This window comes from Hyperoodon ampullatus (assembly GCF_949752795.1).
Source record: "Hyperoodon ampullatus genome assembly, chromosome: 10".
Classification (NCBI taxonomy): Eukaryota; Metazoa; Chordata; class Mammalia; order Artiodactyla; family Ziphiidae; genus Hyperoodon; species Hyperoodon ampullatus.
In genome coordinates this window covers 93,184,448-93,256,536 of record NC_136923.1, presented here as the reverse complement: position 1 = coordinate 93,256,536, position 72,089 = coordinate 93,184,448, and the positions used below count along the sequence as shown (strand labels likewise).

The window sequence follows — 72,089 nt, the reverse complement described above, 5'->3', positions numbered from 1 at the left end:
TGGACACAGCATCATTTCTGTAGCATTCTATAGGTTAAAACAATTTCCAGGGCTAGCCCAGGTTCAGAGGGAAGGGAAAACCCAAGGGCATGAATACCAAGAGGAGAGAGTAGTTTGAAGCCACCAGTATACGAGCCTATCACAGCCTAATAAAATATAGGTATAAATGTTTGCCCTTGTACGTCCACAGAAGGGGGAAATATGAGGAGATGAACCCCCTCCCTCTTAACGAGCTCCACATTTCATAGTCTAAATATTAAAATTGCAGCTAACAGGGAGGTAGGTCCTTAACACTTTCCTCCTCCAGGGAAAGATCATGACCCTTTTATATATCCTAAAAGTCTAGCTGGACAAATGCAGTAACCTTTCTCAACTGTTGATCTTTAGCACCCCTTTCAAACAGCCTTTTTGAAATTTGCTACCTTTGGTCTAAAAGTTCCACTTTGGCCCCATCTACTGAGCGACATCATATCTCTCTTCTTCCCCGGTCCTCCTCCCCTGCTGACCACAGGCCAACCTTGGAAGAGCTCAAAGGTAGTCATGGAGATGCAGATGCAAGAGAAAGTCTGTAACGTGGGTGATTAAGGAACTGAGGCATATGAGTCCCCAGTGCTCTTACTCCTTTCCTGTGACAGAGTTTTTAGAAATGGCAGTTTCAAAATTCTAAGGCTGAGGTCCTTTTTTCTTTTTTTTTTTAAGTGAGGATCAAACTTTTTCTTTTTTTTAATTATATATTATTTTTTTTGCTACACCACGTGGCACGTGTGATCTTAGTTCCCCGACCAGGAACCAGACCTGTACCCCCTGCACTGGAAGCACAGAGTCTTAACCGCTAGACCACCAGGGAAGTCCCTGCAGTCTTTTTTTCTTGATAGGCCCCTGTAAAAAAAAATTTTTTTAAATTTGACTTATAAATAGAATAATGAGTCAACTGAATTTTAAAGTTTAAAATTAGATTTTATAATGTGTAATTTTAATACATTAAATATTGACTTTAAAAAACAAAGTAAATCTCTGAATAGTCTCCCTGTGCACAAAAACACTCTCAAAGGTGCTAAAAAAATGTACATCTATATTTAATATGTATGACTCCCTCTGGGCTACTATCCATAAAGTGATAGTTTGGTAAATTGTTTTACACTACTACCAGACATGAGTAATAAGAGGTAATTAAGAAGGATATGTAAAAGTGGGAAAGTTCTTTTGTATAATGTAAAGCAGAAACTGTTCTCAAGGAGACAGTGAGGGGTGCTGATTAAAAACTTGGACTTCAGAATTGGTGACCTCCATCCAAACCCTAACTTGCCATCTACTTGTTACTGGCATTGGGTAAGTCACTGAAGCTCTCTGTATTAGTTCCCTGGGCTGCCATAACAGAGTACCACAAACTGGGTAGCTTGAAAGAGCAAAATGTATTGTCTCACAGTTCTGGAGAGGAGGAATCCTTCCTCATCTCTTCCTCTGCCGGCCATCCTGACATTCCTTGGCTCATAAATACATCACTATAATCCTCCATCTTCACATGGCATTCTCCCTATGTCTCTGTCTTCACATGACCATCTTACAAGGACTCCAGTCCTATTGGGTTAGGGACCCACCCTACTCCAGTATAACTTTTCTTAACTAATTACATCTGCAATGACCTTATTCCCTAATAAGGTCACATTCTGAGATACTGGAGGTTAGGATTTCAACATATGAATTTTGGGGAGACATAATTCAACCTGTCACACTCTCCACCTGTCATGCTCTCCAAGGGAAGTCACTGCCTAGCTCAGTGGTCTGCACAAGGAAAAATCAGATTACAGGTGCAATGCACAAGGCATACTATATTGTGTATATAGAGTATATACACAATAAGTGGTAATTAGTGTAGAAATGGACCAACATGAAATTATTGACCCTATGTAAGATACAAATTACAAATGTAAAAATTAAAAATAATTATATCTCTGTGGAGGAATTGTGGAAATTTTTTTAATGTATTAAGTATTACTCAAGTCAGCTGAACTTTGTTTATTACAATGACTCTGAACATGAGGTGCTGGCAAACATCAACAGCATGTCAACATAGAATCCATCAAAAAATTTGAAGATGGCTGTGCAAAGAAGTGACAGTAATACCCAAAAGTAGCAGTGGATGGTGCAAAACTCACTGCTTTGGTGCTGGGGGATTTAAAATAGTTACTTTCAACTTTTGATTCTTTAGAGGCTAATTATCTGGTCTTCAGATTGTGGAAGCCCTTCTCCTGCACTTAAGACTTTCAGACTCTGCTTATTGTAAGCAACCCTGCCATCATCATTAAGACATTCATCACCAGGTGCCCAGTGATGGAGCAGAGAGGAATGAAATCATTGAATTTTGAAATAGATGTGCATTTTTGGAGGGTTTCCTGTTTCAGTTACTGTGAAAAATCATTAAGGACTGTTATGGACTGAATGTGTCCCCCCAGAGTTCGTGTCTGGAAGCCTTAATATCCAATGTGATGGTATTTGGAGGTGGGGCCTTTGGGAAGTGATTAGATTTAGTTGAGGTCATGAGGATGGGACTCTGATGATGGTATTAGTGCCCTTATAAGAGGAGGAAGAGACCAGAGCTCTCTCTCTGTGCCATGTGAGGTTACAATGAGAAGATGGCTGTGTACAAGCCAGGAAGAGAGTCCTTTTCAAGAACTGAATCTCCCAGCACTTTGATCTTAGACTTCCAGCCTCCAGAACTGTGAGAAATAAATGTTTGTTGTCTAAGCCACCCAGGCTGTGGTATTTTGTCATGACAGCCTGAACTGACTAAGACAAAGGGGAAAAGAATAAGGGATTCAATGTTAAAGCAAAAAGGGGTCTTAGGGAATATGTAATCTAGCCCTTAATTTAGAGATGATAAAATTTGTGGCCCAAAAGGTGGAGTGTTCTTCTCATTGTTACATGGTTTGTTAGAAAGCATGTTAGAAAAAGGCCACATAAGAATCTGGATCCCCTAAACCACACATCACTAAATTTCTGGTCCTTCTGATCAATATGTGTTGAATGAACGAAAGAAAAATTAAGAACTTCAAATATACAGTATGATAGTGCATGAAACAGTGGGAGGAAATTTACACTCTCATGGTTTGGGGAAGTGAATTTTAATGCAGCACACTTCACACTGGGGTACTTGGACCCCTGGGTCACTCAACGGCATTCCAAGGCATATGCAGACAGGAGTGGTTTGAAGACAGAATCAGTTTCCATCCTTGTGTTCAATTTCCATCCACCAGTGATGGAGGATCAGGTTCCCTTTTCACCCCTGCCCTTGCACAATTGTACAATTGAGGTTCCCTCCTTCCCAAAAGAAAGGCATCCTTTCACTTTTGTACTTCCCCACCCCCCTATGAAGTGAGGTGTGGCCATGTGACTTGCATTGCTAATGAAGTGTGAATGGCATGGACATGTATCACTTACAGGCAGAGACTTTAGAAGTTTTTCACTATTTGCCACGTTTCCTGTTTCCTGCCCAGTGATCATGGAAACACATGTTGAGATGAAGCCTCCAAAAGGCTGGGTCCCAGAGTAATGACCATGAGCAATGCCTCTTGCTGAATGGAACAGTCGTATGAGCAAGAGATACACTTGTGCTGTGTTAAGTACCTGAATGTAATCCAGCCCCTCCAGATGAATAGTTTTTTTAAAATTTATTCTTTTTACTGAAGTATAGTTGATTTACAATGCTGTGTTCTGCTGTACAGCAAAGTGATTCAGTTATACATATATAAACATTCTTTTTTTAAATATTCTTTTCCATTATGATTTATCACAGTATATTGAATATAGTTCCCTGTGCTATACAGTAGGACCTTGTTGATATCCATTCTATACATAATAGTTTGCACCTGCTAATCCCAAACTCCCACTCCATCCCCCCTCACCACCCCACCTTGGCAACCACAAGTCTGTTCTCTATGTCTGTGAGTCCATTTCTGTTTTGTGTGTCATATTTTAGATTTCACATATAAATGATATCATATGGTATTTGTCTTTCTCTCTCTGGCTTACTTCACTTAGAATGATAATCTCTAGGTCCATCCATGTTGCTGCATTATTTCATTCTTTTTTATGATTGAGTAGTATTGCATTGTGTGTGTGTGTGTGTGTGTGTGTGTGTGTGTGTATCACATCTTTTTTAATCCAGTCATCTGTCAATGGACATTTAGGTTGTTTCCGTGTCTTGGCTATTGTGAATAGTGCTGTTATGAACATAGGGGCACATGTATCTTTTTGAATTACAGTTTTTTTCTGGATATATGCCCAGGAGTGGGATTGCTGGATCATATGGCAACTCTGTTTTTAGCTTTTTGAGGAACTTCCATACTGTTTTCCATAGTGGCTGCACCAACTTACATTTCTACCAACAGTCTAGGAGGGTTCCCTTTTCTCCACACCTTCTCTGGCATTAATTGTTTGTAGACTTTTTGATGATGGCCATTCGGACTGGTATGAGGTGGTATCTCATTGTAGTTTTGATTTGCATTTCTCTAATAATTAGCGATGTTGAGCATCTTTTCATGTGCCTGCTGAACATCTGTATGTCTTCTTTGGAGAAATGTCCAGACGGATGGTTTTAATAAAAAGTACTTCTTAATGAAATTTTACTTTTGATGCTTAATAATTATTTATATACATAATTTATTTAAGTTGTTTTGATCAATTGTGTCAAATAAAAGTCATAGTTCAACCCAAAAGAAAATGTGAATGATTAGATCATTATGATCACAGGAAATAATAAAGTATAAATTTTGATTTCTATGACTTTTGTGGCAGAGAAATGTGATGGGGTGATCAGGGAAAGTGTTTTATCCCAATGCAATTCATTTCATAAAGCTTGAAATGGATTACACTAGGATAAATTCCTGAGGGAGATATGGAATGGAAATAGGAATTGAAGGACAAAAAGCAACAATATGAAATTTCAACTCTAAAAGTAGAGTTTTCTTCATGTATTTTTCAACTGAATGATGATAAACACTAAGTAATCCTGGTGTTAGTTTTCATTTGATATGTTTAAAAATGATATAACCTGGGCTTCCCTGGTGACACAGTGGTTGAGAGTCCGCCTGCCGATGCAGGGGACACGGGTTCGTGCCCCGGTCTGGGAAGATCCCACATGCCGCGGAGTGGCTGGGCCCGTGAGCCATGGCTGCTGAGCCTGCGCGTCCGGAGCCTGTGCTTCGCAACGGGAGAGGCCACAACAATGAGAGGCCCACATACCGCAAAAAAAAAAAAAAAAAAAAAAAAAAAATGATATAACCTTTTCACTTGAAATAAGCTAGGAATTACATCTTTTGCAACTAAACTTACAATTAAGAGTTTTAGATTTCAATTAAAAATATGCAAGAGAATAAGTAGTTTTGGAGGGATACTTGAAAAAAATTGAAGGTGACGATTCTTACCTATCTAGGGCAGGGTTGTCTAAACCTTGGCACTTTTGAAATTTTAGGTCGGATAATTTTTTTGGTGATGGCCATCCTGTGCATTGTAGGGTATTAAGCAGCATCCCTGGCCTCTGTCTACTAGATGCACTAGCATCCCACCTTCTTAGCTGTGACAACCACAAATGTCTCTAGACGTTGCCAAATATCCCCAGGGAAAGCAAAATTGTTCCCACACAAGAACCACTTGATCTGTGGGTAAATGCTTTTTTTGTCTTCCTGTTTCCACTCTCTTCAAAGGAGTGAGTTGTCCAAAAACGCTGACAGTGACCCTAGAATCCCTTCAACCTTATTCCTATTCTTCTCCAAGCTTAAGAGAAGTGGCCAAGAAATGACAGCTTATACCAGAACCAGTAACTCATTTATATTTCCTGCCTGCCCTGGCTACCCCCGGTATAAATTGAATTCAGTTTTGATGAAGAATAAGAAACTTGAGTTAGCACTGCTCAGGGCTGTTCCATGCCAAACTACTTTCTGCCCAATATTACATTAGCTACATGAACACACACAATAATACACAATAATTCAATATGTCCAGGAGAAGAGAGATTTTGATTTTTTGGAGATCTTACTGATTCTTGACCAATGGGATATTTTTAGTACTTGAGGAGTAATAGGTAGGGGAAAAGAGATTTTATGAATCAGTAGAAGCAAAAATAAAGGCAGCTCATGAAGCAAATGGGCTAAGGGTCAACAGCCAAGTAGAAGAAAAAGAAGAGTGGCCGTCACCTTGTTTTGTACATTCTGCACATATACCAGTCTGAGGTGAGCGCTGAGGTCTTCATTCATTCGCGCAGGAGGAGGGAACATCATGGTCTCATTAAACATCTGCAGAAGCCAGATACTATGTGGATATTTAGCTTTTTTTGGCCTGAGTTTTGGGCTGTTTTTCTTGCAACCCTATTTAACAACTGCAGCCCTGAAAGGAAAAGAAAAACACAGGGAAGAAAGCTCTTGATTTGGAAAGTCTAGAGAAGCTAATTATTTAGATACTCAAAGGGTTATGTGAAGGGCCAGGAGACCAGATTTGATTTGAATTTGCCCCCTCTGGTATTGGAAGAAAAAACATCTGCTTCTTGGGGAGTCCGGAATAGTTCAGTGCTTGGTTTCTTACTGTGCTCTGCTCTCACAAGAGGACCCCTTCCCTTTAACAATCAGAATAAATCAAAAGCATGATGGGGGAGGGTGCTATGAGAACACAGTTCTCCCTCTTGCTTGCTCTCTCTCCTTTTTTTCCTCCAAATTTTCGTAACCTCAAGGGAATAAAAAGCAAATTAATTATCATTATTGGATTCTCAGCTGTAGGAGAAGCTTAACTCTTCCTACTGGTGTCCCAGGCCACCTAGTCACTGAAAGCAAGAATGCAGCAGTCCTGGTAGCCAGCTGATAGCAGATGTTAGAAAGTAGAGTATGGGGTCATCCACCAGAGGGCAGACAGCAGAAGCAAGAAGAACTACAATCCTGCAGCCTGTGAAACAAAAACCACATTCACAGAAAGATACACAAGATGAAAAGACAGAAGGCTATGTACCAGATGAAGGAACAAGATAAAACCCCAGAAAAACAACTAAATGGAGATCGGCAACCTTCCAGAAAAAGAATTCTGAATAATGATAGTGAAGATGATTCAGGGCCTCGGAAAAAGAATGAAGGCAAAGATCAAGAAGATGCAAGAAATGTTTAACAAAGACCTAGAAGGGGGCTTCCCTGGTGGCGCAGTGGTTGAGAGTCTGCCTGCCAATGCATGGGACACGGGTCGTGCCCTGGTCCGGGAAGATCCCACATGCCGCAGAGCAGCTAGGCCTGTGAGCCATGGCCACTGAGCCTGCATGTCCCGAGCCTGTGCTCCACAATGAGAGAGGCCACAACAGTGAGAGGCCCGCATACCACAAAAAAGAAAAAAAAAAAGACCTAGAAGAATTAAAGAACAAACAAACAGAGATGAACAATACAATAACTGAAATGAAAACTACATTAGAAGGAATCAATAGCAGAATAACTGAGGCAGAAGAACGGATAAGTGACCTGGAAGACAGAATGGTGGAATTCACTGCTGCGGAACAGAATAAAGAAAAAAGAATGAAAAGAAATGAAGACAGCCTAAGAGACCTCTGGGACAACATTAAACGCAACAACATTCACATTATAGGGGTCCCAGAAAGAGAAGAGAGAGAGAAAGGACCAGAGAAAATATTTGAAGAGATTGTAATTGAAAAATTCCCGGGCTTCCCTGGTGGTGCAGTAGTTGGGAGTCCACCTGCCGATGCAGGGGACACGGGTTCGTGCCCTGGTCCAGGAGGATCCCACGTGCCGTGGAGCAGCTGGGCCTGTGAGCCATGGCCACTGAGCCTGCGCGTCCGGAGACTGTGCTCCACGGCGAGGGAGGCCACAGAAGTGAGAGGCCCGTGTATCGCCAAAAAAAAAAAAAGACAAATTCCCTAACATGGGAAAGGAAATAGCCACCCAAGTCCAGGAAGCGCAGTGAGTCCCATACAGGATAAACCCAAGGAGAAACACGCCGAGACACATAGTAATCAAATTGGCAAAAATTAAAGACAAAGAAAAATTATTGAAAGCAGCAAGGGAAAAATGACAAATAACATACAAGGGAACTCCCATAAGGTTAACAGCTGATTTCTCAGCAGAAACTCTACAAGAAGGCAGTGGCATGATATACTTAGAGGGATGAAAGGGAGGAACCTACAACCAAGATTACTCTACCCGGCAAGGATCTCATTCAGATTCAATGGAGAAATCAAAAGCTTTACAGACAAGCAAAAGCTAAGACAATTCAGCAACACCAAACCAGCTCTACAACAAATGCTAAAGGAACTTCTCTAAGTGGGAAACACAAGACAAGAAAAGGCCCTACAAAAACAAACCCACAACAATTAAGAAATGGTCATAGGAACATACATATCGATAATTACCTTAAATGTGAATGGATTAAATGCTCCAACCAAAAGACACAGGATTGCTGAAAGGATAGAAAAACAAGAGCCATACATATGCTGTCTACAAGAGACCCACTTCAGACCTAGAGACACATACAGACTGAAAGTGAGGGGATGGAAAACTATACTCCATGCAAATGGAAATCAAAAGAAAGCTGGAGTAGCAATACTCATATCAGATAAAATAGACCTTAAAATAAAGAATGTTACAAGAGACAAGGAAGGACACTATATATGATCAAGGGATCAATCCAAGAAGGAGAAGTAACAATTATAAATATATATGCACCCAACATAGGAGCACCTCAATACATAAGGCAACTGCTAACAGCTATAAAAGAGGAAATCGACAGTAACACAATAATAGTGGGGGACTTTAACACCTCACTTACACCAATGGACAGATCATCCGAAATGAAATAAAGAAACAGAAGCTTTAAATGACACAATAGACCAGATAGATTTCATTGATATTTATAGGACATTCCATCCAAAAACAGCAGATTACACTTTCTTCTCAAGTGCGCACGGAACATTCTCCAGGATAGAACATATCTTGGGTCACAAATCAAGCCTCAGTATATTTAAGAAAATTTAAATCATATGAAGCATCTTTTCTGACCACAACACTATGAGATTAGAAATCAATTACAGGGAAAAAAACATAAAACACACAAGCACATGGAGGCTAAACAATACGTTACTAAATAACCAAGAGATCACTGAAGAAATCAAAGAGGAAATAAAAAAATACCTAGAGACAAATGACAATGAAAACACGATGATCCAAAACCATTGTGGGATGCAGCAAAAGCAGTTCTAAGAGGGAAGTTTATAGCTATACAAGCCTACCTCAAGAAACAAGAAAAATCTCAAACAATCTAACCTTACACCTAAAGGAACTAGAGAAAGAAGAACAAACAAAACCCAAAGTTAGCAGAAGGAAAGAAATCATCAAGATCAGAGGAGAAATAAATAGAAACAAAGAAAACAATAGCAAAAATCAATAAAACTAAAAGCTGGTTCTTTGAGAAGATAAACAAAATTGGTAAACCATTAACCAGACTCATCAAGAAAAACAGGGAGAGAACTCAAATCAATAAAATTAGAAATGAAAAAGGAGAAGTTACAACAGACACTGCAGAAATACAGAGCATCCTAAGAGACTACTATAGGCAACTCTATGCCAATAAAATGGGGAACCTGGAAGAAATGGACAAATTCTTAGAAAGGTATAACCTTCCAAGACTGAACCAGGAAGAAATAGAAAATATGAACAGACCAATCACAAGTAATGAAATTGCAACTGTGATTAAAAATCTTCCAACAAACAAAAGTCCAGGACCAGATGTCTTCACAGGTGAATTCTATCAAACATTTAGAGAAGAGCTAACACCCATCCTTCTCAAACTCTTCCAAAAAATTGCAGAGGAAGGAACACTCCCAAACTCATTCTATGAGGCCACCATCACCCTGATACCAAAATCAGATAAAAATACTACAAAAAAAAGAAAAGTACAGATCAATATCTCTGATGAACATAGATGCAAAAATCCTCAACAAAATACTAGCAAACAGAATCCAACAACACATTAAAAGGATCATACACCATGATCAGGTGGGATTTATCCCAAAGATGCAAGGATTCTTCAATATACACAAATCAATCAATGTGATACACCATATTAACAAACTGAAGAATACAAACCATATAATCATCTCAATAGATGCAGAAACAGCTTTTGACAAAATTCAACACCCATTTATGATAAAAACTCTCCAGAAAGTGGGCATAGAGGGAACCTACCTCAACATAATAAAGGCCATAAACAACCAACCCACAGCAAACATCATTCTCAATGGTGAAAAACTGAAAGCATTTCCTCTAAGATCAGGAACAAGACAAGGATGTCCACTCTCACCACTATTATTCAACATAGTTTTGGAAGTCCTAGCCATGGCAATCAGAGAAGAAAAAGAAATAAAAGGAATACAAATTGGAAAAGCAGAAGTAAAAGTGTCAATGTTTGCAGATGACATGATACTCTACATAGAGAATCCTAAAGATGCCACCAGAAAACTACTAGAGCTAATCAATGAATTTGGTAAATTTGCAGGTTACAAAATTAATGCATAGAACTCTCTTGCATTCCTATACACTAATTATGGAAAATCTGAAAGAGAAATTAAGGAAACACTCCCATTTACCATTGCAACAAAAAGAATAAAATGCCTAGGAATAAACTTACCTAGGGAGACAAAAGACCTGTATGCAGAAAACTTTAAGACACTGATGAAAGAAATGGAAGATGATACCAACACATGGAGAGATATACCATATTCTTGGATTGGAAGAATCAATATTGTGAAAATGACTATACTACCCAAAGCAATCTACAGATTCAATGCAATCCCTATCAAATTACCAATGGCATTTTTTACAGAACTAGAACAAAGAATCTTAAAATTTGTATGGAGACACAAAAGACCCCAAATAGCCAAAGCAGTCTTGAGGGAAAAAAACGAAGCTGGAGGAATCAGACTCACTGACTTCAGACCATACTACAAAGCTACAATAATCAAGACAATATGGTACTGGCACAAAAACAGAAACATAGATCAATGGAACAGGATAGAAAGCCCAGAGATAAACCCACGCACCTATGGTCAACTAATCTATGACAAAGGAGGCAAGGATATACAATGGAGAAAAGACAGTCTGTTCAATAAGTGGTGCTGGGAAAACTGGACAGCTACATGTAAAAGAATGAAATTAGAACACTCCCTAACAGCATACACAAAAATAAACTCAAAATGGATTAGAGACCTAAATGTAAGACCGGACACTATAAAACTCTTAGAGGAAAACATAGGAAGAACGCTCTTTGGCATAAATCACAGCAAGATCTTTTTTGATCCACCTTCTAGAGTAATGGAAATAAAAACAAAAATAAACAAATGGGACCTAATGAAACTTCAAAGCTTTTGCACAGCAAAGGAAACCATAAACAAGACAAAAAGACAACCCTCAGAATGGGAGAAAATATTTGCAAATGAATCAACGGACAAAGGATTAATCTCCAAAATATATAAACAGCTCATGCAGCTCAATATTAAAAAAGCAAACAACCCAATCCACAAATGGGCAGGAGACTTAAATAGACATTTCTCCAAAGAAGACATACAGATGGCCAAGAGGCACATGTAAAGCTGCTCAACATCACTAATTATTAGAGAAATGCAAATCAAAACCACAACAAGTGGGCTTTCCTGGTGGCGCAGTGGTTGAGAGTCTGCCTGCCGATGCAGGGGACACGGGTTCATGCCCCGGTCCGGGAAGATTCCACATGCCGCGGAGCAGCTGGACCCGTGAGCCATGGCCGCTGGGCCTGCGTGTCCAGAGCCTGTGCTCCGCAACGGGAGAGGCCACAACAGTGAGAGGCCCGCATACCGCAAAAAAAAAAACAACAACACAACAAGGTATCACCTCACACCGGTTAGAATGGGCATCATCAGAAAATCTACAAACAATAAATGCTGGAGAGTGTGTGGAGAAAAGGGAACCCTCTTGCACTGTTGGTGGGAATGTAAATTGATTCAACCACTATGGAGAACAGTATTAAGGTTCCTTAAAAAACTAAAAATAGAATTACCATATGATCTAGCAATTCCACTACTGGGCATATACCCAGAGAACACCATAATTCATAAAGACACATGCACCCCAATGTTCATTGCAGCACTATTTACAATAGGTCATGGAAGCAACCTAAATGCCCATCAACAGACGAATGGTTAAAGAAGATGTGGTACATATATACAATGGAATATTACTCAGCCATAAAAAGGAATGAAATTGGGTCATTTGTTGAGATGTGGATGGATCTAGAGACTGTCATACAGAGTGAAGTAAGTCAGAAAGAGAAAAACAAATATCATATATTAACACATGTATGTGAAACCTAGAGAAATGGTACAAATGAACCGGTTTGCAGGACAGAAGTTGAGACACAGATATAGAGAACAAACGTATGGACACCAAGTGGGGAAAGCTGCAGGGGGATGGGGATGGGGGTGTGCTGAATTGGGAGATTGGGATTGAGATGTATACACTGATGTGTATAAAATTGATGACTAATAAGAACCTGCTGTATAAAACAATAAAGAAAATAAAATTCAAAAATTCAAAAAAAAAAAAAGAAAGTAGAGTAGGTGATTTTCTCCTTTCATCAAAGCTAGCAAGAACACTAAACAATGTTTTAAAAATGAGAAGAGTCCAGGTATAGCATTGAACACAACATGGAAGAAAATTGAGCTAATGGCATAATCCAGTCTCCCTGCAACTCAGCCGAAAATTATCACCAAGGGACTTAACAGCACCTTTTATTTGAAGATTCTAAAATATTTGACATAGTGTACCAAACATGTGTCACATACTTAAGACCTTTGTCATTCTGTTTGCTCTCTCTCCGAGGCACGGTTCTGCCTAAAATAGCTCTCTGGTGGTGCTCCTGTGTTCTGTTACAAACCCCAGAGACACATTCTAGAAGTAGAAATCAAATTAGATCGCTTTTTTGTCTAAAGTTTCTTGGAGGCATTGGAGAACGGTGCTCTATGAATCCAGTGAATCGATAGGTGTGCAATGAGATTGTCATCATCATCACAAATGCATAGTTAATGAGGACAGAGGCCACAGGGGGGAAAAGTTGGACACTTTGATTTAGGCTCAACCTCTTTAGTAATGGTCAATGAGAAAAAGAAAAGCATGTCTCATACGAGAAGATCCTAAGGTCTGTAACGCTTAAATAAAATTCTCAAACCAAATGTCATGCAAAAAGGCCATTGATTCACTAGTTGGCTTTTGTATCACACAAACCTCAGTGAAATGCTCAAGGTGATGGAGCACAGTAATCCTAACCAGCTGAGTAATAACAATAAAAGGCAGGGGGGTATGTTTGTTATACAGCAATAATTAACAGGTGTGAAGTCATTCCGAAGTTACACATAAATGTCTGCAGAGGTCAGGCAAGCAAAATAAATATGTAAATCAGCCTGGGGGTAATATGGTGGGAACTAGTGGGATCTGCCCTGAACTGGATAATATATCATCTGCTAATAGCATGCACTTGCAATTACAAAAAAGAAAGGGGAAAAAAAGCAAAACAAAAACACTGTGCTAGTTAAACCAGACAGGTCAGGTTTAGGTGAGAAAGCAAGTTTGCAAGCCCTGTAAATAGCACTGGCTCTTTCTTAGTCACTAGTTCCTACCCTGGTCCCTGGATGAAATCTTTGAGGACAGGTTCATAATTTGTCCCATTTATGGAAACAGCTTAGTGACTCAAGAAATATTTGAGTTATATAATAGGGTCTTTTACCTACAGAATTGCTTTCCCTGGATCATGCTGTGGGTTTACCTATACAGACAAATGTCATAAGAAAAAAATCATGTGAAATTCCTCATGTTTCCATCCACAATGTTCTCTTAACAAAGACCCATGAGAGAAATGCCTTTTAAATCTCACTTCAGCGACAGGAAGAATCCAGGACTTTGTTTTCATATTTATGGCCACTGAATTGTGTAGCCACGCTTCATTCTTTTTTTATTATTAATTTTTATTGGAGTATATTTGCTTTACAATGTTGTGTTAGTTTCTGCTGTACAGCAAAGTGAATCAGCTATATGTGTACATACACCCCCTCTTTTTTGGATTTCCTTCCCATTTATGTCACCACAGAGCATTGAGTAGAGCTCCCTGTGCTATACAGTAGGTTCTCATTAGTTATCTATTTTATACATAGCACATTTCATTCTTCTCCCACTATTTTGGTCCTAGAATTCTTAATGTCATATTTGGAGGTCTTTTTTGTTTCATCTTTATTGGAGTATAATTGCTTTACAATGTTGTGTTAGTTTCTGCTATACAACAAAGTGAATCAGCTGTATCTATACATATATCCCCATATCCCTTCCCTCTTGAGCCTCCCTCCCTCCCTCCCTATCCCACCTCTCTAGGTCATCACAATGCATTGAGCTGATCTCCCTGTGCTATGCAGCCGCTTCCCACTAGCCATCCATTTTACATTTGGTAGTGTATATATGTCAATGCCACTCTCTCACTTCATCCCAGCTTCCCTTTCCCCCACTGCGTCCTCAAGTCCATTCTCTACGTCTGCGTCTTTATTCCTGCCCTGCCACTAGGTTCATCAGTACCATTTTTTTAGATTACATATATGTACTTAGCACATGGTATTTGTTTTTCTCTTTCTGGCTTACTTCACTCTGCATGACAGACTCTAGGTCCATCCACCTCATTAAAAATAACTCAATTTCATTCCTTTTTATGGCTAAGTAATGTTCCACTGTATATATGAGCCACATCTTCTTTATCCATTCATCTGTGGATGGACACTTAGATTGCTTCCATGTCCTGGCTATTGTAAATAGAGCTGCAATGAACATTGTGGTACATGTCTCTTTTTGAATTATGGTTTCCTCAGGGTATATGCCCAGTAGTGGGATTGCTGGGTCATATGGTAGTTCTATTTTTAGTTTTTTAAGGAACCTCCATACTGTTCTCCATAGTGGCTCTATCAATTTACATTCCCACCAGCAGTGCAGGAGGGTTCCCTTTTCTCCACACCCTCTCCAGCATTTATTGTTTCTAGATTTTTTGATGATGGCCATTCTGACAGGTGTGAGGTGATACCTCACTGTGGTTTTGATTTGCATTTCCCTAATGATTAGTGATGTTGGGCATATTTTCATGTGTTTGTTGGCCATCTGTATGTCTACTTTGGAGAAATGTCTATTTAGGTCTTCCACCCATTTTTAGATGGGGTTGTTTGTTTTTTTGATATTGAGCTGCATGAGTTGCGTGTATATTTTGAGATTAATCCTTTGTCAGTTGCTTCATTTGCAAATATTTTCTCCTATTCTGAGGGTTGTCTTTTTGTCTTGTTTATGGTTTCCTTTGCTGTGCAAAAGTTTTAAAGTTTCATTAGGTCCCATTTTTTTTTATTTTTGTTTTTATTTCCATTACTCTAGGAGGTTGGTCAAAATATGGAGGTCTTTTTTAGCTTTAGGAACATGTGATGCATTTGTATGTGATCAGTTTACCTCTGGCTTTTATTATTCTCATAATATGATTTTCCTTTCTCCTTAATTCCATGATCTATATATGCTTTTGTGTAGACTTTTTTTTTTTTTTTTGGTGTGCTATTTCAAATCCATTGAGAATAGAGTATACATTATCTGAGTTTGAATGGGAACTTGGAAAACCTGCATGGACCATTTCTCAGTAAATGGTTATAGAATTAGGACCATGTTCTTGTATACCCCCAAATGACATTGCTTTAGGAGAACTGAATTAAGGTGGAATATGGTGGGGGGGTGGTGAGGCAGGGATGAAATGTATTATATCAAGAAGATACTTTAAAAAAAATACACATGATTTACTTCATTTATTTTTTCATGACATTTTTTACTGTGGTAAAATACACATAACAAAATTTACCACTTTAACCATTTAAAAGTAGACAATTCGGCAACATTATGAACATTTATAATTTTTTTTTTTTTTTTTTTTTTTGCGGTACGTGGGCGTCTCACTGTTGTGGCCTCTCCCGTTGCAGAGCACAGGCTCCGGACGCGCAGGCTCAGCGGCCATGGCTCACGGGCCTAGCCGCTCCGCGGCATGTGGGATCTTCCCGGACCAGGGCACAAACCCGTGTCCCCTGCATCGGCAGGCGGACTCTCAACCACTGCACCACCAGGGAAGCCCTGAACATTTATAATGTTATACAACCATCACTTCTTTCCATCCCCAGGAAATTTTCATCACCCCAGTTAGAAACTCTGTACCCATCAAACACTAACTCCCAAGTCTCCCCTCCTCTCAGTCCCTAGTAACCTCTATTCTACTTTCAGTGTCTATGAATTTGCCTATTCTAGGTTCCTCATATAAGTGGAATCTTACAATATTTGTCCTTTTGTGACTGGGCTTATTTCACTTAGCATAATGTATTTGAGGTTCATTTATGTTAAAGAATGTACCAGAATTTACTTCCTTTTTAAAGGCTGGATACTATTTCATTGCATGAATATACCACATTTTGTTTGTCCATTTATCTGTCCATGGACATGTGAAGTGTTTCCATCTTTTGGCTACTGTGAATAATGCTACTATGAACATTGATGTTCAAGTGTCTGAGTCCCTACTTTCAGTGCTTTGGGGTATATACTCAGATCATACAGTAATTCTGTGTTTAGCTTTTTGAGGAACTGCCCAACTATTTTCCACAAACTGTACCATTTTACATTCCCACCAGCAAGACAGGTGTTCCAATTTCTCTACCTCTTCTCCAGCATTTTCCATTTTAAAAATAATAGCCATCCTAATAGGTATGAAGTAATGTCTCTAAGATATATTTTTAATTAGAGAAGTCTCTCTATCCAATTTAACATAGACTTTTGTTTTTCTTTGGGAGGCACTATAGGTAAGAGGGCTTGCCTAGAGGAAGTCTGTAGTCAGGCAGATCCTAATTTGAACAGCTCTGTTTCACTTTGTTTCTTTATCTGTTAAATGGGAATAAAAATAGGCCGTACTTCATAGCTGTGTTTTGATAATCAAAGGAGACAATGCACCTCAAGGGTTTAGTGTAGGGGCAAGTAAAGAGTAATGACTCAAGAAATGGAAAGGACCAGTAGCCATACTTTACCAAATGTGACTTTCCTTCAAACTTGTGTCTGACAAATGACTCAGCTGGTCCAGTCACTGTTAATCCATAAACCTTAGTGATTAAGTGACTATTGTCAAGTTCTATTTGCTGGTTAATGATGGACTAGGTCATACAGATCAACCCTCCCTCTAAAAATAATGAAAAATACTGGACTTAAAATAACAACAACTTGAAGCTTGTTCAGCATCGTAGAACTGAACACACTTGGAAGCTCATGGGCCAGTTTTTGCCCAAAAGTCAGTACCTGGAGAGGTAAGCACATTAATTGAGCATCAGCCTCTCATGTTCCCTGGGAGCATCTGCTGACACCACTCACCTCTACTTCAATTCAGCATCTGTGTCAGGAGAAAAAGAGCAGTCAGGTCTCAGGTCCCGTGCAAGGAAGAGGGTCTGTTAGAAGACCCTGCCCACACTAAGTGGGGACCCCAGAGGACTAAATCTTCAGGGTTAGCATGAGGAGAATCCACACTCAAGTCCCAACCTCTCCCCACTTCTCAGCTGAGTGCAAAGAGGGCTGTTTGACTATTGAGCAAAATAGTCAAAAGAAGGAAAGAGGGGGAGATGCTTGAGAAGTTGTAGCCTCAATGCAGTACTACCTCCATTAAAGGAAGTACAGTTAGGTTTACAACTGACTTCTTTACAGCCATAATGGAGACCAAAAGCATTGGAGAAAGATTTTCAGTGTGCTGACAAAAATGACTACCAACCTAGAATTCTATACCTGGGAAAAATATTATTCAAAACTGAGGACAAAATAAAGACATGTTCACATAAATAAAAACTGAGAGTTTGTCACAAGCAAAACCTCACTAAAAAAATGTCTAAAGAATATTCTTCAGAATAAGAGAGCCATCCCACCTAGCAGGACTGAGTTGCAAGAAGGATAAAGTGGTAACATATAGGTAAAAGTAATTAGATGGTGATTCAAAAACAACAACAGCAGCAGCAGCAGCAGCAGCAATGATATTATCTACTGACCTACTGGGGTAAAAATAAATAAATGACAGAGAGACTCAAAATACCATACAAAAATAGCATGTAAGTCAGGAATGGGATGAATGGACTTAAAGTGTTCTGAGCTCCTTGTATTATTGGGGGACAGGGGTAAAGATTTTGATAATTTAAAATTGAGTTTATTAGTGAACGTAATAAGCTAAACACACATGTTATAATTTCTAGGAACTGAATAAAAAGTAGACACAGAGAATATAACTTTCATATTAGTAGAGGAGGGAAAAAGCAAATGATAAAAAATTATCGGTCATGAATGCTAAAATTAATAGAAGAAACTTCAGTGAGAAATAGGATGAGAAATAGGATAGTTGTACAGCCTCAAAGTATCTCCCCAAATTTATTTATTCAGTGGTATTTATTGCTCAGTGGTATTAACATACATCAGCAAATTCTTTGACACTCTTCCCTCCAAGAGGTGGAGCGAAATCCCCTCCACTTGAGTGTGGGCTGGCTTAGTAACTCGCTTCTAGTGAATAGAGCCTGGACAGGGCAAAATGGTCACTTTACAGTGGAGAAACCTGGCAGACACACCTTACCCAAGTCATCAAGGTTCACATCGCCAGTAATAAGTTACATTAATATTATGAACCCCTGATATGATACAGTGAGAAGAGTGCTTCACCTCTGTGGCATCCCCCTCCCCCTACACCCCCCCCATAACCCAAGTCTTACACTAAGAAAACATCAGGCAAATCCAAATTGAGGGACAAAATACACGACCAGCTCTCTTCAAAAGTGTCGAGGTCATGAATGATAAGGAAAGTCTGAGAAACTGTCACAGATTGGAAGAGACTAAGGATGCTCTTGGTGCTGACTACTAAATGAAATGCTGTTTGAAATCCTGATTTGAATCCTGGAACAGAAAAAAAAATTAGCAGAAAAACTGGTGTGACAGACAGGCCCTGGGGTTGCCTCCACGATCCCCACCTCCTGGATCTCATGCCCTTTTATAATTCCCTCCTGTTGAGTGTGGATGGGACCTATGACTTGCTTCTACTCAACAGAATATGGCCAAGTGATGCAACATTACTCTGGTGATTACATTTTGTTAAACAAGACTCCATCTGGCTAGCAAACTCAAATTCTCTCTATTGCCATCTCTGAAGAAGCATGCTTTCAGGAAATATGTGGACATGTTGGAGAATCCTCTATGGCAAGGATCTGTAAGTAGCCTCTAGGAGCGGAGAGCGGCCTCTAGCAAGAATCTGAAATCCTCAGTTCTGCAGCTGCAGGAAATGTATTCTCACAACCATCTGAGAGAGCTTGAAAGCGAGTCTTTCCCCAGTTGAGGTTCTGATGAGATCACAGTTCCAGCTAACACCTGCATTGCAGTCTGATAAAACCGTGAAGCAGGGCTTCCCTGGTGACGCAGTGGTTGAGAGTCCGCCTGCCGATGCAGGGGACACGAGTTCGTGCCCCGGTCCAGGAAGATCCCACATGCCGCGGAGCGGCTGGGCCCGTGAGCCATGGCTGCTGAGCCTGTGCGTCCGGAGCCTGTGCTCCACAAGGGGAGAGGCCACAACAGTGAGAGGCCCGCATAACAAAAAAAAAAAAAAAAAAAAAAAAAACCTTGAAGCAAAGAACCCAAGTAAGCCAGGCCCAAACTTCTGACCTATAGAAACTGTTTTTTTTTTTTGTTTGTTTGTTTTTTTGCAGTACGCGGGCCTCTCACTGCTGTGGCCTCTCCCATTGCGGAGCACAGGCTCCAGACGCACAGGCCCAGTGGCCATGGCTCACAGGCCCAGCTGCTCCGCAGCATGTGGGATCCTCCCGGACCGGGGCACGAACCTGTGTCCCTTGCATCGGCAGGTGGACTCTCAACCACTGTGCCACCAGGGAAGCCCAGAAACTGTGTTTTTAAGACTGCTAATTTTTTTTGTAATTTGTTACATAGCAATAGAAATGAATACAACTGCTAAAATCCCCCCCCAAAAAGTTACACTTTTAAAACCTCAAATTCTTTAAGTTTTCAAATTTAGGTTCCTAATCATCTTATTCTAAGTTTAGCAAATTTTACCATAAAGAAGCCTTTAAAAATGTTTAGTCCTGTTCATAAATGTAATTAAATTTCTATAAACATGTTACACTGCATATTTAAATTTAATATATTCATTTTCCATTTAGTGCTTCAATTGTTTGACTTAAGTAAAATCTTCCCATGTGTTTAAGTAACTCATAAATCTAATAAATTTAAATTATAAATAGGTTGAGCCTTATGTTCTTGTGACTTTCAACACTGCATACAGACTAGGTAAGATTTTAACTTAAATTAACAAATTGTAGGAGAGAAAAAATAATTTCCCCTCTACCCTTCTAAGTTCTTAGCTGAGACCCCTGGAACATGATTTTGTGCCTGGGAAGAGGGCAGGTATGATGGAACATTCCAGAAGGAAAGGAAAGGAAATGTGCAAAGTGAGCTTCTGTCTCTATCCTAATAAAAAGGGAGTGGGCAAGAAACCAAGAGGAGGAGTACCATCCCGGTAAACAAGCAATGTCACCCTAAGGAGACTTTTCCTTTAAGACAGGGCAGTGGACCAGTACCGGTCTGTGGCCTGTTAGGAACCCGGCCGCACAGCAGGAGGTGAGCGGCGGGCAAGCCAGCGAAGCTTCATCTGTCGATTCACATTGCTTCCCATCACTCACATTACTGCCTGAACCATCCCCACCTCCACCCACGTCCATGGAAAAATTGTCTTCCATGAAACCAGTCCCTGGTGCCAAAAAGGCTGGGGACCGCTGCTTTAAGACATCATAGGTAATAACGACTATAAAGCCCACCTTCACCCCTGTAACTTTAACCCTAGGTAGATGCTTAATAAGATTAGTTTCTTTTCCCTCTTGGGAGGATCATTTTTAAATAACCACACCATAGAATAATTATATTTTACTTTTATTCATTTATTTATTTTTTTGCAGTACGCAGGCATCTCACTGTTTATGGCCTCTCCCGCTGCGGAGCACAGGCTCCGGATGCGCAGGCTTAGCAGCCATGGCTCACGGGCCTAAGCCGCTCCGCGGCATGCGGGATACTCCTGGACCAGGACACGAACCCATAGTCTCCTGCATCGGCAAGCGGACTCTCAACCACTGCGCTACCAGGGAAGCCCTTTATTTTGTTTTTAATTAGGAACTTAAGATCAGAATTAAGTTCCCTTTCACTACTTTGAAAATAAGCGGCCCAGCTGGGGGCCTCACAACGATTCAAGAAGGGTCATAAATATTTCGTTGGCTCAACTAATTGTGGCAACTTTCATTCTCTCCCAGATAACCTTCCTTTCCTTTCATGAACTTCAAGAACTTCCTGTGGGACAAAGATGATGAGAGCAAGTGGGATGGCTAAGAATTTTATCATTTGCAGAATTCGTGTTAAATGAATATTTTGATGTCTTTATGGTCAGCTGTACCAAATATGAGTTCATTGAGAACAGGTCGAGCCTACAGACAACTGAAGAAAATGAAAGATGATCCCTGCCTTTGTGCAATCTAGTTTGAGGATATAAAGCATAAAGCACATAATGTAACGTGTGACCCCAAATAAATAGCTACCATTTATTGAGTAACTATGGGAGACACACACAATTTAATTCTCCCAAAAACCTGGGAGAGGTTAGCATTAAACGTTTTTCTTCACCTTTTAACTTATGAGAAAACTGAGGTTTAGAGAAATTAAGTGACTCCCCCAAGGTCATCCAGCTAGAAAGTGGTGGGGTCAGGTTTTGAACCCAGGCAGAGAGGTCCCAGGACAAAAGCAGCTTTAGCTAACGTTGTAGTAAGTTTTAAGGGCTGAGAGATTTATATTTAACTTTACTGAGACCTTGGCCAAGTTATTTCCTTTATATGGTCCTCATTTGCCTTATCTGCAAACCGGTTCCTTCATTTGGGTTGTTGTGGAGTGAACGAACAGGTGCAGGCCGAGCACTTAAGCATGTTCCTAATGCATAATGACGGCTCCATGTGGTCAACAAGTGAGTTAAAAGTAAACTGACGGGGACTTCCCTGGTGGCGCAGTGGTTGAGAGTCCACCTGCCGATGCAGGGGACACGGGTTCGTGCCCCGGTCCGGGAGTATCCCACATGCGGCTGGGCCCGTGAGCCATGGCCGCTGAGCCTGCGCGTCCGGAGCCTGTGTTCCGCAACGGGAGAGGCCACAACAGTGAGAGGCCCGCGTACCGCAAAAAAAAAAAAAAAGTAAACTGACATCACCCATAACTCTCAGAGGGGCTCAGGTCCCTCGAATCCCAGGATCTGCGCTGACTACAGCCATCACGCTTTTATGCAAACCAAGCAACCCCTGAAATCCAAGGGGAATTCAAAAGTTGCCTCAACAAGCCCACTGCTGCTAAATAGATTCACCTGCCCACTCTCTTTTCCTAATTCGATCCAACTTCCCAGGGATTTCTTAGTTTTTGGCACGTGAGAGGTGTGACTCAGCACCTGATGGGCGCACGGGGCTTGAAATTAGAGAAAGGAGAAGGGAAGCCTTTCAAGGGGAGAACTTTTCCTCGGGTAAGGTGGTCACATGCCTAGTCTCCCTATAGGGGACGTCGGTGACAGACAAGACGGTGTGCATTCCGCCTCCTCCCCAATCCACGCCACTTCGGTCATCGCGATGAGCAAGGCCGTCAACAGGGGCGGGCGGTGGTTAAAAATGTCACACAAGCGGGTTTCCTAGCATGCGTCTGGTCTGTCCCCAACTCGTCGATTCTCCCCCTCCCCCGTCCCCTGGGCCCCGGCCGCGGGGGGCAGGCGGCGGGGTGTGGGGAGCGGGGCCGGGGCGGAGCCTCCAGAGCGCGGGGGCGGGCCGAGCGCGGCTGCAGGTGTCCGCAGGCCTTAAGGGCTCGGTGTGCGCGCCCGGCCGAGCACCCGCCGCGGCGCAGCAAGCCCCGCGTTCCCGCCGCCCAGCCCCCTTTCCCCACTCCCCCGCAAGCCCCGGCTGCTCCCGCCCCCAGCCCGTGCCGCAGGGAGGAGCTGCGGGCTCTCGCCGCGCCGGCCCGAGCGCGCCGCCGGCGCCATGCCCCGCATAGATGCCGATCTCAAGCTGGACTTCAAGGATGTCCTGCTCCGACCCAAGCGAAGCAGCCTCAAGAGCCGAGCCGAGGTGGGATCTTTTGCTCGGGTGGCGCGGGGTAGGTGGGTGCAAGGCGCTGGGATGTGCCAGCCTTTGCCAGCTTTTCTGTGTGTCTGGAGATGGATGGGACGCTGACCCCTTTGCCCTCCTCACCACTGTAGAAGGGGGAAGGGCAGCTGGTTCCCTGCCAGGACTGGAGGTGTCTTTAAGGGGTACGACTCCAGCCTAAAATTCTAAATCCGTCCGGTCGGGTGGGCGAGGGGAAGCACACAATGGAACTAGACCCCAGAGGAGCGGAGACCAAGGGGCCAAGTGACTTAGAGAGGGTGGCGGGGGGGTGGGGGTGGTGGTACACAGAGCAGAGACGAAGTATAAAGGGAGAGGAGATTTGGGGGCAGTGTCTCTCAGTGCGGGGAACTCTGGCTGCTTTAGTAACAGGTCCAGCAATGGAATTTTTAAAAAACGTCTGCAGAACAGGGAAACGCCGGGGCAAAAGTTCAGGGTTTACTTTCTGCGTTTCAGTGGATTTCTGGGAGTGGGGCTGCAGACCTGTGCCTGATGGCACCCACTTACTGGACCGCTTCAGTCCAGCCCAGCGTTTGGGAAGCTGGGAGCACTGGGGTGCGGGAGTAGGGGTGAAGGCGTTTTTGCTGGCCCTGCCTTAATGAGAGCAAAGCCTGAGGAACAGGTGGAGACCAGACTGGACATAGCCAGGGAGGGGGGCAGGAGGAAGGTCAAGCTGTGAAGGCTAAACTAGTTGCACACCAAGGCAGAGTCCCCCGGAGTCGTGTATCCCGGTGACTGTGGCTTTGCGTGGCGGGCTGAGAGCTGGAGCCGAAGGGGAGGAGACTGCTGGGTCTGGAAGCGGGGGCTGGAGAAGTAAACAGCAGGAGGCTGAGCCAGCGTGCTGCTCCATCCGTCCCGCTCCCAGGACCATAAATAAATCCCCTTGCGAGGCCCTGGGCTGCCTGCCGGTGCCCCCGCCTGACTCCTAACTGCAGTGCCTGGTGCTGCCAGCTGAGGGCTTGTTTGAATTAAGGAAGCCTGCTGCTGCTTTAGCCAATGACCAGGCCCTCCCAACTCACCTTCTCAAGCAGGAGGGTTGGCAGCTGGAGCCAGGACTGGAAGAGGCGAGGAATGATTAACCCTTACCCCCTGGATTGCTCAACTCTGTTCCTGTCCTCTGTTGTGTCCTTCCGGGTGCTAAAGAGCGGGGCAGACCCTTAGAAGAACAATAAACAGCTGGGATGGCAGGCCTTGGTCTCCTCCTGAAGTTTAAGCAGTAGCTGGTACCTGAGTCCAGGCCAAGATGAGATGGGGGGATTCTGGGCAGACTAGTAATTTGTTGGCCTCAATAGTCTAAATATTCACAATTCACTTAGTAGAGAGAAACTTATTTTAAGAAAAGTTATATGTTTAAAACAAGGATATATTATGTGTATTTTCTGAAGCAGGAAACCTCTTGTGAAGGTAAAACTCAGGATTTATGTAATAAAATGAATTACTGTTTCCCAGGGAATCGTGTGGCGTTGTCATGCATCATTTGGTTTCGTAATTTGGGCTGATTGAAAGTGATAATGTCCCAGCTTCCCACGACACCTTGCAGTCTACATGTACACATAGCAGTGAGAGCTCTGTGTCCTTGAGAAGTGTTTTCATATTCCCACGTTTGCCAGTTCCCTGCCTGGAAACCTGAGTTAACTGGCGTTGCCTTTCCATTTGGTTCTCGTCATGGTTTAGCTGCATGCTGGCCACCCGGTATCACCTGGCTGCCTGCTTCGGTGATGTTGAGGGATCTAGGTGGACCTCTAATCCCCTCTCAAGGTTTTCTCAGTTTGCTTGTGGATGCCTGAAATTTCCTGTAAGCAGATGTACGTTTGCGTTGTACGACCAGATAGAATCCTAAATGTATGCCCCCAGGCAGAAGGATACCTGAGTGTAAATTTGAAACTAAATGGTAAATGACCGGACTTTGAGCCTAACCAGAGAGCAGATCTGAGTGGTGCCAGGAGAGAAAACACTGGAGCCGGGAGAGAAAGCATACCCTGTGAAAGCAGAGTCTGGCTGGGAAGGGAGAGTTATGACAACTGACAAGATTTATCACTGCAGCAGTTTTGCTAAGAGGTGCGCCTGCTGCTGGATCATCAGGCGGTGAGCAGGAAATGGAGAGAAAGGCAGAGTGCCCTTCCCCTCGGAAGTTTAGTGCTCCTGCAAGGGCATTTCCACAAGTGTCACATAAAATGAATTTGAGGTCAACTCCCAGAGGCAAAGGCTACAGGTGGAGATGGCCCAGGTTGCCTTCCTGTGGTTGTAACAGATAGGCAGTCATCCTCACTGTCCATCCATTGCCCATGCTCATGTCTTCACAAGGCTTTGGGCCACAAGAATAAAGGGCCACAGGTCTATGTGGGAGCATTTGGGTCATCTTTTCAGAGGAAGTGACATGGTTGTCAATTGGGCAAGAACTTTGTCTTTCTTTGACACACTGGGGAGGTGACATCATCTCTTGACTCCCTGAGCATTTTCTTCCTCAGGACCCATTTCCTGTTCCAGTGTCCCACCCTAGTCCTTAAGCTAGGAAGATTGTTTTAAAAACCGCAAACTTAACACAACCATAACTTTGGAAGTCAGACAGTGGAGGAATTTGCAGTGGAAAATTGGCCACTTACTTGTCCTGGGACAGAGAAGACATGACCTGATGAGCTGTCAGTCTCCTTAAGACTCCGTAGTCGTTTGTTCACCAGTAGTCCAGTGACGAGTGGACCGGTTCTTGTGAGTTCTGGTCCAGCTTCAGTGGACAGCAGGCTGGCCCCAGGGGAATGAGACCATGGCAGAGTAGAGAGAATATCGGCTGGGAGAAAGGAGGCCTGAGCCTCCAAGCTCTGAGCTAGTTATTTTATTACCGGGGCCCTGTATTAGATTCCTCGGGCTGCGGTAACAAAGTACTGCAGACTGAGTGACTTACACAAGAGAAATTTATTGTCTCGCAGTTCCTTCTGAGGGCTGTGAGGGAGAAGAATCTTCCAAGCCTCTCTCCTGCCTTCGGGTTGTTTACACATAACCTTGGTGTTCCTTGGCTTGTAGATGCATCATTTTGATCTCTGCCTTCCTCTTGAATTAGCATTCTCCCTTTCTGTGTGTCTCTGTCCAAATTTCCCCTTTTTATAAGAGCACCAGTCATACTGGAATGGGGCCCACCCTAATGACCTCATCTTACCTTGATTATCCACAAAGACCCTATCTCCAAGTAAGGTCACATGCACAGGTACTGATGGTTGGTATTTCAATACCTTTTTGGGGAGACAGTTCAAACCGTAACAGCTTCTGTGGATTTTGCTCTGTAACGTTGGAGGGTTTGATGAGGCTTGCTCTTCATGCATCAGACTCACCTGGGGAGATGCTCCAAAATACACACAAGGTCTCCAACACAGAGGTTCTGATTTATTAAGTTTGGGGTGGCCTGAGCATGTGTATTTTGGGAGTCATCCCACCGTGATTCTGGTGTGCACACAGACTGGCCACCGGAGCCTTTGCATTTGTGGAACCCCGTGGTTCTCTGGTAGTGTGTGGCTGCATGCACATCTCTGAATCCTGACACCTGATGGTGAAACTTCCAGGGGACCAAGCATGTTCAGAGGGCCGGGCTGGGGCCTACCACGCATTGCCCTGAAAGACTGGGGGCCAAAACAATCTCATCCTTACCCCTTAGCCAGACATTAATTCATTCCACCCTTTTTGAGCCACTAGGACCACAGAGATGAAAGGTATTGCCCCTAGGCTTCAACTTGCAGTCTACAGGTGAGACAGATAATGAATAATCTAACAAGAGAATTGCTTTAATCAGCACCAACCATAGATTTAGGGAAAAGAGGCCCCTGCCCCGGGCTCCACTTCTTCTCCCCCGTCCCCTCCTCACTGGGCAGAGCTGAGGGCTGGGCCTTTCCCTCTAGGCCATGCTCCAGATACTCAGGATCCTGGATTTCCTGCCCAAATGATTTCGAGCTGATTCCAAGGCCTGCACGGGGGGGCCTCTTCCCCAGGTGTGTTTCCCAAGGGCCAGCCTTGCTGCCGATATGCTCGCCTCTAACCTCAGAGAGTGGCCAGGTGACCACTGTTTGTGGGGATGGATGTGTGTGCATGGAGCTTAGTGTGCAGACTGGGGTGTCCGTGTGTGCCCAGAAGGATGTGCGTGGGAAGAGACGGGCCAGGGCTGGCTCCCATGGCACCATGTTCTGGTGCTTTCCAGGTGATTAATGAAATTGTGTTGTAAAGGTAGGAGGAGACAACAAAATTTGTGTAGCAGCTTCTTACACGTTGCTCATAACGTTGAGATGTTTAGAAACGTGGCAGGTGAACCTCTATTTGTATTGTGGGGCCCCGGAATGTTGGGCTGCAGGATTATGACGAAGGTGTGTTTAAAGAACAGCAGAAACATGCATTATTGAGGCCGGGGAGGGGTGGCTTATTACTTTCTGTGCCCTTTCAAACCAGGCTTAGCAGAGAGAGAGTTTGGAGGTGCTATATTTGGTGCGTGGACCAGCTGTGGCAGATTAAGTGCCAAGTTTTGTTTCTGGTGGCTAGAATATTTAAAATATTTCTCTCCGTGAACAACTGGTCGTCTCGGGCGTGTGTGTGTCTGTGTCCTTCTGTCTGTGGATAAGGTTGGGGAAGGTATTTTATTTCTCGTTCCTAGAATTAAGGATCGCATAGACTCTGCCGTACACAGGAGAGTAGAAATGAGGGGAAGAGTTCATTGCCAAGGCTGACCTTTTCCATGGAGAACTGTTTTGGAGCGCCAAGAAAAACCCACTGTGAGCTCAGCTGGGTGCAGAGCGTAGCAGCCCTCCCCACGCTTCTTGGAAGGAGTATAAGTAATTTGAGACCAAGGAATTCCGATTGTTTTAAGCCTGCAAAGCCAAAATGTCAGCAGGCCATTAGCAGGCCAGAAGGGTGCAATTAATAGATGCCTTCAGTTATCTTTCAGGATGCAGATCGAACTTGCTTCACTGAAGTAGAACCAAGGATGGTAGTGAAGGAAGTGGGGAAAGGGATGAGCTGCTTTCCACAAGTGCTCCCTCAGTGACAGCATCTCATCTGCCCTCACTGATTGCTGTTTAAGGCCAGCGCCGCCACATTTATGACCTCGTTAGCCCAGGAAGCCTTCTGTGGTGGGGGAGCGCGAGGTGTGAAAAGGACCTGAGGTGCCCCCTGGTGTTTTGACATGTTGATGGCAAGGTGAAAGTCACCTCCAGTGAAAAAATAGAAGAAGCCTCTAGATAAATACTGGTAGGAAATGATTACTGCCGCTGTCCTCAGTCAGCCAGGATTAATGTAGGTCCAAATTCTTGCAGAAGCTTAAGATTTACACCTGTGTTTGTCCTGCCAGTTCTCCTCGGGGAAGTGCCCCTTTCCGCGAGGGGCTGTATCCCTCAGGGTCCTGCTGAGGAAACGAACATCGCTGAATATTTAAAACAGGAAATTTAATACAAGGCATTGTGACACAGCTGAGACGCCGGATGGAATACTGAGGGACCCCAGAGATTGGCAGCAGACAGCCCACTCCCCAAGGGGAGGATCCCAAGGCCTGGGATCACTCTGTGAGCTGGAACCAAGACCATGCAGGCCAAGGCAGAGGGGGTCTGGGAGAACTACCCTGACTACACCCAGGACCATCTCCCCCACTGTCTTCCCATGTGCCACCAGTGATCCCATTGCCCAAACCCAGCCAGAAACCAGCCTGGGAAGTGGAGCCTGCCGGGGGGTGGGGTGGGGGGCTTGGGATAAGAGCAGAGCAGGGGAAGGATGAGCACTGCCTCTGTGCGCAGACAGGCCCGGGATCTGCCCTGGGTCGAAGAAGTGATTTCGATTCTGCTAGCTCTTGGCCAGCGCCTGGCCCCACCCACTGCTTTTGCTGAGCCCACCTTCCTGGCATAGCTCTCGTTCTGGATTCCCTGTCGCTTGAGTTAGTCATAAATACCCTGAGGTTGGAGTTATGGTAGAATTGGAGCTGTTTGCAAGTCAAAGGAACAAGTGGTTATGTGCACAGACATGGCTGCAATGTCCTTCCTCCTGGCTCTTTGAAAGATGCTGATAGTTACAAAATAGCTGAGAAGGTTGAAGGGCTAAGGGAGTTATGGGTTGCAGCTGACTGCAGGGTGAATTTGGATTGCCTGGTTCTCTCGGAAGGTGAGAATTAAAGGGAGGGCCTTGGCTGGCAGGGAAGAGTGGAGTGGATTTTCCCAGAAGGGGAACTGTCCCTCCAGTGCTTGGAAGTGGGGAAAGGTGACTTGTATGTGGGTGTTTCGGGCTAGGATGAACCAGGCTGGGGCCAGAGGTGGCAGGGGGGTGGGAGAGGCTGTTGAAGCAGGGAGCTTTTGACTTGGAGGCTGGGCTTGATGGCAGAACATGCAGTGCTTTGTACTGGTGCTTGAGGGTTGTAAGGACCCCGGTTCAGTTTTTGCACCTGGATAACAACCCATGCCTCCATTTCCTCAGGGACTCACCGGCCTTTGGAACCCCTGGCCCAACCCCTAAGAGAATCCAGGGACCGAGGGACATACACTTCCTTTGTGTCCTTTCCACTTGCTCCAAACTCTAGAAGTTCTACCCAAATCACATAAAGAGCCAAGGACTTCTTTTCCCTTTTGCAATAGGTGGATCTTGAGCGAAGCTTCACATTTCGGAACTCAAAGCAGACCTACTCGGGGATTCCCATCATTGTGGCCAACATGGACACCGTGGGGACGTTTGAGATGGCAGTGGTGATGTCACAGGTAGGATGGTGGGCTTTTTCCCTCTGAGAAGCACACTGGACAGGTGGTCAGTTGCCCACCCTGGACTTGCTCAGACACAGGGAAGAAGAGAAAAGTGAGACACTTCAGGTCATTCGCTGTGGCTGAACTATTCGGTTCTGAGTCTGATTGTTGCTACAGGCACTTCTTTTTCTCTCTTTCATCAGAAGGTGGATGGAGTCTGGACTCTGCCTTCAGGGAGATGGTCTAGATCTGCATCCATTTCTGTCTTGAAAATGCTCGTGATCCTTTTGGAAATTAGAGACACAAAAAGAAGTTGGACATTGTGCCATATTATACAGTTTGATGACGTTATATTAATAGAAGAGTGACAGCACCTTTAAGATGAAGACAGAACCTCTTCATCTGTTCTATAGCATTTATTACATCATTATGGAGAAAACTTAGGTGCCAAGCACTGATTGTAATGTGTATGATGTGGTCACAGCTCACACAGGTGGGTTCCTTACACAGATAATGAAACCGAGGCAGAGAAAGAGAGGAGACGTCGCTTGGCTCAAGGCATTTAGGTAGGTAGTCACTGAGCCAAGATTTCAAACCCAGACTGACTCCAGAATAAGGGATTTGTCTCCCAGCTTACACCGACAGATACTAGTACAAGCTCAGGGTCCCTTGAACCAGCTGCTGTCTCATTGCCTGTAAAGGGAGTAGCTAGTGCCCTGGCTTTAGAAAAATAAAAACAAAGTTATTTGTGGGCAAAATCTTCATCTCACACATCTGTGTCTGCATTTGTGTCCGAGGTTCGGTGCATTTATTCATCATAGATGTGAAATGTCTGCTTCTGATGCACAGAGTATGTGCATCTATTTCTGTAGCTAATGCCTGCCAAGTGAAAAGATAAATCCAATTAGTTGAAAGAGCTTCTTGCTGTGGACAGCATGTCTAACCTCAGGAGGTGCTGGGATTCATTATTAGCCCGTGATTAGAAGGGAGATTTTCAAACAAATTACGAAGTCACAAAATAGAGTGGGGGGTGGTCTGTCTGAGTCCAGGATCAGTTGCCTAGTCTGTCCGCCGTTAGCCCCCAATGAGCTTTGGGCCAGAGGCTAATAAATTAAGTGCAAAAGGAATTTGTATTTTTTGCTGCCTATCTTTTCCTCCTTCTGCTGTGATCAGCCGTTGCTACTAATGAATTATGTGTTTGCGTAAAAATGCATGGAATCAGGAGGCAATAAATAGCCCTGATGAATTCACATATCAGATTACTAGTCCATGAAGAACGGAGAACTTGCTGTGCTCTTCCCACTTGCACAGGAAAGACGCCCCATGAATGAGACAGTATGCACTGAAATAGCTAATCATGTGCGGGTCCTACGAATCTTCCATTGCTAAGATCCACTGAGTTAGTGTCTTGCATTAAGTCGTAGAATTTTAGGAGAGGGGACTGAGAGAAGTTAGGAGCGAGGCCCTGATACAGGAGGAGGAGCCTGGGTTCTGCATTCAGATTTGAGTTTGATTCTGGCCTTCGCCCCTTTTTGGCCAAGCGATTGTTAAATTTCTTAAACTTAAGTTTCTTAAGCCCCATCTCTGCCCACGAAACTACTGTTGCTATACAAAGTTCTGAGAAGCACATGAAATAATGTATGCGAAGCGCTTGCACAAAGTAGGTGTTCAGTAAACGCTTGCTGGGTTGATAGTCATAGACTTAGGATTATGATTTATGCACTTCCCTCCCTCAAGAATACCAACTACCTGATGGGTTTAGCTTTTAGCAGGAGATGTTTAGATTGTGAACCCAAAGAAAAGCTTGCAGGTAGAGGTTGAGGTTCTTTTGGGTTGACTAAGCATAACTTTGCCTTCAGGCTGCCCTGCTGATGAGCAGGGGACCAGCCCTCTGTGCTGCTCTTGGCCTCAGTCAAGTGGGGGCTGCCCAGGGCTCTGAGAATTCTCCCTTATTCCACCCCCCTGCCTCCTGGCATTGCCTCCTAAATCTTGAATGCTGTGTTGTCTGATCAGATTAGAGTGGAAAACACGGTTCTGTGATTTCCCTAGTTACACTTTGATCTGTTTGGGCCTCCTAGAAGCATATTCAAAGCAAATCAAGCCTGAAGGGCTGGAACACCGGATGCTTTTGTACTGGTGGATCACCCTCGCCATATGGAGGAAGGGGGAGTGGAACTACCTTGACTTCTCGTCCTAATGGTGCTGTTTTATTTCCTAGCACTCCATGCTTACAGCAATTCACAAGCATTACGCCCTGGATGACTGGAAGCTCTTTGCCGCTAATCACCCAGAATGCCTGCAGGTATGACTCCACACTGGTTATAAATTACATTTGTTGCAGGGGGAATAAAATCTTTTTTTTCCCATTTTCGTTTTATTTTATTTTTTTTAACATCTTTATTGGGGTATAATTGCTTTACAATGATGTGTTAGTTTCTGCTTTATATCAAAGTGATTCAGCTATACATATACATATACCCCCATATCTCCTCCCTCTTGCGTCTCCCTCCCACCCTCCCTATTCCACCCCTCTAGGTGCTCACAAAGCACCAAGCTGATCTCTCTGTGCTATGTGGCCACTAGCTATCTATTTTACATTTGGTAGTGTATATATGTTCATGCTACTCGGAACAAAATCTTTAGGGTTGTCAAAAGGATTTGAATTGGCAGCAGATAGACACACAGAGTCCTAAGGAGAAACTGGGGGAAGGCAATAGTGGTCCCCCAGCCATTGATCATTGCCAGGAATTTGCCAAGGAAGCCTGTACTGTATTCTTTTTAAAAAACATTAGGATTGGGCTTCCCTGGTGGCACAGTGGTTGAGAGTCCGCCTGCCGATGCAGGGGACACGGGTTCGTGCCCCGGTCCGGGAGGATCCCACGTGCTGTGAAGCGGCTGGGCCCGTGAGCCATGGCCGCTGAGCCTGCGCGTCCGGAGCCTGTCCTCCGCAACGGGAGAGGCCACGACAGTGAGAGGCCCGCGTACTGCAAGAAAAAAACAAAAACATTAGGATTTACCTGCAAGGAATATCTTTTTTCCCTTGAGAAATGAAGCGTTCTATCATGAGAACTTGCAGAGGACCTGGCAGTGTTTCCTTCTGGGGAACGGGTCCATTCTAAACGTGCCTTTTGACCAGAAAAGATACCTAATTATAGCAAGTTGTTATAATTGGAGCTGAATATAATGGAGCGGAATAAACAGTATGCCCTCCAGGATGGCTTTAATCAAAAAGACAGATAAGGGCTTCCCTGGTGGCGCAGTGGTTGAGAGTCCGCCTGCCGATGCAGGGGACACAGGTTCGAGCCCTGGTCCGGGAGGATCCCACATGCCGTGGAGTGGCTGGGCCCGTGAGCCATGGCTGCTGAGCCTGCGCGTCCGGAGCCTGTGCTCCGCAACAGGAGAGGCCACAACAGTGAGAGGTCTGCGTACTGCAAAAAAAAAAAAAAAAAAAAAAAGATAATAAAAAGTGTTGGCGTGGATGTGGAGAAATTGGAATTCTCCTACATTGCTGGTGGGAATGTAAAATGGTGCAGCTGCTTTGGAAAACAGTTTGGCAGTTCCTCAGAAGGTTCAACATAAGAGTTCCCATATTACTTAGCAATTCTGTTCCTAGTATAGACCCAACAGATATAGAACTATATGTTCACACAAAACCTTGTACACAAATGTTCACAGTAGCATCATTCATGATAGCCAAAAGGTGAAAGCAACCCAAATGTCCATCAACTGATGAATGAATAAACGAAATCTGGTATATCCATACAATGGAATATTCATCAGTGAAAGCGAATGAAATATTGATTCATGCTACAACATGGATGAATCTTAAACATTTTACCAAGTGAAAAAGCCAGACACAAAAGGCTGTGTACATGACTATGTTTACATGAAATGCCCAGAATGAGCAAACCTGTAGAGACAGAGACAGAAAGTAGATTAGTGGTTGCCTAAGGCTGTGGGATGAGAGGTTTGAGGGGGAGGGCTAAAGGGTGTGGGAATTTCTTTTGGGGTGATGAAATGTTCTAAAATTCATTGTGGTGACGGTTGCACAACTCCAAAAATACTAAAGCCATTGAATTGTGCACTTTCAAAGGTGAATTGTTTTTGACTATATCTCAGTAACACTGTTACTGAAAAAAAAAAAAAAGCAGTTTGCAGATAACAAAAATCCCAATAGAACACAACAGACTTTGATCCTGGCACACTTCAATGGTTCTACGTCAGTGCCATAGAGGAATCTCTGCATTTAAATGCTTTTCTACATGGTGAGATCATCTGTGATTGGAAAATGACTTCATATTGTACTGCTTTTGAAGTTACACTGGCTTCTTTTTTTTTTTTTTTTTCCTGTGCCTTGACTATGTGTGGATTTTGATTGGGGAGAAGGTGGTTTCAGAGATCAAATCGTTCTGGCTCACTAGTGGGTCCTCCCTTTTTGCCGTATTTTATTCTAATGGATTATCTCTGTCTCACCTTCTTCCCCTCTTCTCTGGATGAAGTTTGGGGAGCATGAGTTTCCAGCAGTGCATTATTCATCAGAACCTTGGCTTTTTCATTACCAAGTGTCCTCATTTCACTTCCCCACTCCCACCAAATTAGAGCTCATTAAAAAGGGAACAGGGTACAAACTCTGTGGCGCTGAGAGAAACTAACCAATCTTGAGTTTCGCCTGCTAAACTTTAACAGAAATGAAGGAGAAAATAAAAATGGTAGCAGAACTCAGTGGGAGGGAAAGAATGTGTGGATTTGGGGCACAGGTCAGACCGTAAACAGAAGGAGTGAAAATTGGAGTGAATACGTATCACATTACCAGTCCGCTTACATTCAGTATCTGAGTTGTAGCTACATTGTTGTGATTTGGGGGGAATAACAAAGGATTTTAAGATATGTCCCTCGTCTGTGGCTTATAGTTTAGAGATATGAATTAGGATATAAACATTATATAAATTTATAGAATATAAATATCTCGTGAAAGGTGAGATGCCGTCTCTGGCCACAATCCCATGGGTTAGTTTTGTTGAGGCATAAATTACTGAAATCCAAAGAGCAGATTTTGAGCGGAGCAGCGGGGTGGGTTGGAGAGCGCCAGTGCTGAGGAGCTTGGGGAGAGGGTGTCACGGAGGAGACTGTGCTGGCTTCAGGTGTAAGCATGTCCCAGTGCAGATGGGGAGGATCCTTTCGGGGCTCGTTCATTCTCGCACTTTGGGACATTTTGCCTCTAGAATGGAGACGCTGAGACTTGCAGCAACCCGTGCAGGTTACGATTTGCATGTGGTGATAATGTTGCATTGGGAGTGAAAAGGAAAACAGGAAGGAGTTTTGCTTTTTTTTTTTTTGCAGTACGCAGGCCTCTCACTGTTGTGGCCTCTCCCGTTGTGGAGCACACGCTCCAGACGTGCAGGCTCAGCGGCCATGGCTCACGGGCCCAGCCACTCCGCGGCATGTGGGATCTTCCCGGACCGGGGCACGAACCTGAGTCCCCTACATCGCCAGGCAGACTCTCAACCACTGCGCCACCAGGGAAGCCCAGGAAGGAGTTTTATCAGAGGGGTTTTAGACATCTTTCCCTCCTTCCTGCCGCCTCAGCGAGATGCTCAGGGTGATGGCCACGGCTTTGGCATGAGGAACCTGAGCAGACCAGCCACCCTGGCTCCCTTGACCTCTCCTCTCCTCCTGGAGGAGGATTTGCACCAGCAGCTCCACGGTTCCGAGTTCCACGTGGAGAGCTTGAGGAAATGAAACAAGAGCCAGGCACGAGATTCTGTGGCTGAGGTCCAGGGCTCAGGATGTGTGCAGTTTAATGGTGGGAAAGACGGCAGAGTCAGTTTAGGTAGCTGAAGAAGTGAATCTCCTTTACCTCTGCTGCTGCATGTTTCTTGAGCCGGTCCACTGTGTGTCTGTTTGATCAGGGTGAACCTCAGAGGGTCACGGTGCTGTGCCCAGAGCAGGTGCGTGGATGGAGGCAGGGTTACTGTTCGTGTCTTACGCCTTTTGGTTTGTTTGGTACAGCATATAGCCGTGAGTTCGGGCAGTGGGAAGAATGATCTGGAAAAGATGAGCAGCATCCTGGAAGCCGTGCCGCAGGTTAAGTTTATTTGCCTGGATGTGGCCAATGGATACTCGGAACATTTTGTGGAATTCGTGAAGCTCGTCCGGGCCAGGTTTCCAGAACACACCATTATGGTAGGTATGGTGGGACGACCTCTTCTGGATGGGGAAGCAGAGAAAGACGTGTGTGGGGTGTCCGGGGAGCTGTGTTCTCTTCGTAGCTTTTGGTGCCTTCTTCTTAGCAGACTAGTTGAGAATCAGCAGGAAAAGGAGAGGCAGCAGCTATGAAGATCTGAAAACTGGCTCTGCTCTGAAAAAATATATATATAAAATCCAGATCAATGCCATAAGGTGTTGGCTCTTTGTCTCTGCTAAATATCATCAATGTTTCTTACCATGTGAGACCATTAAACCAAGGTCTGTGTCACTGCTTAACAAAGGGTATATTTTTTAAAATGAAAACGTAACTGGCTTTCTGTTTAACATATTTATGTCATCTCTGCCCCAGTCTCCTCTCCAGTAGAAAACTCTGCTGTAAGAGTTGAAATCCACAATGTGAACACTTCAGAACAGTCAACAATTATTTGCAAATCAGTTGGTGTCTTGTTTTATCTACCATCTTTATTTTTGACTTTTCCTGCCTTTTGGGGGGTATTTTCCTAATTTTTAACACCTTCGCTAGTTAGAATGTATATCTCTTATTGCTGGGAAACAGATTTACAGAAAAATGAACTAGAAGCTTTAGGGTTAAATTTGGGCTTTTGGAAAATCTATATTGTAATTGTGTGTCTTCACTAGTCTTAATTAACATGGCAATTATTGATTGACCCCTAGATAATTTACCTAACTCTCCTTCTACAAATTTTTTTGAACCCAGTTTTCTCTTTTCTTTTTTTAAATTTGTTTTATTGAAGTATAGTTGATTTACAATGTATTAATTTCTGCTGTACAGCAAAGTGATTCAGTTATATATATACATATACTCTTTTTCATATTTTCCATTATGGTTTACCACAGGATATTGAGTATAGCTCCCTGTGCTCTATAGTAGGATCTTGTTGTTTATCCATTCTGTATATCAAGTTTGCATCTGCTCATCCCAAACTCCCAGTCCATCCCTCCCCAATTCCCCCTCCCCACCACCCCGGGCAACCACAAGTCTGTTCTCCGTGTCTTCCTTTTACAAATTTTGAATTTAATTTCTCCTCACATTTCATCATTTTAAGGAAGTTGGGAGACAGGAATTAGTATTTCTGCTGATGGAGTTGAATCATCTGTTAAGGATTTCCAAAAATTTTAAAGTATTTTTATGCTCTCCAGTCATGTGAGAAGAAAGCATCAAGAATTGTCCCAAGGTCAACCAGCTGTACCGTGTCTGAGTTGGGTGGGAAACAGCAAGATTCATTTCACCCCCCACCTATAACGGTGCTGCCAGCGTGGTCGTGTTTTTGATAATAGGAGCACCGTTTGCTGAATACCCATGTTTCAGGAGGCTTACCTTTGTTCTTTCTCTTCTTTGCAACATCTCTGTCAAGAGTAGGAACTGTTTTCCCACGTTTACCACAGATGAGGAATCCTAATTCCTGATTCTTTGACCATGGGATTTTCACAAGGTCATAGCCATGTTGAGTGGCGGAGCTGGGATTTGAGGTCAGGTTGGTCAGAGTTCAAAGTCCAGGCTCTGGAGACCTGTTAACATGCTCTGTCCTTGTTAACTTCAGTGATGAAGCTCCCTCCTTCCACTAGGCCCCGGGGAGGCGGGCGGTGCAGGAAGGGTGTGGACTGGCGGGGCAGGGAAAGGGCATCGTGGCCAGTGCAGGGCCTGGGGGTTGCTGGGGTGTGGGGAGTGAGGCAGGGAGGGGGAGATTGACGCAGAGTTCCCAAGGACCCCCGGGCAGCCACCAATGGCAGGTGCCTCTGCAGCGCCTGCCGGCTGCCCAGGGAATGTGTTCTCGTTGTTCGTGTTGGTTTCCCCAGCGATGAGCACGAGGCTTCGGCGAGGTAGGTGTTTATTCCTCAGCCGTGCTTTGCCTGCACTGAGCCCTGAGGTCTGTGATTCACTTGGAAACCCCCGGTACTCGTATGTCCTTGGTTTTTAGGAAGGTAATTTCTCTCATGGCTCTGGGAGGCATTGGGAGGATGCATTTGTCGTGTTTGGAAACTGAAAGGTATATAACACGGGTGCTGAGTGCTACTGTGATGGTTACACCGCAGTGAACGGAAGTGCAGCTCAGAAGTGGTGTTGGTAGAGGCTGGCGATTCCTGGGTGTCTGCATCAGGGGCGAGGCCTTTTTGCTTCTGGTGCCCAGCACATTCTGGATTTACGTGGACCCTTTTTTCTTGTCTTTCACCTAAGGCAAGCACTGCCACAGGTCGAGAGGGGGGAAGCGGGGATGTTTAGAAAATGTCATTGGCAGAAAAGGGTCCTGTGAAGATGCTGGGTGTGAGAAGAGTGTGACAAGTCCTCTGGGCCTTTGCCTGGTGGCCTTCAGAGAGGAAAGGGAATGATGTGTTCTTGGGTGTGTTCCAGGTACTGTGGAAAAAAGGCACTAGCGTGGACCAGGCACTTCTCTTTTAATAATAATTTGTCCTTGTGTAAGATAAAGGCACCTGTTGTACTTTAATTGATGGGAAATTCATCTTGGGTCGAGAAAGTTTTGAGGGTCACGCAGCCAGTGAGAGGTGGGCCTGGGGTTCAGCGCCTGTCCCCAGGGCCTGGCATCTCTCCTTTATACCATGCTGCAGCCAGGCCACCTGCCAGCTCAGGCTCATTGGGATGCAGAGGTCCCTACGTTGGGTCTGGGAAGTGCCTTTGTGCTGGTGGCTTGCTCTTTTTTTTTTTTTTAAAGATTTTTTTTGATGTGGACCATTTTTAAAGTCCTTACTGAATTTGTTACAATATTGCTTCTGTTTTTATGTTTTGGTTTTTTGGCCCCAAGGCATGTGGGATCTTAGTTCCCCAACCAGGGATCGAACCCACACCCCCTGCATTGGAAGGCGAAATCTTAAACACTGGACTGCCAGGGAAGTCCCTGGCGGCTCTTTCTGATCTGGTCCTGAGGACACAGGCCCGTGACACCTGATCTGTTCAGATGAGACTAGCTCTGGCTCCCCTGGGGAATGTCAAGCCAGCCACCATTGGCCGATCCGCAGCTAGCCACTGGCACGTCCTTGGCATTTCCATGTGTGGCCAGCGGCTCAGGCACCTGCCTGGGTTCTTTCTCCAGCTCTCATCGTCAGACAAGGTTCTGAGCCCTGTGGAGGCCCTGCCTGCTTTGTGCCTCTTCCCAAGAGGCGGACGCTCTTCAGTGTTCCTCACAGGTGTCGGCCATGGGCAGCTGAACGTACCTCCTTGAAGCACAAGGGCCCTCTCAGGCCGAGTTACCTGGATTTTGTTTTCACCCTCTTTCTGGAACTGGTGTGAACTGAAACTGCGGCAGAAGCTATGACAGGCCTCAGAGATTCAGCCGATGTTTGTTTTTGAGAGTCATACAGTAAACTCAGTTTCTTGTGCCATGCAAGGTGGTTATTGCCCTGACAGCATCTCCTAGTCCCTGGTTGCATGGGTAGGTAAAGGGACACCTTTGTGGGCATGGGAGAAGGCTCTGGCATTAATGTTCCAGCACCTTCTATCAGGTGTTGGCCCCCAGGCCAGATCCAGCCTGCTGACCTCTGCCTTAGATCATTCCGTAGGAAGGATTTTTCTTGGCAAAAGGCCTCAGAGGAGCTGGTAGAAAGTGGGTAGAGAAGTTATTGTTTCATGGGTATGAAATTTCAGTTTAGGGTGATGAAAAAGTTCTGGAGCTGGATATCGAACTTTCTTTATAAACCTTACAGTGACAACGATGGGTGGGTCTCATCAGTCCCGCTTTATAGCAGGATATATGCAGACTCAAAGTTGAAGCTATTTTCTTAAAATTTCATGGCGAGTGGGAGGGCCATCATTCAACCCCAGGGCTTTCTGAACTTATTTCGCCATAGATGTCTGGGCCTAAAGGAAAGCTGGAGGACTTGGGGCTGGTTCTCGCCCAGAGGACTTTTAAAAATGCTACAGAAGTACTTGAAAGGTTTTGTCCCTTTTTATGCCTTTTCCCTGGACCCTCATACCTGTCTTGGACATGGACGAGCCAGAGGGGCGCCTGGACAGTGCTTGGCCTCCCCAGGAAGAGGGGTTGCCTAGCGGAAATCTCCACTTGCCTGCTTTGGGGCCCAGCTGAGGGTCTGTAGCTTCTGTTTTGTCCTGGCTGCCCGGTCATGACTGAGCCAGGCCTGCTGCCGCGTGCGGTCACGTTCTGGGCCTCTGGTATCAGCTCCCCACAGGAGCTGCTTCAGCCAAGATAAGTGGACTCCTTGCTAATCACTCCCTGCCAGCTTCCCCCACCCTGAGCCTGCAGGCTGCCTGGGCCACGGGCTGGGCTTTCCCCGGAGCCCGGCGGCGCTCCCCTGGCCCCTCTCATTTCTGAATTCGTCTTTTCCTTTCTGCCCTTATTTTTGCCCTTATTTCTTGGTTTCAAACTTGGACACATTTTGTTCCTGCAAGTGGACACTCACCATCCTCTCCTGGTCATCTGCATTCTTGTTGTGTGGTCCTCAGGCTGGAAGCCTTTTGTAATCACTCTGGGTTTTTCCACGCTCAGCCCTCTCTGCCGTGACTGCGTCTGACCACTGGTTCAGGATCCTGCAGGCAGTTCAGGGGACACGGGGACACCTGGGGGAGCTTCTGGGCTCTTTTTTTTTTTTTTACATCTTTATTGGAGTATAATTGCTTAACAATGGTGTGTTAGTTTCTGCTTTATAACAAAATGAATCAGTTATACATATGTTCCCATATCCCCTCCCTCTTGCATCTCCCTCCCACCCTCCCTATCCCACCCTTCCAGGCGGTCACAAAGCACCGAGCTGATCTCCCTGTGCTATGTTGCTGCTTCCCACTAGCTATCTACCTTACGTTTGGTAGTATATATATGTCCATGCCGCTCTCTCGCTTTGTCACAGCTTACCCTTCCCCCTCCCCATATCCTCAAGTCCATTCTCTAGTAGGTCTGTATCTTTATTCCTGTCTTACCCCTAGGTTCTTCATGACATTTTTTTCTTCTTAAATTCCATATATATGTGTTAGCATACGGTATTTGTCTTTCTCTTTCTGACTTACTTCACTCTGTATGACATACTCTAGGTCTATCCACCTCATGACAAATAGCTCAATTTCGTTTCTTTTTATGGCTGAGTAATATTCCATTGTATATATGTGCCACATCTTCTTTATCCATTCATCTGATGATGGACACTTAGGTTGTTTCCATCTCCGGGCTATTGTAAATAGGGCTGCTATGAACATTTTGGTACATGACTCTTTTTGAATTATGGTTTTCTCAGGGTATATGCCCAGTAGTGGGATTGCTGGGTCATATGGTAGTTCTATTTGTAGTTTTTTAAGGAACCTCCCTACTGTTCTCCATAGTGGCTGTACCAATTCACATTCCCACCAGCAGTGCAAGAGTGTTCCCTTTTTTCCACACCCTCTCCAGCATTTGACCTCATATGGTTGTATCTGGTATGTTCATCCTGAGCTGATTTGAATAATTTATTTGGTGTAAAGTAGGCCCTTTTAAAATCAAATGGTTTGTAAGGAGGCATCAGGTTTGGGTGGGGGGGAAAATCCACAATGAGAATGAAACCTTGTAGGGAGCTTAGAGTAGCTTCTTTTAAGTGTTTTATTTGAACTTATTTTTATTTTTAAAATTAACTTTAATTTTATTTTTTAAATATATTTTGAATTTTTAGCAAGTCAACCAGGGAGGAAGAATGAAGGCATCTTGTTTCTTGGGTTCCTAAGTTCTTTTTCTTCTTTTAAAATTTATTTATTTATTTTTGGCTGCGTTGGGTCTTCGTTGCTGCGCGTGGGCTTTCTCTAGTTGCGGTGAGTGGGGGCTACTGTTAGTTGCAGTGTGTGGGCTTCTCATTGCAGTGGCTTCTCTTGTTGGGGAGCACGGGCTCTAGGTACGCGGGCTTCAGTAGTTGTGGCTCGCGGGCTCTAGAGCGCAGGCTCAGTAGTTGTGGCGCACGGGCTTAGTTGCTCTGCGGCACGTGGGATCTTCCCGGGCCAGGGCTCGAACCTGTGTCCCCTGCGTTGGCAGGAGGACTGTCAACCTCTGAGCCACCAGGGAAGTCCCCTACTAAGTTCTTTTTGAGGTTCAGAGTTCATACTGGTCCTGTGCTTAAGGAAAAACACCCTAAAAAAAAATCACATTTAATTATAGAAGTGATGCAATTTCTACTGTCAAATCCAGGAAATTGTAAAGAAGAATGATTAATAACAGTCAGAATATTCCTTTACCTAGACGTAATTTGTCAGCATTTTGGTGTATGTTTTCATCTACACCTATGCTTGTCTAACAAAATTGAGATCTTACTCTTTCTTTGTTTCCCCTAACATTATACTGAAAGCATTTTCCCATGGCATCAAACCAATCTTGAAAACATCACATGGGGCTCCCCTGGTGGCGCAGTGGTTGAGAATCTGCCTGCCAATGCAGGGGACATGGGTTCGAGCCCTGGTCTGGGAAGATCCCACATGCCGGGGAGCAACTGGGCCCATGAGCCACAATTAACTGAGCCTGCGCGTCTGGAGCCTGTGCTCCGCAACAAGAGAGGCCACGACAGTGAGAGGCCCGCGCACCACAATGAGGAGTGGCCCCCCCACTTGCCGCAACTAGAGAAAGCCCTCGTACAGAAACGAAGACCCAACACAGCCATAAATAAATAAATAAATAAATAAATTAAAAAAAAAAGAAAACATCACATGGATGGGTCATAGATTGTCGAACCATTCCCATTTCGGGGACTATATATATGCAGGTTTGCACTGTTACAAATAATACATCTTTGTAGTTAAATCTTTGACCTTATTTGTGATTACTGCCTTGAGAGAAAATCCTGGAAGTTATTGGATCAAAGGATATACATACTTTTGCATTTCCCTACATGGACAAATTGCTCTCTGGGAAAACTTGTTCTGGAGTAGACATTCCACCGGCAGAGAATGAGTGTCTGTTTTCTCTTCAGTGTTTAGTCTTTATAATCATTGATAATTTAAGTGAAAAGTGGTACCTCGCTGGTATCTTCATTTAAATTTGATTACTAGTGAGGTTGAACACTTTCCCTATGTTTTTGGCCACTTTTATTTCTTTCATTAGTTTGTTCATGTCCTTTGGCAGTTATTCTGTGAGGTGGTAGCATTTTTCTTGTAGTTTTGGAAGAGCTCTTGTAATGTTAGTGACTCTTTGTTTGTCATAATTGCAGATATTTTTCTCTACCAGGTTGCTGATTAGTTTTGTTGATTATATGTATGAGTGTGTGTATTTATATGTACACAGGTTTTTAATTTTCATATAGATGGATCTATATATATATTTTTTTGTTTTATGCTTATTACAAGTATTCAAAGTTTTCTTCTAAATCTGGGAGACAACTTTTAATTTAACTCATTAATCCATTTGAAGCTTATTTTGGTGAAAAGTATGAGTAATAATCTGTACCTTTTTCCAAAAGATGCCTTTCCCCAGCTCTGTCTATTGAAATACTGTTCTTCCCTCAATGACATATAAGGCCATCTTTATCATGTACTATATTCTCATATGTTCCCGTCCTTTTTCTGGGCTGTCTGTCATTTTCCATTATCAGATGCTGTTGGAATTAAAGTAACTTTGAGCCCTCCTCACTGTCCTTTTCCAAGATCCTTTTATACAAAGTTAAAAGTCACTTTGTCTAGGTGGAGAAAGAAATATTCCCTCTGGGAATCAATTCAGCGAAAAGACACTTGGGGGCTTCAATGCCAAAGAATCAGTCGCACAAGTTAGGGATGCATTTCTCAAAATAAGACTTTGTATAGTTGTGAAAATTTAAACAGGCATCTTGCCAAGTATCCTATGTACCAGCTGAAGGATCCACAGGGCAGTGAGTTGTAATCAAAAGGGCTATTTTTGTGTTCGCAGACTCCTGTGGTGAAAGAACATATACTATTTTCAAACCAGATGCATCCTTCTGGTTTTTAGATTCTGCCACTTCCTGGCTTATTTGTTTACTAGGACCACAGCTTCATGTTGTTCTGCAAATGATGTACGTTCAAGTGCTGTTGGGTTTGTCTGCCCTTTCATATCTCGGTGGGAGCCACTGACCCTAGAGTGGGATACCCAGGTATTTTCCCAACTGTGAGATGACCAGTAGTTCTCTAATCCTGGGTTCCATAGAAGTTCCTCAGGGCTTTTACAGACTGTGAACAATAAAGATTTTAATCAGCAGAGAGAGTGTTTCATTGCTTATTTTACGTATTTGGGTTCTCTGTAAGATTTTGTTTTGTCCATCACTGATAGGTTCAACAAGCCCTGACCTCGATAGTCTAAGGTCTCTTGGAGTTCTAAAGTCATGTAATTCTGTAGTTCCTCATGCTGTCAGCTCACGCAGAGGTAGTCCCGGGTGTCCAGTTCTGTGTTCTTGTTAACAGAGAAGAAAGGAAACCTGGAGAATACTCCAGCCCACCGATTTCAGACTGAAAGTCTATTCAGGGATTGGTCCATTGTTTTCTCCCATTTTCTCTTTACGTGGGGCTCCTCCATCACTTATCTTTGTTCCACCAGGAGTAGTTCATGATCTCAAGCTGTATTCTTTCTGTCCCAGGCAGGGAACGTGGTGACGGGAGAGATGGTGGAAGAGCTTATTCTTTCAGGAGCAGATATAATCAAAGTGGGCATTGGACCAGGTAAGCCTTGCTGGGAGCACAGCAGGGTCTGTGTGGGTGGGGGGTGGGGAGAATTGGGATCAGGGGCTTGGAGGGACCAGAGATGCCCAGAAGGTACCCCATGAATGATCCATGCACAAGTTTAAAGCACACTTCTTTTGGAAGTATCATTGAGCTTCTGATCAGAAGAGGCTCCTGAATAGAAATATCATTGAGCTGCTTTCTGATGCCTCTGGGGAAGTTCTGAATGAACTTGAATGTGGTTCGGATGAGCTCTTGGTTTCAGAACATTAACGTGGAAGAAAAGAATGAGGTCTCATGAATGATCCCATTCACCTTGAAGAGGAAGGTGAAGGGTGGAGAATCCATGGGGACAAGTCTATGTGAATGTTCGAGGGACCCCAAACATTGCAAATAGGCATGCAGCCGTGAGGTCACATTCGAACTTGACCTGTGGCTTAGGCGGTTATCATCTCTGGCTCCTCACCTGGTACATATCCATCTCAGATTTTGCAGCATCCTCCTGGGCCTTCTCTCGCAGGATTGCCATTGGCATTTTGAACTGAGAAACGAGGAGGAAGCTTTCTATCCTATACGGGGCGGTTCCATTTTCTCTTGGGGCCACTTGATGCTGGCCTTCCCCTTTGGCCAGACAGGAGCATGAGCTTCCATATATATATATATATATATATATATATATATATGTATATATATATGTGTGTGTGTGTGTGTGTGTGTGTGTGTGTGTGTGTGTGTGTGTGTGTGTGTGTGTGTGTGTGTGTGTGTGTGTGTGGTGTTTTTTTTTTTTTTTTTTTTTTTTTTTTTGCAGTACGCAGGCCTCTCACTGTTGTGGCCTCTCCTGTTGCGGAGCACAGGCTCCCGACGCACAGGCCCAGCGGCCATGGCTCACGGGCCCAGCCGCTCCACTGCATGTGGGATCCTCCCGGACCGGGGCACGAACCCGTGTCCCCTGCATCGGCAGGCGGACTCTCAACCACTGCGCCACCAAGGAAGCCCCTTCCATATTTTTAATGTCTTCATTGTCACGTTTTAAAATTCCTCCTTGCACATCCATTATTAACCAAACACTAAAAGAGAAGGAAAGAACGAGATACACTTTTTTTTTTTTTTGAAAGAAACCCATATTTTATGTATTTATTTTTGGCCGTGCTGTGCGGCATGCAGGATCTTAGTTCCCTGACCAGGGATTGAAGCCATGGCCCCCTGGAGTGGAAGTGTGGAGCCCTAACCACTGGACTGCCAGGGAAGTCCTGAGATACACATTTTCATTTGGGAATAAAAAATAGCAAAGATTTTTTATAGGTATCGTCCACCCAGAAGACACTACCAAAAAAGGAAGCAAATAATAAACCAATATGAGAAGAGTCTTTGGGAAAGCACTGCCGGGATGCAGAAGACATCGTTGCACTGTGACCTGGCACCGTGGTCAGCCTTGAGGAACTAGGGTGGACATGAAGAGACTCCTGGGGAGGGGGAGCCCTGTACGCTTGTGAAAGGCCCCGAGCGTTTAACACACAGGGAGGTTTTCATGATTGGCTTAGGTGAGTGGCAAAATTAAAAGCCCAATCTGTAACCTTCTGAGCAAGGGGAAAGGCCCCTTTGGTCTTTACTGGGTGTCTGTCATTATTGAAAAGTCAGAGAGGATAAAGCCCGGTTCTTGCTTACAGGGCGCTCTGCCTGCTTAGAATGGGCTGTAATAGCTTAGGCTTGTAATAGAGTCGAATAGGCTGATAACAGACCGGGAAGGCTCTTTTCCCCCAAAGCAGAGCACGCACCAGTCACCTATTTAATCAAGCGTATTGAGTGTCTCCTAGCTGCCATCGTGATGCGTGGGTGCTGTACAGGATGTGAGGTGTGTAAGTGGTCTTCTCGGCCCTCAGAGCAGCTCCTGATGTAATCTTGAGCATTCAGCCGCCCTCGTGTCCTTCCCAAACGTCCTCTATATACACAGTCTCTTTCCCCCGAAGATTTATTGTCCTTCCACTGTCGCTGTGTGCCTCCCAGGCTGTCTGTTTAGAACAGGCGTGACTGAAGGGAGTAAGAGGCTTTCTCTGAGCCTGATGTATTGGAGCCACTTCTGTAAATTTATTGGAGAGGATGTTTACGTTTTACGAATTCTTCAGACTAAAAACACTGGGGACTGTCTAGATGACAGCATTAAAAAAAGTTCATTATGGAACAACTCCTGGCACTTGGGAAAAAGCATTAAAAATGCACCCCTCGCTCCACCCCCCTGCTCTGGGCTGGTACCCAGTTTCTCCTTTCAACCTGGGGCTTAATCAAGACCACTCCCACACCTTGTCCCTCACCTGTACAGAGCTCCAGGCCACTGCAGCTGAGCCCCTGCCCTCCGTTGCGGATCTGGCAGATGAGTGGGAGAGGGAAAAAGGGAATTCCGAACCAGAACCAGAGATGATGCAGCTCCAGTTGTGCCTCGCACAGTGTGTGCCTGGGACAGGGGTGTCTTGGTCAGGAGAGAAGGTCATTGGCCCCAGGGTAGTGAGTGGCCCATGTTGTGAGGATAGACAGAAAGAGGCGGTTCTGCCCTGCAGCTGGATGCTGGAGAAGGTGGCTCCCCAGTCCCGGTTTCTCTGCTGGAGCCAGGCCTCAGGGTGTAGCTGTGGTTCTCCAATCCTGTCCCTAAAGACCCCCCTCCCCTCCGGGAGAGGTCTGTGGGAAGCTGAGAAGCCACTGGTGGTGGTGGGGAGCCTCGCCCCACGGTCCGGTGGGGGGGAGGAGTTCACGCCCAGCTTTTACACCGGCCCCAGGGCGCCCCATAGGCGACACCACCAGACCTGCAGGAGGGACCGAGTGAGTGAGTGGTGAAGCCGTAGAGACAGGGACGTGGGTGACTCATTCATTCTCGAGTTCACGCATTCTTTCTGTGCCTATTTATAGTGCCCTTATTATGTTCAGGGCTCTGTTCTCAGCTGCTGGATTGACCACGCTGAATATCCATGGAGCTTACCCTCCAGCAGAGAAAACAGATCCTCGGTTCTTACGCAAATAATGATTTAAATGCTGTTTTTGAAATGAGGGCTGTGATGAACAACTTCCCTGCGGCAGTGACATTTAAGATGAAGCTTGAAAGATGAGAAAGGGTTGGCTGGACCAGGGGGTTGGTGCGGAGGGGAGCGCTCCACCGAGAGAACACCGTGTACAGAGGATCCCCGAGGTGGGAGGAACTGAAAGGGCAGCGTGGCTGGAGCCTGCTGAGTAGGGGCGGGAGGCGGGGGCGCAGGGCAGGGCAGGGGAGACAGTCCGGAGCTCCATCCAGGTGGTCTCGGGGCGGGCGCTCGCCTGCTGGGAGGGAGGGGGAGACTTGAGCAAGGGGACCTGTGCTGGAGAGGCCCGTGCCCTTGGCGTGACGCGGAGTGGACTTCCCTGGGCTAATACTCTGCAGGCAGTGGACCAGGACTGGAGTTGACTGGGGAGGGCAGAGGTCTAGGGGATGAAAGCATCGAGGTGGCTGGTGTGAGTTCTGCAGTGGAAGCTGACCTCAGAGTCCTGGCTGGACTGGGTGGGAGATGGACCACGAGAGGGTGGGGATAGGGAGGCTGGGGCATGAGAGAGCACAGAGCCGAGTCAGAGGGAGGCTGCAGGAATGCCCGGAGCTTTTCTCAGGGGCTTATTGCAAGGCTGGGCAATTTTCATCCCTCTTGTCATTTAATCTCCCTCACAGCCCTATGAGGTCAGTGCTTTTATTTTCATTTTATAAGCGAGGCACCGAGGCTTAGAGAAGCTAGTAATTTGACAAAGGTTGAAGGTCAGGGAGGCTCAAGGTCACGGGAGGCATCTGAAGGTCCCTTGTGGTTGCGTGGAAAGTGAAGGAAGGTGGGAAGGAATGGAGTTTAAGGATGGAGGGTCAGTAAGTGGGAGCTGATGTCATAGAAGAGAGTGACAGTGACAGGGTGTAGGGTGGAGTGTCCTGGACAATAGCAGATGACGGTGATGAGGCCCTGAAGGGATCCGAGGCCAGATGGTGGCCACCTCCATCGAGCTGTGGGGCAGCCCCGTGGCTCCCCTCCCGCCACTGTGGAAAGTTCACCCCCAGGAAATTGGGGCAGGGCTGTGTGACGGTGATGGAGGCTCGTTTTGTATCCCGTTCTGCTCATTCATAACCATCTCTCTCTGGGGTCTCCCTCTTCCTCCATCCAGGTTCCGTGTGTACCACCCGCACCAAGACGGGAGTGGGCTACCCCCAGCTGAGTGCTGTGATCGAGTGCGCAGACTCGGCCCACGGCCTGAAGGGGCACATCATCTCGGTAAGTGTCCAGGTGGGGCTGGTGGAAGGGTCTGGAGCATCTGAGGAAGGCCCCTGCTCCCTGGCTGCCCTTTACCTTGTTGGCATCCTGTGGGCTCGGGAGTGGGCCAGGTGCACAGTCACTGCATTTGGTGACGGTCGACCCTACTCGCTATGGATTCAGCTCGAGGTGGTGGGTCCACGACGGGGGGGATATGTGGGGAGCTTTGAGAAAATGAGAGGGCCACGTGTTAGCTTGCTGGGGCTGCCGTAACAAAGTACCCCAGACTGGGTGGCTCAAACGAGAAATATATTGTCTCACAATCCTGGAGGCCAGAAGTCCAAGATGAAGGTGTCAGCAGGCCATGAAGCCTCCAGGGAAGGCTCTGTTCCAGGCCTCCCAAGCTTCTGGTAGTTCCTTGGCTTATGGCACCAGAGCTCCAGTTTTTACGTGGCGTCCTCCCTGTGTGCATGTTTGCCTTTGTGTCCAAATTTCTCCTTTTTATAAGAACGTCCGTCATTTTGGATTAGAGGCCCATTCTACTACTCCAGGGTGACCTCATTTTCGCTAATCACATCTGCAGTGGTGTCAGATGCTGTCACCGGTTACCGTGGTGAGAGCAGATTGGGTAGGATGTTGGGGGCAGAAGTTAGATTTCTGTGGGCGGAGAGACGTATGGGAAGGAGGTGAGCAGAAGCAGAGTCAGTGATCATGAAGCTTCTGGAAGTACAGCACCTCAGTACTCAGCCACGAAATGTCAAGGATTGAATGAATGTCAACTTAATCCTCAATTTATCTATTATCCTACTCCACCTTTATCAACATGACCATCATTCACATAGTTACCACGTCTCTCCCCTTCTAGATGAGATGCTCAGAATAGGACAGAACATGTCAGATATAACTGGATGGACTTGGACATAGCTATGGCTTCCACTTATGTGGGTGATACATACATGTATATTATATATAATTATGTATATTTAATATATATGTATAAATTCTGAAGTGGTGGTGTGTTTTTAGTGGTGCTGTAACAATGAACTCACGTTGAATATAGTAAATTAAATCTTCAGACCTTTTCACTTGTCTAGGTGCTAGGCCAAGCTCCCATATTAAGTAATTGACAGATTATTTTGTTAAAAATCCAGATGTAGTAAATTACAGATCCTGGTGGAATGATCTCTTGTTGATTTTGGCTCAGCATTTCAGCGGGTGAGATTTGATTTCTGGACCTGCTTTGAGGGTATAATAATACTCTTTAAAAATCCCTATGTGCACACCATCTCACTTGAGTTTTACTGTGGCATTGGAGCCCTGCAGCCGTTGCTTCCCCGCATGTGACTTGTTAAAACCAAAACGAAGATCTAGTTCTTTGACTCATGGTCCAGCGCACACTTTCTGTGCTCCTTCCAGTTCTTCATCCAGACTTTCCATCCATCCATTCAGTCAGCACGTATTCATTGAGCATCTACTGTGTGCTAGGAGCCGGAATAAATGACCGAAGATTTATTGGCTGCTGACAGAGTTCTAAGACCTTCCACTTAATATCTTTTCCTTTTAGCTTTTGCTCCAGTGAACAAATTAAGACCCATTTATTGAACAACTCATGTGTAAAAGGCTGACATAGAGCCATCATCCTACCTTTACGGAGTGTGGTGATTGAACTCACTGGAGTCACCAAACGGCACTGTCCTCCAATATGGTTCTCAAATGCTCACCGTAGCCTCGTCTTGGGCTGGCTGCATGACATTCACCAGGGAGGCTTTTCACCATAGACATTCCTGGACCCCATCCTGTTGAATTAGACTCTTCACAGTTTGCCCTCCAGAGCACCATATGTAATTAGTTATGTCTCCATTCACCATCAAGTGTCTTAATAACAATTTAGACCTTATATATCTTCCTTGAGTGGCCACCATTTCTAACTCAGTGGAGGTCAAATTAATGAAGTTTTACTATGAACTTATTCTGAGATCCCATACTTGTGTCTTTCTAGAAATTTCACAGTTGCTTAGTTTATAGGACCATTTGGGGAGTAGGGGTGGAGGCTCTGCTTGCACCACAAGTGACTCTGAAAATCAACTTGGGATCTCCTTACCCACCATCATTTTATAGCTTATGTCAGCAGTTCTCTAAGTGTGTGCCCAGACCTGGAGTATCAGTAGCAACTGAGGACTTGTTAGAAGTTCTTGGGCCCCGTCTCAGACCTACTGAATCAAACTCTGAAGGTGAGACCCAGGAATCTTTCAATGAGCCCTCTAGGTAATTCAGATGTGCTTCCAAATTTGAGAACCATTGGCTTCTAGAGTCGAGGGTCGGTACACACAGGTCGGGTCCGTGTGCCAGAGCTGTCTGCTGGCACCCAGGGAACAGCTTCTGCGAATTTCTCAGGAACAGTGACAGCCCAGGCTGGTGATACCGATGCTCCAAGGTTCTTATTTTTCCATTGATGGCCAGAGCTTTCCTAGATGGGGTTAGAAGTTCAATCTGTAGTGCAGACCCCGTGATGTTCACAGACTTATATAGGTTCTGCACCCTTGACTTCAGCTCATTCCTTCTGACCAGCAGCTAGTGTCTTGGGGTTCAAAGCAGCTGTTTTTCTCACTGTCCCTTTGTCTAATGGAGTTTCACAAGCAGGTTTCTCCCACTTGCCAAGAGTCCTAAATCCACTGGAAACCCATCAACTGTTTGGATCCTGCCACTTTGTCCAGTTTCCTTCCAGCTGTCTCATTTTACACTTTCGTTGCTGAATTAGCATATCTGTGCTACTGAAGTTCAGAAGGAAACCACAGCAGGGGGTCGGTTACACCCGAGAGGCTGGACTTGAACTGTGGTCCACATGGGCTTCTAAGAGGCAGAGGACTGAGAAATCCAGGACACCTCCTGGGTAGGTGAAGATTAAGGTGTGACAGGTTCATTTTGTCTTGTCACCTGCTAGGGACATGACACAAAGGAGAGCATTTTAAAGGTGGAAACAGCATTAGAGGAAGTAATGGCTGACACGTATTGAGCAGTTACTGTCTTTTGGGCATGGTACACCTATAATCTCTAATCCTTGGAACAATCTAGGTATTAGGTAGCTGTTCTCTTCATTGGACAGGTGTATTAGGTGTATCTGTTTCTCTAGAGAAACAGAACCAATACGGTGTGTGTGTGTGCGTGTGTGTAGATACAGATTTATTATAAGGAATTGGTTCATGCAATGATGGGGCTGAGAAGTCTCAAGATCTGCAGGGTGGGTTGGCAAGCTGGAGACCTAGGAGAGCCGATGGTGTGATTCCAGTCTGAGTCTGAAGGCCTGAGAACCAGAGAGAGCCCGTGTTTCTGTTGGAGTCAGCGTCCAGGGTCCCAGTTCTAAGGCAGTCAGTCAGGAAGAATTCTCTCACTTGGGGAAATCGCAGCCTTTTTGTTCTATTCAAGCCTTCAAGTGATTAGGTGAGGCCCGCCCACATTAGGGAGGGCAATCTGCTTTACTCAGTCTGCTGATTCATGTGTTACTCTCATCCCCAAAACACCCTCACAGAAACATCCAGGACAATTTTTTGACCAAATGTCACTCCATGGCCCCGTTGACGCCTAAAATTAACTGTCACATCCAGTGAGGAGACTGAAGCTTTGAGACCTTAAGTAACTTGTTCAGCCTCACACTGCTGGTGGGGGGCAGAACCAGCTCTCAAACCAAGGTCTGTTCATCTCCCGTGTTCCACTCCTTCCCTTGACCACCCTGATTTAGAAAGTGTGGAGACTCAGAGGGGGAAGGGCTAGCTGAAGTCACCAAGAATGCAGGGTTGGCCCAGCATCCCGGGTCTGCTCCTTTCCCATCACGCTGCTTTGGGGGACTTCAGCTTAACCTGTGCTTATAGCTCATCTTTTCCCCACAGGGTCCCCAAGAATGTCTTCAAGTGAAGGGATCAGGGTCAGGACCCAGTGAACCCTTAGGAAGGGGAGGGATTGGAACAACCAGATGAGTTCATTGTCCACTGATACCCAGAATGGCTTGGACTTTGTAGTGCTTCACAGGACCTAAAAAAAGGTCCTGTGATGAGGTTGGCTGGGATCACTATTGTCTCTTTACTCAAGGCCAAAATTTTAACCAGTGCATTTGATAAAGACCTAGAGAGCGTGCTTCTCTAGTTTGAGGAGGGAATGATAGAGTTCAAGCTGATTCACAGTTACCCCCGGCCCCTTCCTTGTCTACACCCAGTCAGTAGGGCCCTCATCCACTCACTGACCCTCTGCAAAGAAGGAAAGATTGATTGGCAAATTTCTTATTTTGTTGATTTAATGTAGTTGTTTAGGAAACGGTTAGACCATTATTTGGAAAGACCTAAACAAAGTCATTCAAATAATTTATTTTGAGGCTTGAAGAATTCCCCAACCAAAAAGGTTTAGCCTAGAAAATGTTAGAAATATAAAGATAAAGGAAATAAAAATTACTGGAAATGCCATCTTTTTCAAAAAATTTATTTTACTAAAGTATAGTTGATTTACAATGTTGTGTTAATTTCTGCTGTATAGCAATGTGATTCAGTGATACATATATATATTGTTTTTCATATTATTTTCTATTATGGTTTATCACAGGATGTTGAATATAGTTTCCTGTGCTGTACAGTAGGACCTTGTTGTTTATCCATTTATACATAATAGTTTGCATCTGCTAATTAATCCCAAACTCCCAGTCCATTCCCCCTTCAACCTCCTCCTTCTTGGCAACCGTAAGTCTGTTCTCTGTATCTGTGAGTCTGTTTCATAGATAAGTTCATTTGTGTCATATTTTAGATTCCACATATAAGTGATATCATATGGTATTTGCCTTTCTCTTTCTGACTGACTTCACTTAGTATGATAATCTCTAGGTCCATCCATGTTGCTGAGAATGGCATTATTTCATTCTTTTTTATGGCTGAGGCGTATTCTATTGTGTATGTATACCACATCTTTTTTATCCATTCATGTGTCGATGGACATTTAGGTTGTTTCCATGTCTTGGCTATTGTGAATAGTGCTGCTGTGAACATAGGGGTGAATGTATCTTTTCAAATTAGAGTTTTGTCTGCATATATGCCCAGGAGTGGAATTTCTGGATCATATGGTAACTCTATTTTTAGTTTTTCAAGGAACTGCCATAGTGTTTTCTATAGTGGCTGCACCAATTTACATTCCCACCAGCAGTGTAGGAGGGTTCCCTTTCCTCCACACCCTCTCCAGCATTCGTTATTTGTAGACTTTTTGATGGTGGCCATTCTGACCTGTGTGAGGTGATACCTCACTGTAGTTTTGATTTGGATTCCTCTAATAATTAGCAATGATGAGCATCTTTTCATGTGCCTGTTGGCCATCTGTATGTCTTCTTTGGAGAAATGTTTATTTAGGTCTTTTGCCCATTTTTTTGATTGGGTTGTTTGTTTTTTTGTTATGGAGTTGTATGAGCTGTTTGTGTATTTTGAAAATTAAGCCCTTGTTGGTTGCATCATTTGCAAATATCCTTTCCCAGTCCGTAGGTTGTCTTTTTGTTTTGTTTATGGTTTCCTTTGCTGTGCAAAAGCTTATAAGTTTGATTAGATCCCATTTCTTTATTTTTGCTTCTGTAGAAATGCCATCTTAAGATAACCACTGCTAATGTTTTGTGTTTTTTTTTTGCGGTACGCGGGCTTCTCACTGTTGTGGCCTCTCCCGTTGTGGAGCACAGGCTCCGGACGCGCGGGCTCAGCGGCCATGGCTCACGGGCCCAGCCGCTCCACGGCATGTGGGATCTTCCCGCACTGGGGCACGAACCCGTGTCCCCTGCATCGGCAGGCGGACTCTCAATCACTGCGCCACCAGGGAAGCCCTGCTAATGTTTTTATATGTATGCTGCTAGACATTTTCAGAGTTTATTCTTTTTTTTTTTTTTTTTTTTTTTTGCGGTACATGGGCCTCTCACTGTTGTGGCCTCTCCCGTTGCGGAGCACAGGCTCCGGACGTGCAGGCTCAGCGGCCATGGCTCACGGGCCCAGCCGCTCCGCGGCATGTGGGATCTTCCCGGACCGAAGCACAAACCTGTGTCCCCTGCATCGGCAGGCGGACTCTCAACCACTGCGCCACCAGGGAAGCCCCAGAGTTTACTCTTAAGTAGGGTTCTAGTCTCGTTCTTCCATTATTATAGCTGTGTGACCTTGGGCAAGTCACTCAACCTTTCTGAGTCTCCCTCTTTGTCTTTCCCCACCTATAAAATATCAGCTTCAGGTTCTTGTGGTGTTTGAATAGAAAAATGAAGTTTGTAACAATCCCTTGTTCGTAGCTGGTGCTTGATTCCAATTCCCTCTGCCCACTGCATGCTGACTTTTCACTGCCCCTTCTTTTAGGGCTGGGCAAGTATTTTTAAGAAGAGGTCATGCTGACAGTTCACAGATCGAACTGCCACTCATGTCATGTGATGCCTTTTCTACTAAAATATGTTAACACTCTTGGAAAACAAGTAACCCTTGGAATATTTGCATGTTGTTTTTTAAAAACTCCGTGCAGCTACGCATGTTCATGTATGAAAGTAAGCGTGTCTGACTGCAGAGGTTTCCCCGTACTGCTCTGCCTCCTGAGAACATGAAAGGATGCTTTGACCACTTTTGGAAATTACCTAGAAATGGTAGTAGGGAGCGGACTCCTTGGCCGTAAAGCGTTATGTGACGTTGGGTGGCATTGGGTTGAATTGCAGTCCCGCGTGTTTGCTCTGCATTTTCTGTTTCATAAATCCTACCACAGCACCGTGAACAGAAAAGGCCCCATGTATGGCTTCCTCTCTGCGGCACATCACAAAGTCCTATTAACTGTGGACATCTTGGCCCATCCTGGGAGGAGAAGACCTCATTTTCTTGGGGTCCCAAGAGCACAGACTTTCTGAGTCAGGCCTCATCGCTGACCACATGAGTGTGGCATTTTCAGAAGCCAGCACGAGCCACCCTAGCAGTCACGAGCTAATCACTCACTAGTGAGTGAGCAAAAGACTTAAGGACACACTTTTGTGCGTGTGTGTGCACGTGAGTACACTTTTTTTTTTTCTTCTTTTATTTTTGCGGTACGCGGGCCTCTCACTGCTGTGGCCTCTCCCGTCGTGGAGCACAGGCTCCGGACACGCAGGTTCAGCGCCCACGGCCCACGGGCCCAGCCGCTGCGCGGCACGCGGGATCTTCCTGGACCGGGGCACGAACCTGCGCCCCCTGCATCGGCAGGCGGACTCCCAACCACTGCGCCACCAGGGAAGCCCCGAGTACACTTTTTTAAAAGTCAGATCATGTTAGGGACCTTTTTATGGGGAGCATGAGTTTATTTAATCTTTTGAGGTTATAAGTTTGAAACCCTATTGTGGAGAACTGGTTTTGATAAAAAGATAAAGCACCTTAAAAATAATGGCAGGTCAAGGGAAGGGCATGGAGGGGTTGCACCTTTGAAAGAGAAAGTAAATATGCTGGAGATTTGAAGCACCAACAGGATACACAGAGGCTTGACTGTCTTCACATGAAGGGCCTTGGCCATGTACCATCTATGGAGAGACTCTGCCTCTGAAACAATTGCTCATGGACCCGTGGCGCTCCGGGGTTAGGGAAGCCACAGGTGAATAATGCACTTGATCAAGGAGGAGATAACTGCCGTCAGTAATATTCATAAAAGCCAGAGATTGAGCCTTCACACCTGCCTTTTGATCAAAATTGCAAAGAAGCAAGGAAGCAGTATTTTGAGGTCTAGCTCCTGGAGGGCCAGGCCTAAAAGCGTATCGGCAAAGAAGGATTGAGTCACAGAGACCCACGTCCTCAGCTGGAGATGCTATTTGTAAAGTGGTTTGTCCCAGTTCCACGGAGACGCCCTCCAACTCCAGGGCCGCACGCACCTTCCCGCCATCATCACACAAGTTAGCCCGGGTGGCCTGGGTCTTCTGTGTCCTTCCCAAAGTGTGTCCCCCCTCCTGGGGACAGGCACTTCCCTCCAAGACCCGTTCTGGGCTCTCACATCACGCCAGCCCCGAGCACTGCCCTGGCTTCCGGTGCCTCTGCTGCTTGCCTCTCCCTGCTGGGCAGGCTGCTACCCCAGGCCACCTCTCTGGCCTTTTCCTCCTCGGATCTCACACAGGCCACATTGCCAATAGGAGGTAGCAGCCTGGTTATTTTGTGCCTCTTGTGCTTGTAAGAAAATACAATGGGTCTGTGTCCTAGTAGCTTTGTACTGGATCCCTGGTGTTGAAACATAAGTCCCACGGCCAAACTGTGCCAGGCAGCCCAAGGTGTCAGGCAACCCTGCCAGGCACTGAACCAGCGTAGGGCACTGTGTGGGTCCAGTGGGTGTCAGGAATGCATGTTTGACTTGGAGGTAACTGGATACCTTACAGGAAGGTGACTAAGAGACACGTGGAGTGGCTGGAAGTATAAAGGAGTGAATTCAGTGTCCTCTCTGGCTCATAAAGTACTTCTGCTTTTGTGCTGAATAAACCTGACTTCACGCCGGGCAGCGGGGGAAAGGTGGCCACTGAATGATGTTTATGTGGCTGGCCGGTGGCCAGGCGTGTTGTGCAGGGGCTGGCGGGGGATGAGGTCCAGCCCGTGCGCCCTGCCCGCTCAGCTGTTCCTGCTTCTGCATCCCAGGCGGGGTGCAGGTGCCCGGGCTCGGGCTGAGGGGCGGACAGGCAGTGGGTGTGCAGACCTGAGACAGGACTGACGGGGCCTGGGGACCAGAAGGTGCGGAGGTGAGGGGAGCGTCGGGCCTTGGCCCTGAGGGTTGTGTGCTTGGCTGCAGGCAGGGGTGGGAGGAGGGGGCTGGACCAGCAGAGGCCATCGAGTACCCCCAGGGGAGGGGGACGGCTGGGCCAGGCTCCCGCTGACGGCCTGTCTTTGCTCTTTCCTTTTTGAAGGATGGAGGCTGCACGTGTCCAGGAGATGTCGCCAAAGCCTTTGGTAAGAGGCCGCAGAGCGGGAGGGGGGGGAGCTCCCTGCAGGGGTGCCGGGAGGAGGCGGCAGACACGTTAGGAAGTTCAGGGCCAGTCCTGAGTTTCCTCTCCGCGGATTTCAGCCCCTCATTGGCCCAAATCCTGGCATCAGTTTGGTTCCGGTTGGTGGCAGAGCAGGCCGAGTGCCCAGGGATAGATGGAGGGGTGTTACCCTGTGGGCCAGGAGTGGGTGAAGTCATAGCCCAGAAGTCACCACTGGGAAGGCTCAGGGTACCCGAGGAAGAGGACTGTATCGGGTCTGAGACACTGAAACTTCAGCGAGGGGGTTGTCTTCGGAGCCTAACTTGGGGGACTCCTGAGGGAGGGACGGGAGCCCTAGCCGCAGTGCCTCACCACAGGCCGAGGAGGCTGTGCCACACCAGGGGCAGCGGCGTCTGGCCGTGACCCTGCAGGGCTGGGCCACGACGCCCCAGCCAGGTGTTTCCTTGGGGAGGCACTGGGAGGTCCGGCATCTCTGCGTGCTGTGCTCCTTGCCTGCCACTGAACCCTTGCCAACTGCGGGCAGGAGTCAGAGCTGCCGCACGGCTGGGGAACCCCACCTGTGAGGTGAGGCCACGTGTGCTGGCAGGGACATCGCTACTGTTGATTTTTGTGCTGCGTGTACTTAACACTGATGGGTGTTCTGTCTCGGGCGCCCTTCTGATAGCGCACACGGTGCACCCTGCCCAAGTGGTGTCTGGACTCCCACTCGGGCAGCTTTCCCTCCCCGCGCTCCCCCAGGAAATGCAGCCACGCCTGTGGAGGGAGAGGGACCAGGTCGGGGCAAAATGCTGGTTAGGAAGGGCCACGAGAGTATTCAGAAAGGAAAATGATTGGAAGCCACTTCAAAGCATTGTTTGAGTGGATCTGTGCTCTGTGTTCCTGCTGTTTACAGCTGCTCCTGGGGTTGTGGTTTTCGGGAGGCCTGGCCAGACACCAGCTGTCCTCTGCCCCCTTATAATCACGGCAGGGGGGTCAAGGAGCCAGCAGTTGTGTTAGGGACCCTGCAGGGAAGAGTCTGCTAAAGCTTGCTGCCAAGTAGACAGGTCCTGTGCCTTGGTTGCCCAATTGCCAGGCCCAGGGGGCCAGCCCTGCAGCCCCTGCCTTCCGTAATGCTGGCCGGAAGGGACTGGAACGCCTGATGCACACCCCAAGGTCCTCTTGTAAATATTTAAGTGACCAGATGGAAGCAGTCAAGGTCACGTTTCAGAGGATCCTGTGTTTGCTTCTCCTTGTCCTTCATCGTGATTACTTAACGCATCTGTACGCTGATGTCCTCCTAGTCTGAATGTAAGCCCTCAATAGGGCTCGCTGAGGATGGGGAATAGTGACTATTTCTGTTTCTTCCACGTATGCCTTTTACTTTCCTAACAACTAGTTCCTCCCCATCTTCCATGTGCCACGTGCTATAATAAACATTGAGGACACAGCGGTGAGTTAGCCCCCCACCCCACCCCCCGCCGTGGTCCTGATCCAACGTAACCTACGAAGGCAGTTTCAACACCCCAGTCTCCTGTGTACCTATCCTGGAAGTTTCATGTCATTTGGTGATTAATATGGGGTATTTTGTTTACTCTGGAAGTCAAATGTTTATCACAACAAAGGTGCGGGTAGAGTTTTACAGGATGTATACACATATGTGTGTGTATATGTGTATGATGTACATATACATATATACATACTTACAGGTTTCTCTCCTTCATGCCCAAGCTCTAGTGCAGGAGGTTCTGTCTGTTCTGAGGTCCCTTCATAGCTACCCTGTGTGACAGTGCTGAGAGCTTCAGGTAGACCAGATGCCCGATGGGGACACGGCAGGGGAGTTATTGTATTACGTATGAGATTGGACAACATGCTGAGGTGCTGCCCAATTATTAATGTTTCTTTGATTTTCAGAGAGTTAGACCTGTGGAAGGTGGTCATAGATAGGAAGTCATCACTAACCATTAAGGACTGTCCACTGTATTAGCCACCAAGCTTCAGTAGGCTGACTTGTTGCTTGGAGCATCCAGTTGCCCATCTGCCCTTAACTTTTTTCCAAAGTGGGGAGGTTGAGCTTTTCTCTGACCATAGCCAGGAGGAGGGAGGGTGAGTTGGTAGCACTTGCCTCTTTCTGGAGCCGATTTTCTCTGAGCTCTTTTCTCTGCTGCTTCTTTTCGTCCCCACTTGGGAGTGCAGGAGCTGGAGCAGATTTTGTCATGCTGGGAGGGATGTTTTCGGGCCATACCGAGTGTGCTGGAGAGGTGATCGAGAGGGATGGACAGAAGCTCAAGCTGTTCTATGGGATGAGCTCAGAGACGGCGATGAAGAAACATGCGGGAGGGGTTGCGGAGTACAGGTACGGAGGGCGGGTGGAGCGGGGGCGGGCAGCGCCGTCACCAGTGAGGTTGCGTTCCCCGGCTCCTTACAGAAATGGGGTGCAAGTGGGTCTCAAAGAATATGAGTCTGTTTATATTATAGTACCACAGGAAGGAGCTAGAACACATATATATTTCTGAATTAAGATGTTCAATTAAAGAAATGACTGTATGGCTTAAATTTTTTTTTTTTTTTTTTTTACTGAAGTACAGTTGACTTACAATGTTGTGTTAGTTTCAGGTGTACAGCAAAGTGAATCAGTTATTTATACATATTCATCTATTTTTTTTCAGATTCTTTCTCCTTATAGATTACAAAATATTAAGTATAGTTCCCTGTGCTATACAGTAGGTCTTTGTTGGTTATGTGTTTTAAATATAGCAGTGTGTACATGTCAATCCCAAACTCCCAACCTATCCCTACCCCCGACCTTTCCTTCCTGGTAACCATAAGTTCATTCTCTAAGTCTGCGAGTCTCTGTTTTGTAAATAAGTTCATTTGTATCATTTTTTTTTAAGATTCTGCATGATATCATAGGATTTGTCTTTCTCTGTCTTACTTCACTTAGTATGATAATCTCTAGGTCCATCCATGTTGCCGCAAATGGCATTATTTCATTCTTTTTAATGGCTGAGTAATATTCTATTGTATATATATATACTCCACATCTTCTTTATGGAGTATATGGACATTTAGGTTGCTTCCATGTCTTGGCTATTGTAAATAGTGCTGCAATGAACATTGGGGGTGCGTGTATCCTTTCGAACCATGTTTTCCTCTGGATATATGCGCAGGAGTGGGATTGCTTGATCATATGGTAGCTCTATTTTTAGTTTCTTAAGGAACCTCCATACTGTACTCCATAGTGGCTGTATCAATGTACATTCCCACCAACAGTGTAGAAGGGTTCCCTTTCTTCCACACCCTCTCCAGCACTTATTGTTTGTAGACTTCTTGATGATGGCCATTCTGACTGGTGGGAGGTAATATCTCATTGTAGTTTGGATTTGCATTTCTCTAATAATTAGTGATGTCGAGAATCTTTTCATGTGCCTCTTGGCCATCTGTTTGTCTTCTTTGGAGAAATGTCTGTTTAGGTCTTCTGCCCATTTTTTGATTGGGTTGTTTTTTTCAATATTGAGCCACATGAGCTGTTTGTAAATTTTGAAGATTAATCCCTTGTTGGTTGCATAGTTTGCATATTTTCTCCCATTCTGTGGGCTGTCTTTTCGTTTTATGGTTTCTTTTGCTGTGCAAAAGCTTTTAAGTTTCATTAGGTCCCATTTGTTTATTTTTGTTTTTATTTCCATTACTCTAGGAGGTGGATCAAAAAGGATCTTGCTGTGATTTATGTCAGAGTGTTCTGCCTATATTTTCCTCTAAGAGTTTTTTAGTATCTGGTCTTACATTTAGGTCTTTAATCCATTTTATTTTTGTGTATGGTGCTAAAGAATGTTCTAATTTCATTTTTTTACATGTAGCTGTCCAGTTCCCAGCACCACTTAGTGAGGAGGCTGTCTTTTCTCCACTGTATAGTCTTGCCTCCCACATTGACCATAGGCATGTGGGTTTATTCTGGGCTTTCTATCCTGTTCCATTGATCTATATTTCTATTTTTGTGCCAGTACTATGAAGTCCCGGAGCCTGATTCCTCCAACTTTTTCTTTCTCGAGAACTGCTTTGGTTATTTTGTGTCTCCATACAGGTTTTAAGATTTTTTTGTCCTAGTTCTGTGAAAAATGCCATTAGTAATTTGATAGGGATTGCACTAAATATGTAAATTACCTTGGGTAATGTAGTAATTTTGACAGTATTTATTTTTCTAATCCAAGATCATGGTATATCTTTCCATCTGTTTAGAAAACATATCTTGCCTCTTTCAAAGTAGCTATAATTTTTATCCAACCAGCCTTTGCAGTGTTTGGGGCCCCGGAAAGGCAGTGCAGAGCAGAAGTATTTGGGGATAAGTTGGAAATGGAACTAGGGGTATGTGTGAGTAGGTATGACTCTTGTTCAACCAGCTCTGGAGGGGACTTCCAGGCCTTGTCCTGGTATCAGCCTTGTCCTGATAGAGCTGATGTGGAGCCTGAGATGAGTCAGGCTATAAGTGGCAGGCAGAAGGATGGGTCTCCTCCGCTGCCTATGATACAGGGGTGGGTGAGACCACCTCACAGAGGTCAGGCCTTTTGGGAAGAGTGCCGTGTGTCACCTGCAGTAGCTCCCACAGGACTCTTCCCTGCCTCTGGGCTCAAGCAGTTGACACAGGCAGTATTTTTAGGCATTTAATTATGTTACTGTGCAGAAGGGATGCTCACGTCTGCTTATCTGCTCCACTTCCATTTTAATCGTGTGCACGTGTGTTTTAAGAACGTTGTGACAGAATATACCCACTGTCTCGCCCTGCTCCACGGAGTCTGTCATTGCTTCTCACCAGAGTTTGCACTGATGACAAGCTGTGCCATGTGCACAGGACAGGAGGCCCTGCATCCTTAGAAGGATGGAAACTCAGGCCCCCTGCCCTGGGCTGATAACCTCCGTTTCCTACCACTTATTCCACACCCAAAAGCTTACAATGAAGATGTGGGATTCAGATGGATTGTGTAAGGTTTGAGCCAACCTAGAGGTACACATCTCAACTCCACTGAGATTTTCAGGTGGGTGGGAGCGCAGGAGGGGTGGGGGTCCCCCCCACCGAAGCTCTGTTCCTCGGGTACTGGTAGGCTGACTTCAGTCCTCCTCTTTTGGGGGGAATCTCAATATCAGTGATGTTGTAGTATGCGAACAGCAGGCTGGGAAGGAGGAGAGCGGGGGACTACATTTATACCGTCATTCTGGAAACTGCAGACAGTCCAAACAAGAGGGACACGCCCCGCCCACACCGCCTCCGAAGGCCTCTTTGTCCTGTGTGGGGACTGATGGAGGAGGCTGTACAGTGTGCTGTGGGGGGAGAAGGGGAGGGGTTTACTGTCTCACATCCGACCTGGACGTCTGGCCAAGAAGCTTAATGCTTTGCCAGCGACCAGTGTCACTGTTCAAGGGCCCATGCCTGTCTCCTACGTGCTGGTCTGGAAGTGGAGCCGTTGCGATTCTGTGACAGCCAGTTGCTTTGCCTGGAGGACATTTTTTGCCCTCTAGCCGTTGCATCTGTTTTGGGTTCTAAGAAAAGTAGGTAGGGAAGGCCAGACCAGACTCGAGCATGAACAGAAGCCAAGGAGCTGGAAAAAAAGAAAATCCTCTCCTGTGATTTCAGCAGGGTTTAAACAAAAATGAAAACAGGAGAGACTTGGGAGTATCAAGACTCAGTTCCAGAAGTGGATTCGAATCTTAGCCAAGGAAGGAAAGTGCTGAGGGAGTTAGAACCTTAATCCAGAGGCAGCCTGAGCCCTGGAGGCTGCATCTGTGTTCTCTCTCTCTAGGTCTGTCTCTTTCTGTCTCCCTCCCTCCCATCACGTGGTCTCTTCCTGAGAATGGTTCTCCGTCGTTGATGTTGTATTTAATTGAGGCAGAGTTATTTATGCTTTACTAGTTCTTTCCCGCTCATTACCCACTTAGTTCTCTTGCTGTCCTTGGGAGACAGATCAGAGCCCTTCATTTTACAGATGAGAAGACTTGGGCATCAATGATAAGTGACTTGTAAAAGGTGCCATCACCACTTAGCGAAGAAGCAATGCTGAGGAACTGGAGGATGTCCAGTAAGCCTCGGGAAGGCCATGGAAACCTCTTTTAAAAAATGAAAGGGCCATCGTTTCAGGCACACGTGCGCATGTTGGTCTCTGGTCACAGAGTGCAGTGATGCCAGTCATCTTGGGTGTGGCCAGTGGCCAGCTTCGTGAACTCGGTGCTGTAAACCAGCCACTAACTAGGCCAGCCCTTGGTCTGCTGGATGGTTTAAGTTGCTAGATTTCACCCGAGGGCAGTCTTGCAGGTGTAGATTTCAATGCTCAAGAGTTATTACCTAGAATTTCAAAAGGGTAGTTTTTGTTGTTTTTTTTTTTTTGCGGTATGCGGGCCTCTCACTGTTGTGGCCTCTCCCGTTGCGGAGCACAGGCTCTGGATGCGCAGGCTCAGCGGCCATGGCTCACGGGCCCAGCTGCTCCGTGGCATGTGGGATCTTCCTGGACCGGGGCACGAACCCGTGTCCCCTGCATTGGCAGGCGGACTCTCAACCACTGTGCCACCAGGGAAGCCCTAGGGTAGTAACTTTTTGATCAAGAGATGCTACTTTTTCAGTTGAAGAGACCAGCTAAAGAAAGTTCCAGAATTTGGTTGATTGTTAAAATTTCCAGATGGCCTGACCCTTAGATGGAGGCTAGAGTTTTGCATGGATTGGAGAGTTCCTTCTTGTAATGCCCCTCCTAAAGCAAGTCAGGATTTTATCTCCATCTTGCAGTAAGGGGATGTGACGTGGAATCAAGCAGTGTTGCTTGGTGGCCTTGTGAAGAGGAGGACAGGGACTCAGCAAGGACAGTTAGATGTGCTTTAGTGTTGGTGCCACGTGCCAGCTCTTCTGAATTTCTTAATGTCCCCGTGAAAGCTCAAAAGATGCTAACCAAAGCCCTGCAGCCTCCGGTGCTGAGAAGGTCCTCAGTTCTGCTCTGGTTCACCTTTCCGGGGCCCCGCGCCACGCCCGGGACAACAGGCATAGTGATTTGTGCAGACGCAGGGTGGTGAGCTGGGGCCGGGGCACCCAACAAGGGCCCTGGCAAGACAGGCCGTGTGAGTGGAGCCACTCACCTTACTAGCGGAGGTTTCCATGTCACCTCGCGGTGCTTGACTTGTCGCTTTGCTCCATCCCTTCCCTCCTCCTCTCCGGCTTGTCCCCTGTGAAGGTGCTCTGTCTGACCCTGACTGGAGAGCTGACGGGTGGGGGGAGGGACGCTCTGGGCTTGTTCCACCGTTGATCAGGGACAGCAAGCAGGAGAGACGCTGGTGGGCGGCGGTCAGGAGGTCTGTTCCGCTGCCCCGTAGGTATTCTGGGGCTCTGGGTCAGTTGCAGGTGGGTGTACACATTAACAGGGACTGGAAAGGCGGGGCCGGTGTTCGATGCGGACGGAGTAGTGCACATGGCTGGGGAGGACGTCGCCCTCCAGGGTGACGGTCCGGGTCTGTGACTCTTCCAGTGTTGCTGACGGGCTCTGGGCAGCCGGCAGCGAGGTCGTGCGTCTTGGGTGGGAGGAGTGCCTTCACCTGAGATGCTGGCCTGACCTGCGTGGCGTGTGCAGCAAGGCTGATGCGGGCGTGGGGTTGGAGGGTGGCGTGTCGCTGCCCGAGTGCCTTGGGCTACGGCTGGGAATCCTTCTGGCCGGCTTCTTAAGGGAAAAGAACCAGATTGAAAGAAAAAACCTCCCTTTTTCTTCCAGAGCCTCTGAGGGCAAGACCGTGGAAGTGCCTTACAAAGGGGATGTCAAGAGCACTATTTTGGACATTCTCGGGGGACTGAGGTCTACCTGCACCTACGTAGGGGCTGCCAAGCTCAAAGAGCTCAGCAGGAGGGCGACGTTCATCCGGGTGACCCAGCAGCACAACACCGTGTTCAGCTAACCTCGACATCAAGGACGAGACGACCTCCAGCTGCCGGAAGCGTCTGCACAGGCCTGCCTTCCCATCTCCCTCCTCCTGTGACGGCAGAGGTTCCGGCTGATCCCAGAAGCAAGGCACTTCCTGGGTCAGCGGTTGGAGCTTAGCTGCCCGGAACGTGTAACCTTGTTAAAACTAACACTCACACCTTTTTCTTTTCTTCCCTTTTTTTTTTAAGAAAATGGTTTCACTTTAATATAATGCTATGAAGACTTGCCTGCGTGCTGGAGTCTGCATTTGCAGGACCAAGTGGTCGGGGGAGCTGGGGGGTTTCTGCCTTCTTCCCACGCTTGGCTTTTAGCGGTCAAGGTACCTGGGGAGGGGAGGATTGGGGGGAACCACAGCTAGAGGAACCGGCGTCCCCTCCATCCAGCTTTCGGTTGCTGGAAAAGAAAAGCAGTTGACAGGTGAACCTGAAGAACTGGTTTCCGGCAGGTGCCCCCCAACGAGCGGTGACGTTTCCACCACCTTCCTTGCACATGCCTTTTGGGAGCAGATCCTCCATTGCTGCATTTGGTGCTGCTTCTAGGAAGCTGTCCCTGTCCTGGTTTTTCATTTGGTTTGTTTTCCTCCATCTCTTCCCTCTCCTCCTCAGTTCTGGCTCATCATGTTGGCCTCTCAAAGACAGAATATTATTTTGAAGTTCCATGGGATCTTTTATTGAAAGGTTATCCACTGAAAAGTTGGCAGGTAGAGTCCCACTGGAAAACAACCAAAACCTTGAGCAGTGCCTTCCTAAAAGGCATTGGTTTAAAATCTGAGACAGAACCATTCCCTTGTCACGGTTTCCAGGAAGGACCACTGGGCACTACTGTATAAGGGTCTGTTCATTGGTGACAATGGTACTTCCTTGGAGAAAGGAGCTGTGGCCTTGGCAGGAATCCCACAGCAGTCCACTGTGACACTTAACAGTGAACTCGGGTGAATTAATGATGACCGGCCACTTCTTTTGAAGCATTATTTGAATATTAGGACTGGGAGGTGTATGCAGCCCAGGATGTTTTACTTTATCTCCTTTTAAACGAGGCTAAAGAAGCAGATACGGGAGTTAAATTTTCTCTGAAAAGACAAGTGACAGCCCTGGAACAGAAAGGAGCCACACACTCCTACTGTGTAAGAGTGAATTAATTGCCTGATATCCATGGTGACTGACCCCGTAAGGAATCCAACCAAACCATGGCACTCCAGGAACTTACAGGTCCGAGTTTAGTCTTAGAAGAATACCTTTAAAGATCCAGCAACTTGAACTCCGTTGTAATGCTTTTTGCTCCTAAATCCATTCAGAATACTTCTTATACTTGTAGAAACACGAATGGCTGCACATTTGAGATGAGGGTCTAAAGGATGTGGAACATCAAGCAAGATGTGGGGCATTGCTGGAGGCACCCCACCTCTTCTGTCTGCTTGTCTGAGGTATGAGCCCCATGCTGTTCCTGTGGAAGACGGTGTTTTACACTTGAGCCCTCGAGTGTGTTAGCTGTAAGAGAATATTTGCAAAATAAGGGAGAGAAGTGGAGAAGTCTTAAATCCATTAAAATGGACGAGCAGTAAGTAATAAGGAAACTTCCAGAATGGCATCCTTCTCCATACTCCTGGTCTTGGCTTGGGGGTCACCTTCTCCCATCAGGGTGGAGCACACGACGGCATCCCTTTGGGCAGTCCTCTCCACAGTGATGTGCACCTGCTTGATCCATCTTGTGCAAAGATTTTGCAGACTACCTGCTCTTTGTTTCCACGAAGGCGGGAAGGCAGGTCCCTCGCTCACCTGGTTTTTAGGGGAGCGAAAACGTGACTGACTGCAGAAGCCAAAAACCTCATCAGGATCATTTTGAAGCAGAGGTTTCACTTCTGAGGGCCCCTTACCCTCTGCAAGTTCATCGCTTGCCTCTAGTAGCCGTGAGCATGGGGGATCCTGCCCTGGAGCAGCCCTCAGACCCTGCTGACTGCAGGGCTTCCTGTGCAGGGGTGGGTGCCAGTGACCAGATGCCATTCACCTTTGTGGGCTCCTGCCGTGCTTCTGGTGGTTTCAAGGTCTGCCTCACTGCAGCATGTGAAGCCAAGGCTTTTCTCTAATCAGTATGACTGCTCCAGGTAAGTCTCACAGCTACTGGACCCCAAACTTGTCAGGACCTTTAGCATCTAATATTAAAACAGCAGGGAAGGCAGCGGTTCAGACCGCTTCGCCAGACTTGCCCACGTCTGCCCAGAATGCTCTGGAGGACGAGGACTTGGGCAGCCTTCTTGTCTGGGTTACAAGGCTCAGCTCATCACTGCTAGTTTACACACCAACGTTCTCTGTCTCACACACTAGCATTCACAATGCGTCGGAACCTCAACTCTTAAGTCCTAAAGTAGAGTCCTGGTGAGATGTCCCCATCCATGAAGCAAAAAAGCAATAACAGGAAAGGAGTTACCCGTCCCTGCCTGGGCTAAGTGACAACTCCGGATTTAATGCCAAGAGCTCTCTTCCAGCTCTGCAGACCCTTAGGGCTGGAAGGATTTGATAGACATGCATGCAGATGCAGGCAGAGGCCTTCATCTGCTTGGGCCCTGGAGGAACTAGTTTCTGGGGCAACTGCTGAGCCTCATGTATCTGAGACTGGGCACCGTGCAAACCTCTGAGTTTCTACAGGCATGAACTACAGGAAACATGAATGAACTTTCTACCTTCAGACAACCAGTATACAGCAAAATTGTACAGAAATGGATGGATAACGCTCTATGAGCCAACAAAGATGCCAAATATTGTTGAAAAACAAAATTACCTCATCTCTTGCAAACAGCAACGCTCAGATAGGAGGAGTAAACATGAACGGGACAAGCCAAGACATCAGATGTTGAAACATGCCTTTTATCTCAGAATCTCATCTCAAGCAAGACCAACCCTCTCCCCACCCCCAAAATTAGTAGGAAAGGCAATGCCTTATGTCACCCTCCCCACAACACACCTACCCAGTGATGACGGCAGATTAAGTAAGAGGGAGGAATTACGACCATATCCTCAGCCTTGTCTTTCTCCGAGGACCTGACACAAGGCAAAGACACATTTGCAATTGGCACTGTTATTTTATTAGTACGAGTATACTGAAACAATAAACTTGTACTGGTATACAGACAATTTATTTAAAACAATTTTGTTCAAATTTTGAATCAAACATTGTTTTATTATAATAATGAAATAATTTCTACCTAGAAAACCTGCAAGCACCATCAAAGAAAGGGACCATAAAATTCAATAAACAGACTCGAGTGTATCCTACAAATAGACACACCACGATTAGAAAATAGAATATGAATTCTTCCATTTTTTTTTTTAATATTTGTTTTAAAAAAGCTAGTGCAAGTACAATATTTTACACTGGAATTACAGAGAGTATGCACGCATATGGAAAAAAGTTCTCCTGTCACAATAAAAGCTCTTAACTATGTATGCACTTAAAATTTTCTTTTCAATAAGGTGCAAAACATCATTCCTTCCCTAGTTCTCCTCTGTACTGGCCATGTCAGTCTGATAGTGCCCTCAGAGTTCTAGTGTCTCTTTTCCCTTGGCCGGTGGGAGGCGTATGATGGGGAGGTTGGTGGGTCGTGAGCTGATATTAAAAAATACAACAGTGTGACTCTCAGAGATGGCTCTGGGACCAGGACCCCACTGGCTAGAAATTAGGACTCTCATCTTAACCGAAGGCCACCACGAATACTGGCTGGGCTCAACTGGAGCCTTGCAGCTGACACTGATTTGGGTTTACAGGGAGCAGTGAAGGCTGAGGAGGAAGAAACCTCCCCGAAAGGCCAAAAGGGCAGTTATTCACAGAACTGAATGCACAGGTATCAAGTTTAATGTTCACTGACTAAAGAATTCACCCCACTCCTGGACCGGATGATTTACGAGTAGGTGGTTAATGTAAGAAGCAGAGGAAACCTACACACCCAGCTTGGTAACCGCTCAGATTTGCTATTCCAGAGGACAGACTGTTACCTCGGCAAGGATGACTGTAAACAGCGCTTCCAAAGGGGGCCTTCAGACTGGCCATGGAAAAGGAGACTGGCTCATCGGCCATGCCAACAGCAAACGAACAAACTAAAGGGAAAGAAAACTTGGGTGAAATCTCCAATTATCTGCAGTGGAAGACTGGAGTCCTTTCAGATAAGAAAAGTGACGGAAATTCTTAAGAGACGGTTACTGTATAGATACTACCTATTGGCCAAAGCACTTAATTTTAATACAGCTGAACCATTTGTATGCGAGTCATGAGGATATGAAAAACTGAAGCCACTGTTCCCTCCCGCCATCGTACAGGTAAACGTCAGCTACCAGGAACATCGCATGTAACAGTAAGGGAAGGGCTGAGATTCTGAATTTAAGAATTAGAGGGAGATTCGCTCAGTATCCCCCCCAGCTGTCCAGTTTCTGCTGGCTAACTTGATTTCTGGACAGAATATGACTTCTGAGAAGTTGCTCCACATTTATTTTGGCCTCTTAATAGGAAAGAAAAGATAAAAACCAAAGTAAAACAAGGCATTTCAACTGAAATCCTTGTTTTACCTCACCCCCCATTGAACTGAGGTGTTGGGGGGAAAGAAGGCTGAATGTTTTTTTTGTGTGTGTCCTCATAATGAGTCCTGTTTTCTTGGTAGCTAGGATCCCTTGTTACAAACACTTCTTGTTCAGAATTATATTCTTTGGGTTTATTGGAACAGGAAGTGCTGAAAATGTCAATCATCATCTCTGAAGAAAAAGGAGTTGCAATGGCTTAAGAGTTTAAGTAAGAAGGGAGCTCAGAGAAGTACTTTCGGCATAGGAATGAACAGTATTCTCAAACTGCAGAATACAGAGTTACTCTCCCTCAGAAGAGGGTTCTATGTAACAGAAACATAGAGGAAGCATAGGTATAGTTGAAGAGCCTTTTACGTAGTAATTCTTCCAGGCCATAACCATACAAATCTGATCATTTAGACATGACACATTTCTATATACAAAAAAAACATGTAACTTTCAACCTTTGTGTTTTTTTTTTTTTTTACAAACAAGGTATGAAACTCATTGTTTCAACAGATCCATATCTTTCAAACACTGAATGAATCATTTCGACATTCATTTTTTGTGCAATTTTTAAAAACATTACCTGTACTCCTCAAAGTGAGTGCTTCAAAGTTTTTTTTCTTCAGCTTCTCAAATTAGGTGTACATTAAAAAAAAAAATCCCACAAGGTATAGTGCTACAAGAAAAGATCCTATCAGTAAGGTAACATATTTGAAGCGAGGTCATCTATGTAAAAGAAATCTCAGCTCCGGAGTAGAGGTGTGCAAACAGTTTGGAGTTTCCCTATCAACAGACACACAACACTGTCCATGGGAAAAAAGAGGAAACCAACCCAACACAGTGACATATGCATGTGCTTTATAAAAAAGTATATTCTCTGTATAGTTATTACTGGATGTGTTCTTAAAATTCTCTATTTCAGAAATTCTGGGTTGAAAACAAGGTGAAGCAAAGACCTCCACTTCACTTTAAAAACCAAAAAGCATAATTCCCTTTGCTTTCACATCACCCCGAAGAAGCTGGATTGGGCCACAGAGACCGCTGGCCCTTTTTTCACCTGGGATCATCACGGGTGACTAGGAGATAGGAAGTGCAAAGGGTTTTAGGAGAAAACAGACCACGGCTTGTTGAGCTGCTTGCAGTTCATGAAACAGTGGCCATGACAACCAACACAGCTCAAAAAGCCTGGCCTTCAGTCCACAGAGCTCTGCTTCTTCACCCAGATCTGAAATAGCGTGGCATTAGTGTCTTCAAAAGCATTTGAGATTCTTTTTCTCTCTCTATGAAATAGGTTTCCTTAGTAGTCACAGATGTTAAAGGGTATTATCAATTGTTTCCTTAAAAAAAAAAAATTCCAAAGCTACACAACAAAAATAAATTTTGGCAACGTATTTCAGTAAAGATCAAACTATGTGCAAAGAGAGGATTTTATGATTACTAGGAGCTACTGTTCATCGTGAACATGCAGCATTATATTGCAATCTATGCAGTATCTAAGGAGAAATCCACAAGATGCAGGAAATCCAAACATTCCTTGAAGTTGTACATCCCTACTCCAGAACAGTCAAAGTGCTGCTTCTGGACACATCAGTGTACCACACACACGCCAGCCCCGTCCCT

General features: G+C 45.6%; 1 protein-coding gene across 2 annotated transcripts; it reads left to right on the top strand.

The window, feature by feature from the left end:
* Nucleotides 1-23,179: 23,179 nt before the first annotated feature.
* GMPR (guanosine monophosphate reductase) lies at nucleotides 23,180-66,279 on the top strand (the record flags this gene model as incomplete). Of its 2 annotated transcripts, XM_079713042.1 has the most annotated exons (9): nucleotides 23,180-23,266; nucleotides 29,890-30,009; nucleotides 32,210-32,293; nucleotides 36,001-36,174; nucleotides 44,716-44,797; nucleotides 48,956-49,062; nucleotides 57,923-57,965; nucleotides 60,173-60,332; nucleotides 65,713-66,279. In XM_079713042.1, 9 exons carry the CDS (start codon nucleotides 23,180-23,182, stop codon nucleotides 65,891-65,893), a joined length of 1,038 nt encoding a protein of 345 aa, XP_079569168.1. In that variant the 3' UTR covers nucleotides 65,894-66,279. The 2 variants fall into 2 exon arrangements, with proteins under 2 accessions (XP_079569168.1, XP_079569169.1); XM_079713043.1 differs by lacking the exon at nucleotides 32,210-32,293.
* Nucleotides 66,280-72,089: the final 5,810 nt, after the last annotated feature.